The following is a 72,089-nucleotide window of genomic DNA, read 5'->3' on the forward strand; positions in this document are numbered from 1 at the left end:
TTGGAGGGGACTGGAACTGTACAATGGATTTTACAAAAGACAGAAATGGGGAAGAGCCTCATTCAGTGTCAGTGGGAGTGTTAAGGGACATCATTAATCAGTTCGACCTAGTGGATGTTTGGAGAACTAAACATCCAAACACAAGACAGTACACATGGGAGAAGGTTTTGGGGCTAGGGTGAGTGCAGCCCGACTTGATCGGTTTTACATGTCTAGGAATCGGAGCAATAGGCTGTTGGGCGCTACCATTCTCCCGGTGGGATTTTCGGATCATCACATAACCATGGCTCAGCTGTCTATTTCACCAGGGCCCCGGTAGGCATCCTATTGGAAGTTCAATGTAAAAATCTTACAAGATGCCACTTTTTGCTCAGGTTTCCATACCTTTTGGGAAAGGTGGGGGCAGCGAAGAGAGGAGTATGAGTCTCTGAGTCAATGGTGGGATGTGGGGAAAGTCCAAATTCGGCTTTCCTGTCAACAGTACACAGCTCTCTCATCCTCAGAGGCTAGGAGAGTATTGGGGGAACTAGAGCGTTGTATTAGTGAGATGGAGGTAGAGATGGTGGGGCAAGGCAATGTAGGCCTCCAGGCTAATTTAGCTGAATTACGTAGGGACCTGGGCAGTTTTTTTCCAGGTTAAAGCAAAGGGAGCACTTGTAAGAGATAGGTTCTCCATGCTCAAGGAGATGGATGCTCCCAGCTCCTTCTTCTTTGGTTTGGAAAGACAGAGCAGTGAAGTCAAGGGTATGCATTGTCTACGGCTGTCTGATGGGCGGGTGACCTCTGTGGTGGGTGAGATGCGGGAGCGGACTGTGGAGTTTTATACTGAATTGTATAGGGCAGAAGTGTGTGATCCTATGTGTGCTCAGGTCTTGTTCGCAGGACTCCCAAAGCTCTCTCTGGCACAGAGGGATGAAATGGACATTCCTCTGTTGTCCCAGAGGCCATAACCCAGATGTCCCCCGGTCGTGCACCGGGGGTCGATGGACTCCCAGTGGAGTTTTATAAAAAATTCTGGGGAATAATTGGACAGGACTTCTTTTGCATGTTGCGTGAATGCGTCGGGGTAGGAGAGTTGCCGATGAGCTGCCGTCCGGCGGCTCTGACTCTCCTGCCCAAAAAAGGGGACTTGTGTGAACTTAAGAACTGGAGGCCTGTGGCATTGCTCTGTGCGGACTACAATATATTTGCCAAGGTCCTCTCTAACAGACTGAAGTCCCATTTGGACTCGATAGTACATAAGGACCAAACATATTGTGTACCGGGACGCTCAATCACCGACAACTTGTTCTTAATTAAGGACATGTTGGACTTGTCGAGAGGTTCTAATGTGAACTTTGGACTGGTCTCTTTAAATCAAGAGAAGGCTTTTGATAGAGTGGACCATGAGTATCTGTTTAATGTGATGTCTGTGTTTGGGTTTGGGAAGAGCTTTTTGACCTGTGTGAAGCTGTTGTATGCTGGGGCGTCATGTATGGTGTCATGACGTTGGCCTGTGGGTAAGGTTTATGAACCCCCCATAAATACCTTTCTCCCTTCCCTCTCTCTCTGACTCTACTGAAGGACTCTTCAATAGCCTTTGTTAAATATAGAGAGTCTGGGAACATCACACAAGTGGGGTGAAAGGAACCATATTTCGGTAATAGAACCAGTTGAAAATATGCGTTGGTACTTAATGTATATGATGTCTGTTCGGTTGTCATCTGAGACATTATGACTGATGACAGGACGACATAAACTGTATCTGGGAAAGTCCACACATTCTAGTTATCAGATTCACATGGAATTGCTGTGCAAATTAAATGTTTGAATATGAAACTATTAGTGATAAGATTAAATGTAATTTTAGCTTCCAAATGAGAGAATTGGGTTTTCATAAGGTTAGAGCCCTGCTCAATCAGTGGCCCGCCCCTGTGAAGAGACATGGGTTATACACTATGAAACACACCCTTTTCCCCTCCACTATATAAGCCCTTGACTAAAATGTAACCTCCTGTTCCGAGGACGATAGGACGACGGTCCATACGTTAAAAAGGACTAACATGTCAACTATAGAACTAAGCCAACCTCAGCGTGAGCTTTGGTTGTGAATGGTATGAACTTTGAACTCTTATTCACTAAAGAAGTGAGACCTGTTAGCCATTGAGTTAGCAACAGCAGCTGTAAACGTTGGGCTAGGAAAGGACGGACGACGTATCCAGTCTAACACACAACGAAGATACTACAACGTATCCAATTTACCACCAGAGACATTCTTCCGAGGACAGGAAAATCTCTATTGGCCAACACGGCCAGCATCTACAACCAACCTACCGAAGCGCAGCTCAGAGTAAATATTTATGGGCGGTAATTTAGAATGCATAAGATACTGTATTTACGATAGCAGAGTTCTCTCTTTGTTCCTCAGTCTTCCCGCTCTTTCATTCAAGCCCAACCCCCTCTCTTTGTGTAACAAGCCATCATACAGGTTCTGTCCACCAGGGACGTTTTCTGTATGACATAATTTGCATTCTGTGTATATGTAATTCTGTGTGATTAGTTAGGTATTTAGTAAATAAATAATTAAACCCAATTTTGTATTGCGGATTCAACTTGTTAGCCAGGGTTCGTGAAGATAACCAAGAATTTACAACTTTCAGATGAGACTGAAATAAGGTGACGATTAATATTGACTGCTATTGATGTAAAATATTACTAGGTCTTTCAGAATTTATTCAGAAGATAACATATCTATAAACACTCTTTCGTGGTGCCCCAACTTTCTAGTTAATTACATTTACATGATTAGCTCAATCAGGTAATATTATTTACAGAGAAAGGATTTTATAGAATAGCATGTCATATCACTTAATCCGGCATAGCCAAAGACGACAATGGTTAAGACGACAATGGTTAAGGTGGGAGGGGGGCTCAGTAGGCCAGTCTGGGTGAGACGTTGAGCCTTTTTTAGGACTGCTACGCAGGAGACTGCAGGGAGTGTGCTGGACAGGCATGGAAGAAGAGGTGACAGGAATAGAAGTGTCAGCATATGCAGATGATGTTTCTGTGATGGTCAGGGATGGTCAGGATATGCAGGCACTAGAGACCAGTCTGAAGGTGTACGAGGGAGCTTCAATAGCTAAGGTAAACTGGGGCAAGAGCAAAGCTCTGTTATGTGGGGCATGGGGGGATAGGGCTCCTCCTCTGCTTCCAGGGGGTTTGCAGTGGGATTGTGAAGGGCTTAAAGTGTTGGGGGTGTACCTGGGCTCGGAGAGGTGGGTCAGGAAGAACTGGGAGGGGCTGTCACAGGCAATGGTGTCAAGACTGGCCAGGTGGAGGTGGCTCCTGTCCCAAGTGTCATTTAGAGGGAGGGTGCTGATAATTAACAACCTGGTGGCATCTTCCCTGTGGCATAAACTGGCTTTCCTCAACCCCCCCCCGCCGGTCTGCTCGCAGACCTGCAACGCAAGCTGGTGGACTTCTTCTGGTCGGGCCATCACTGGCTGAGGGCGGCAGTGTTGTACATGACCGTCCACGAAGGAGGACGGGGCCTGGTGGAACTGGACAGCAAGATGGCTGCCTTCCGGCTAAAGGCGGTGCAGAGACTGCTGTACCATACTGATGTTGGCTGGAGGGAACCAGCATGCACACTGCTGAGGAGAGCTGGCGGATTAGGGTTGGATCGGCAGCTGTTCCTCATGAAGCTGGAGAGGCTGAGTACAGCAGGTCTCTCAGAATTTTACTCTGCAATGCTGAGGGCCTGGCAGCTGCTAAGGCCCACACGAGAAGGGGGTGTGGAGCCTGGCCTGTGGGAGGAGCCTATCTTCCACAACCCAGCCATCCCTTTGAGATCAGTTCAGTCGGCCACCCTGCAGAGGCAACTGATGGCAGGGGGTTTACAAAGGCTGGGTGACCTGAGACTGCTGGGAGAGGAGGGGTGGAAAACCCCGGAAGTCTTGGCACAACAAACAGGAATAACGTCTCTTAGGCTGCTGGAGAGATTCCTGGAGGAGGTCCAGGAGGCACTGTCTGAGCCGGTAAGGGGGATGTTTGAGTGGCCAAAGGAGAGGGGGCCACCAACCTCTGCGTTAAGGTGAGGAACATTAGGAGCCTAACAGGAGTGGAGGCACATCAGTGGCAGGGGGTATGTGGGGCAGAGATTATGGTGGGTTTTAGATGGAGGGGCTCTACAAACCCCCAGTACCAAAGAGGTCAGGAGACCTCCAGTGGAGGGTTCTTCATGGAGCCCTGGCCACTAACAGCTGGTTGGCACGGGTTGAACCGGGAATCGGGCAGGGGCGTCCTTTCTGTAAAATGAAAGAAAGTGTGATTCATGTGTTTTCTGTGGGCACCAGGTTAATGTCACTAATGTCTCTGTTGGAATGTCTGTGTACACCAGGTTAATTCCATTAATGTATCTGTTGGAATGTCTGTGTGAGAGGTTGGGGGAGGTTTTTACTGTTGGGATGTTTATAATGGGGTACAGGTATTCGAGTAAGGAGAAGGCCAAATGTGTTTTGTTTAATTTTCTGTTTGTTCAGGCGAAGTTGTCTATTTGTCTAACAAGGAGGAACAGGGTCAAAGGTGGAGGGATAACAGACCCTTTACTAGTGTTTAATGGGATGGTCTCTGCGCGCCTTAGGGTGGAGTTTGACTTCTATAGAATGATAAAAAGTGTGGAGATGTTTCAGGAGAAATGGTGTGTTGGGGGGCTGTCTGTATAGCTGGGGGAGATGTTTCAGGAGATATGGTGTGTTGGGGGGGCTGTCTGTATAGCTGAGGAAGGTGTTTCAGGAGATATGGTGTGTTGGGGGGGCTGTCTGTATAGCTGGGGGAGATGTTTCAGGAGATATGGTGTGTTGGGGGGGCTGTCTGTATAGCTGAGGAAGGTGTTTCAGGAGATATGGTGTGTCGTGGGGGCTGTCTGTATAGCTGGGGGAGATCTTTCAGGAGATATGGTGTGTTGGGGGGGCTGTCTGTATAGCTGAGGAAGGTGTTTCAGGAGATATGGTGTGTTGGGGGGGCTGTCTGTATAGCTGGGGGAGATGTGTTGGATATACGGTTGTAGGAGTGGGTATTGTTTTGGGTATTGTGATGTTGGTTTGTATCATGTGGTAGATGGAAAGGTGAGTATGGTACATGTATGCAGTACAGGATATATTTTGGGGTTTTATTTTTAGGGGGGGGGGGGGGGGTTTAAATGAAATGAGAATGTTTCAGTAAAGAAAGACAAAAAGTCTTCTCTTTCTCTCTCTCTCGACCACCTGTTCATTTTCCCTGGCTGGCTCTCTGCTGCTCCCTTTGTTGGGTGAATCATTTACCATACTGTATATTCCCATGCAGTAATGTTATTTTACTAGGTAAATTGACTGAGAGCATATTGTCATTTTGAAGTTATCGTATAGCTGTTCCTGAAAGCTATTTTGAATGTAAAATATAGAGAGAATTTGTCGAGAGTCGTGCGTCCTCCGAAACACGACCCAACCAAGAGTACATGGCCATTTAAGGCCGGACCAGTAGTCCGACCAGTAGTCAGACAAGGAAGAGGTGCAGTAGTCAGACCAGTAGTCAGACAAGGAGGAGGTACAGTAGTCAGACCAGTAGTCAGACCAGGAGGAGGTACAGTAGTCAGACCAGTAGTCAGACCAGTAGTGTGGAGTCCTAGTAGGAAGTGGTGATGTACTGCTTCTTGACACAATGCCCACTTAACCCGGAAGCCAACCGCACCAATGTGTCGGAGGAAACACCGTACACCTGGCAACCGTGTCAGCATGCATTGCGCCCGGCCCGCCACAGAAGTCGCTAGAGCGCGATGGGACAAGGACATCCCTCCCCTAACCCGGATGACGCTAGGCCAATTGTGCGCCGCCTCATGGCTCTCCCGGTCGTGGCCGGCTGCGACCGGACTCTAACCAGGATCTCTAGTGGCACATGGAGCACTGGTAGGGCCAGTGTTTTGTCTTTACCTGGTGGAGATTCTATTTTTATAGGTGTCCCCTGCTGCTGTTATGTCACGTGACAGACCCAGAAATGTCTAATGCCCTCTTACAGTACATCACCACTTCCTACTAGGACTCCACACTACTGGTCTGACTACTGGTCTGACTACTGTACCTCCTCCTGGTCTGACTACTGGTCTGACTACTGTACCTCCTCCTTGTCTGACTACTGGTCTGACTACTGCACCTCTTCCTTGTCTGACTACTGGTCGGACTACTGGTCCAGCCTTAAATGGCCATGTACTCTTATAAAAAATGTCTGCAGCATTGAACGTCTCCAGGAACACAGTGGCATCCATCATTCTTAAATGGAGGAAGTTTGGAACCACCAAAACTCTTCCTAGAGCCAAACTGAGCAATCGGGGGAGAAGGGCCTTGGTCAGGGAGGTGACCAAGAACATGATGGTCACTCTGACAGAGCTCTAAAGTTCCTCTGTGAAGATGGGAGAATATTCCAGAAGGACAACCATCTCTGCAGCACTCCAACAATCAGGCCTTTATGGTAGAGTGACCAGACACAAGCCACTCCTCACTAAAAGACACATGACAGCCCGCTTGGAGATTGCCAAAATGCACCTAAAGACTCTCAGACCATGAGAAACAAGATTCTCTGGTCTGATGAAACCAAGATTGAACTCTTTGGCCTGAATGCCAAGCATCACGTCTAGAGGAAACCTGGCACCATCTCTACAGTGAAGCATGGTGGTGGCAGCATCGTGCTCTGGGGATGTTTTTCAGCGGCAGGGACTGGGAGTCTAGTCAGGATCGAGGGAAAGATGAACGAAGTATAGTACTTGATGAAAACCTGCTCCAGAGCGCTCAGAACCTCAGACTGGGGCCGAAGGTTCACCTTCCAACAGGACAACGACCCTAAGCACACAGCCAAGACAACGCAAGAGTGGCTTTGGGACAAGTCTCTGAATGTCCTTGAGTGGCCCAGCCAGAGCCCGGACTTGAACCCGATTGAGCATCTCTGGAGAGACCTGAAAATAGCAAAGCAGCAACGCTCCCCATCCAACCTGACAGAGCTTGAGAGGATCTGCAGAGAAGAATGGGAGAAACTCCCCAAATACAGGTGTGCCAAGCTTGTAGCGTCATACCCAAGAAGACTCAAGGCTGTAATAGCTGCCAAAGGTGCTTCAACAAAGTACTGAGTAAAGGGTCTGAATATTTATGTAAATCTGTTTTTGCTTTGTCATTATGGGGTATTGTGTGTAGATTGATGAGGAAAAAATACAATTTTATAAATTTTAGAACAAGACTATAACGTCATTTTTGGGGGGGAAAAAGTCAAGGGGTCTGAATACTTTTCCGAAGGCACTGCAGGCCATTGAAATGTCACACTGAGTCAGACCTTATAGAAAACTTTGCATATACTTCTAACACTCTCAGTTTAATCTTTCTGAAAGCACCAATATGTCTACTGACTAGTCTGCACTCCAGACCTAGCAAAGTGAATAGCTCAGTGTCTGGATAATCTTTCATTTCATTCAGCCTAACCTACATCCTGCAGTGTAGTCCATTTAAAAACATATCACTTCACTAACAACAACAAGCTCATCTCAATCATATTCATTTGCTCAAATTCCCTCTGTCAGTCTCTCTGAAGGCACTAAAGGCAACAATTAAATCACAATTACTGATAAGTTAAGTTCCATTCTTAAAAGACGTCTCCTAAATATAGCATATTTTCTACTAAAGTCCAATCACATTCTGCAGCTGTATATGCTACTCTATTTACAGTTGTGCCAACTGTCAAAATACAGTATGTTCCTTGTTTGATCTACACATCATCTGACACATCATCTCTGAGGGGCTTGATGTGATGCTGTCCTGCTCCAGCTCTGAACAAAAGGCAGGAGACAGGAGGCAGGAGGCAGGAGGCAGGAGGCAGGAGGCAGGAGACAGGAGAGCTAAGGCAGTGAGATGGTGAACCCCAGGCTACTGACTGTCTGGGCCCAGCCTGTCTGTCTGTCATAATAATATAATAATGTACTGTATGCCATTAAGCAGACACTTTTATCCAGAGCGTCTTACAGTCATGCATGCATTCATTTTGCATATGGGTGGTCCGGGAAATCGCCATGACTCTACCAACTGAGACATACAGTTATTGTAATATTCTCCAGCAGACATGAGTTGCTAGCCTGGTCCCAGATCAGTTTTTTCCATCTGGCCAACTGCTATACATGTTTGACATGACAATGACCACAGGAGTTGGCAAGACAGCACAAATAGATCTGGGACCAGGCTACATGTGTGGGCCCCTGGAGGTGGGTTTGTGAGACTGAACCTAGGCAACAGTGACTAAGGTCTGGTTTCAAAGATGGACTATTTTGGCAAAGAGGAACTAAGTGCTTCCTACAGACATCAGATCTTAATTTGACCCCTTTCATCACAGGACTAAAAAACAAGCAGACTCTGAGGCTCTCTGCTGCCTACTAAAAGAACAAGCAGACTGAGGCTCTCTCTGCTGCCTACTAAAAAACAAGCAGACACTGAGGCTCTCTCTGCTGCCTACTAAAATTACAAGCAGACTGAGTTTCTCTGCTGCCTACTAAAAAACAAGCAGACTGAGGCTCTCTCTGCTGCCTACTAAAAGAACAAGCAGACTGAGGCTCTCTCTGCTGCCTACTAAAATAACAAGCAGACTGAGGCTCTCTCTGCTGCCTACTAAAATAACAAGCAGACTGAGGCTCTCTCTGCTGCCTACTAAAAAACAAGCAGACTGAGGCTCTCTCTGCTGCCTACTAAAATAACAAGCAGACTGAGGCTCTCTCTGCTGCCTACTAAAATAACAAGCAGACTGAGGCTCTCTCTGCTGCCTACTAAAATAACAAGCAGACTGAGGCTCTCTCTGCTGCCTACTAAAAGAACAAGCAGACACTGAGGCTCTCTCTGCTGCCTACTAAAAAACAAGCAGACTGAGGCTCTCTCTGCTGCCTACTAAAATAACAAGCAGACTGAGGCTCTCTCTGCTGCCTACTAAAAAAACAAGCAGACTGAAGCTCTCTCTGCTGCCTACTAAAAAACAAGCAGCATAGAGATGCTGCAGAAAGGGAATTATGCAAAACCAATACATTTTAACCTCTATGTAAACTTAAAAAATGTCATTCTCATTTACTGGTTATTCACTGGTCAATATGATCATGCAGGCATGAAACCATCCAACAAAACGTTGTCACAGTCACCTCAGCCCAAAGACACACTGAACTGAACCTCTTTTTCCCCACACTACACAGATCTTTAGTGCCAGTCACCACGTCTACGGCAGAGTGTGCCCTGCCCACCCAGCCATGGCCCCAGTGCCCCTCCGTCTGTCCCCTTCATGGTGCCAGTCTCAACCCCTTACAGTCCAGTGTGTTGATTGACCCCTTTCGTCTCAGGAGAAAAATAATCCTGCAGCGAGAGTTCAATATCTGATGAAATATTTAGAATCACCACCAGGGGGCAGCTGGAAGCGGTGTTTGTATATACAATGCACTACTGTTGTACCTGATGTAGGCTCATCTCGTGTGAATTCTTATGTGGATTATAATAAATGGACACATTTGTAGGGATCGATTTATTTTTCGTTAGGAAAAATCGGTTGTTTTAGATAAATTGTTTTATTATATGTTGAAGGCAAACAAGACAGAATAAAGTACAGCCACTGACCCCTGACCCCGGCGCACAAGCCAGCATCGGCATGGGATCGAATCCGGCCCACTGCCCTTTGACTCATAGATTAACGTCTATTTTTGATGCATTAATTCCTTGTTTTCAAGAAATAAAACAAATAGTCTGATCATTTACACAAAGAAAAGTGCCTCAGCTCAACGAAATTGTCTTTTGATTGGCTCAAATGCATAAACATCTTGACAGCTTTACGAAATGAAATACTAAAGCCACACAATCCACACCAAAGACCAGAAACTATATTTTTTATTTTGTGGACGAGCATTCACACTGGAGGAATGTTTATTGTTCTACAGTAGGCCTACATCTGACAATCAACTGATGGCCCAAATCAGCTCGTCAACTCAGCCAGGGAAACACAAACAGTAGCCTATTATCAATTTTCACACCTTTCATTATGTGACAATTGCTAGGCTAACGGGTAGCCTACAGCAGGGATCAGTACGCTCTAAAATTCACCCATACAGCTGATCTCAATTACAACTATTATTGGTCACCTCAACACCTCATTACCTCATCACCCCATCACCTTCATTACCTTCATTACCTCATTACCACTCCCTGAAAGATGAGGTCGGTGTTAGCTTGCAAACAAAGTCTTTCAAGACATGATCGCCCTCTGGCTGGCATTGTCATCGGAACAACAGTCCTTTTTGAACAGACTAAGGGCGATTTATCACATTTTGACAAGCATTCTGTACAATAGAAATAAAGTATTTAATTGTTTACCACGGCATATCTACTATGGCAATTTACCCAACACTTTGTATGAATGGAAATTCATGTTGGTGTAGCCTACTGTTATTTTATTGGTTTCCTATTTATGTTATCTGAAAGTGTCTGATAGGGTAATTTCTTATCAAGTTTGGGGGTGAAATATCCCTGGACTGTCCATGTATGAAATGTGTAAATAAATCTAGTCAATTGGGGGGATTGAGTTATTCATGCCAAAAGGGCGTGGGCAGGAATCTAACCCACGCTGACACGGTAGGACCATATGTGGACGCTGAAGTTAACAGTCCTAACCGCTAGACCAGGGTTTCCCAAACTTGGTCCTGGGGCCGCCCTTGGGTCCAGATTAGTTTTTTTCCCCCTAGCACTACACAACTGATTAAAATAATCAAAGCTTTATTAGGAGTTAGTTATTTGAATCAGCTTTGTAGTGCTAGGACAAAAACCAAAACATGGACTCCAGGACCGAGTTTCAGAAACCCTGCACTAGACCACCCAGGCCATGATTGAACAAAATGTTGACCTTAGGATACACTTCACACGTGTATGCTGTAGCCTAGTGAAGACCAATATCTACCTACAGCTATATAAAACTATATAAAACAACGGTTGTTGATGTGTATGGCTGCATTTCAGATTTTTTTTTAAATACATTTGAATGTTGCAGTAATAGGACATAGGTCTAGCGTTTCAGCGAGCGTTTCAGCGAGCGAGGACATTATTTTGACAGCAAGCCCTGATCCCAGTGACTCGACTGCCCCCGCATGGAGATAAAGAGAACTGCTCTTTTCCAAGGACTCACGAGGCTCATTTCAATTTCCTGATGCAGCAGGAAAATTCTCTGTGACAAAAGAGTGATGAAGTTAAGATCAGACATCTGTACGTCACAACCTTATCCGCTTGAATAAAATACTAAATAGTATCTGTACGTCACAACCTTATCCGCTTGAATAAAATACTAAATAGTAGCTAGCAAGACGGAGATCACAGAGGTTATTCTTAATGAGTGCATTTTGCAAGTGGCTAGTTTGCATCAACTACCTTCACTAAAACCACTGCAAATGTTTCGAATCGCAACGTTCTGGAACGTTTGTTGGAAGAGTTGTAACAATTTCATTGATTTTACTGAGTTACAGTTCATACGAGGAAATCAGTCAATTTAAATAAAGTCATTAGGCCCTAATCTATGGATTTCACATGACTGGAAATACCGATATGCATCTGTTGGTCATAGATACCATTAAAAATGGGCCTCAGGATCTCTTCAAGGTATTTGTGTGCATTCAAATTTCCATCAATAAAATGCAATTGTGTTCATTGTTCATAGCTTATGCCTGCCCTCACCATAACCTGAACGCCACCATGGGGCGCTCTGTTCACAAAGTTGACATCTGCAAACCGTTCGCCCACACAACGCTATACACGGTTGGAGGCGGCTTATGGTAGAGAAAAGAACATTACATTCTCTGACAACAGCTCTGGTGGACCTTCCTGCAGTCAACATGCCAATTGCACGCTCCCTCAAAACTTTAGACATCTGTGGCATTGTGTTTTGTGACAAAACTGCACATTTTAGAATGGCTTTTTATTGTCCCCAGCACAAGGTGCACCTGTATAATGATCATGCTGTTTAATCAGCTTCTTGATATGCCACACCTGTCAGATGGATTATCTTGGCAAAGGAGAAATGCTCACTAACAGGGTTGTAAACAAATTTGTGCACAAAATATGCAAAAAATAATCTTATGTGAGTATGGAACATTTCTGAGATATTTTATTTCAGCTCATGAAACATGGGACCAACACTTGACATGTTTTGTTCAGTGTAGGAACAATATCCAAACTGTATAGCTGAGTAAGACACACACACACACACACACACACACAAAACGCACACACACTGATCAAACACATGATGTGCATCGTAGCATGACCTAACAACAAGAAAACAGCAGTTTCTGCTGAGCTTTCCTCTCAGATATAGTAAAAATGAAACACTCACCACATATCAGAGATACAGTTTCCGAGGAGGTCGACAGGCATGGGGGCCGTGCAGGGCACATATGTCCAGGCGGTGTGAGAGAGGAAGAGAAGGCACATATGTCCAGGCGGTGTGAGAGAGGAAGAGAAGGCACATATGTCCAGGCGGTGAGAGAGAGGGAAGAGAAGGCACATATGTCCAGGCGGTGAGAGAGAGGGAAGAGAAGGCACATATGTCCAGGCGGTGTGAGAGAGGGAGAGAAAAATATGTGCTCAGTAAATTCTAACTCATAATACAATGATATTAGCCTGGGTACCAGGCTGTTTGTGACATCATGCCACTACTTGTCAAGGCAAACAGGAGTTGACATGAGAGCACAAACAGATCTGGGACCAGGCTACATGAATGTTTCACAGTATAATGTACAATCCAGCAGGAATATCTCACCATGTGTTTAATTATGATGACTTCCTGTAAACCTTATGACTCTATCTAGTGGAACATGTTCAACAACAGCAGTAAAGAATACCCATCTATACTGACTTAACGAATCATCCTTAAGAGTACAGAGTATCCATCTATACTGACTTAACGAATCATCCTTAAAAAGCATGCTGAAGCTAGCCCCTATAAATTCTTTATATACCCTACTGGAATACCACAAGAGAGACGATACAAAGAACTTAAACTGCCATGCAGAATCTCTCTTCTTTTTTTGTATGTATTTTTGCCTTCATCATCGCTGTTTTAATCCAACCGAATGGTGTCTTCAAAGAAGGCTGAATGGTGTCTCCAAATGCCACCCTGTTCCTATAAAGGGAATAGGATGCCATTTGGGAGGAAGCCGTCGTTGACTATCCAAATACTACGCTGAGAGGGATTACAAGAAAAGAATGAAGATCTGTGGTCTTAATGAGGTAGTCCTGCTCTGAACCACAGAAGGAGTCAGAAGTCCTAACTCATTAGTGAAGCTAACTTTAAACTTGATTCATCAGGGTGCTGAAAATGAGCTGCCTGCTCCGGCTCCTCTATAAATACTTTCACTTGGAACTATGTCCCAAAGAGCACCCTATTTCCTACATAGTGCACTACTTTTGAACAGGGCCCCATAGGCTCTGGTCAAAAGTAGAGCACGATCTAGGGAATAGCGTGCTATTTAAGATGCTGCCTTGTTCTTATCGGGCACACAGAGCCCAGTGTTCAATATTTAATGTGCTCGGGAATGGAATCTAATTCCTATTAGGTTAAGGACAGGTGGCTCATGTTTCATGTCAGTGGGCAAATTTTCTTACTGTCTCTTCTCCCGTCTCAGCAGTTCCTTCCTCACTTAGTTCCCTTTATTTCACAAAGAATATGTACCAAATGGCACCTTTTTTCCTATATAGTGCTCTACTTTGACCCATGGGGCTCGGGTCAAAAGTTGAGCACTATATTATAGGAAATAGGGTGCCATCAGAGTCACCGTCTAAAAGTCCTCTGCAGCTGTTAATAATGAAGAATAGGCCATGATGTGTGTGATGTTTCCATGAGGGTGTGAGAATAAGGGGAGAGGGAGATATCGCTCTCCATCTCCCTCTCCCTATTTCTCTCTCCCCATCTCCCTATCCCCCTCTCTCTTCGTCTCCCTCTCCCTATTTCTCTCTCTCCCCCATCTCCCTCTCCCCATTTCTCTCTCTCTCCCCATCTCGCTCTCCCTCTCCATCTCCCTCTTTCTCTCTCTCCCCATCTCCCCCGCTCTCTCTCCATCTCCCTCTCCCCCTCTCTCTCACTCTCTCCGCTTCTCCCTATTTCTCTCTCTCTACCCCAATCTCCCTCTCCCTATTTCTCTCTCTCCCCCATTTCCCCCTCTCTCTCTGTCTCTCTCTCTCTACCCCAATCTCCCTCTCCCTATTTCTCTCTCTCTCTCCCCCTCTCTCTCTCCCCCCATCTCCCTCTCCATCTCCCTATTTCTCTCTCTCTCCCCCTCTCTCTCTCCCCCCATCTCCCTCTCCATCTCCCTATTTCTCTCTCTCTCCCCCTCTCTCTCTCCCCCCATCTCCCTCTCCATCTCCCTATTTCTCTCCCCCATCTCCATCTCCCTATTTCTCTCCCCCATCTCCATCTCCCTATTTCTCTCTCTCCCCCATCTCCGTCTCCCTATTTCTCTCTCTCTCCCCCCATCTCGCCCTCTCTCCCCCATCTTTCTCTCTCTCTCTCTCTCTCTCTCTCCCCCATCTCCCTCTTTCTCTCTCTCTCCATCTCCCTCTTTCTCTCTCCATCTCCCTCTCCCCCTCTCTCTCACTCTCTCCGCTTCTCCCTATTTCTCTCTCTCTCTCCCCCATCTTCATCTCCCTCTATTTCTAACTCCCCATCTCCCTCTCCCTATTTCTCTCTCTCCCCATTTCCCTCTCCCCCTCTCCCAGCTCCATCTCCCTCTCTCTATTTCTAACTCCCCATCTCCCTATTTCTCTCTCCCCCATCTCCCTCTCTCTCCATCCCATCTCTCTCTCCCTATTTCTCTCTCTCTCTCTCCCCTCTCCCCAGCTCCCTCTCTCTCTCATCTCCCTCTCCCTCTACATCTCCCTCTCCCTATTTCTAACTCCCCAACTCCCTCTCTCTCTCTCTCTCCACACCCCCCAGCTCCCTCTCCCTATTTCTCTCTCTCTACCCATCTCCCTCTCTCTCCCCCTCTCTCTCTCTCTCCTCTCGGTAGGCTTACCCTGGCATGACATTTTGATAACATTGTAAATCTCTCTCAGAAAAGGTGACTTTTATCAATATATTCAGTTTTATTTACTTTTAGATTCGAAAATGCAAATTAGCATAAAAGTAGACATCATGCAAGACTACAAATCCCTGCAAGCTCCTACACGTCATCTCTAACTGACACCTTTGCTGACAGGTATTGTGTCAATTTAAAACTTACACAAGACAGTTCACAGAATTGCCCATTTAAAGAAATGTATCCAATTTATGAATTACTACTTTTAGCTAACATTAGATAGTTAATCCAGAGATTCTTACCTTTGCCTCAATTCGGCAGTCTGGTCCAGACCATCATGACATTTGTAGTTCCTTATAATTATCAAAACGTCACACCAGGGTTCAGCCTACATGAAACACAGCCCTTATTTTAAAGTGTTTCTAAAATCTCCCCATTGGGAAAAATGAATGGTGAAAAAACGATTGGAATCATTTCCCTGTTTGACCGCTAGGTTTTATGGGTATTATGGCTCATACACTATATATACAAAAGTATACGGACACCCCTTCAAATTAGTGGATTTGGCTGTTTCAGCCACACCCATTGCTGACAAGTTTATAAAATTTAACACACAGCCATGCAATCTCCATAGACAAACATTGACAAGGAATGGCCTTACTGAAGAGCTCAGTGACTACCAAAGTGGCACTGTCATAGGATGCCACCTTCCAACAAGACAATTTCTGCCCTGCTAGAGCTGCCCCGGTCAACGGTAAGGGCTGTTATTGTGAAGTGGAAACGTCTGGGAGCAACAACGGCTCAGCCGCAAAGTGGTAGGCCACACAAGCTCACAGAAAGGGACCGCTGAGTGCTGAAGCGCGTAGCGCGTAAAAATCGTCTGTCCTCGGTTGCAACACTCCCTACTGAGTTCCAAACGGCCTCTGGAAACAACGTCAGTACAATAACTATTTGTCATGTCAGGAGCTTCATGAAGTGTGTTTCCATGGCCGAGCAGCCACACAGAAGCCTAAGATCACCATGCGCAATGCCAAGCGTCGGTTAGAGTGGTGTAAAGCTTGGCGCCATTGGACTCTGGAGCAGTGGAAACGCATTCTCTGGAGTGATGAGTCACACCATCTGGCAGTCCGACGCACAAATCTGGGTTTGGCAGATGCCAGGAGAATGCTACCTGCCCCAATGCATAGTGCCAACTGTGAAGTTTGATGGAGGAGGAATAATAGTCTGGGGCTGTTTTTTATGGTTCAGGCCTCTTAGTTCCAGTGAAGGGAAATATTAACATGACATTCTAGATGATTCTGTGCTTCCGACTTTGTGGCAAGAGTTTGGGGAAGGCCCTTTCCTGTTTCAGCATAAGAATGCCCCTGTGCACAAAGTGAGGTCCATACTGAAATGGTTTGTTGAGATCGGTGTGGGGGAACTTGACTTGCCTGCACAGAGCCCTGAACTCAACCCCATCGAACACCTTTGTGATGAATTGGAAGGCTGACTGTGAGCCAGGCCTAATCGCCTAACATCAGTGCCCCACCTCACTAATGCTCTTGTGGCTGAATGGAAGCTAGTCCCAGCAGCAATGTTCCAACATCTAGTGGAAAGCCTTCCCAGAAGAGTGGAGGCTGTTATAGCAGCAAAGGGGAGGATCAACTCCATATTTATGCCCATGATTTTGGAATGAGATGTTCGACAAGCAGGTGTCCACATACTTTTGGCCATGTAGTGTTCTTTGGTACTATATTGGGAAGTAGACTAGAGCAGACCCATAGGTTCTGACTGAACAGACGCTCATTTGAACGCCCCAGGACGGTGCATGTACTTTGTGCTGTTATAATTTACGCTATGAAATCCTGCAATTTCATTGGGGCAGTTCCCCCTCATAACAAATAGGAGGCAAAACAATCCAAGCAATGTTGCAAAGCCTATGGAGGCAGAGCTGCTGCTGCTGCTGGCTGTCACTGGGGGGCAGAGTAGTAAGTAACTGAACAGCTTGTTTCAAACAATAGAGTTTTAAAACAGGAAAATGTACACATTTACCCACTTTTAAGAGCATTTAAAACATGATCCATTAGTTATATATATTAAAAAACATTTTGTGTGTATATATATATATATATATATATATATATATATATATATATATATATATATATATGTGTGTGTGTGTGTGTGTGTGTGTGTGTGTGTGTGTGTGTGTGTGTGTGTGTGTGTGTGTGTGTGTGTGTGTGTGTGTGTGTGTGTGTGTGTGTGTAATTTGTATACAAATATTAGTTTTTTTCTTTTGCAAAGTTGTTTAGTTTTTGTTGTTGTTGACCAATCACAAGTTGGGCGCTGCCCGTAACGCCTTAATGTGCGGAAGGCAGCTGCCACTGCAACAAAGGCTCCCACACCCACCTCCTGAATTCTCAAATGAGCGAAGACCCGCTGCCTGCCAAATTAAGGAGAGTAGACGCTGACCAAGGATCTTGGGTGCGGAGGAGAGTCGTAATTTCTCAGCGTTGTCAGCCTACCACTGGGCCACTAAAGTGCGTTCTCCCTTCTGTGTCCGCCGCAAGGGATTTACGCGAGTGGATCACCAAAAAAACTGTCTGGCGGAGCTACCGACTGATGCGAGAGATGCTGGCGTTCGCAGAAACGGACTGCCTGGGAACTACGGCTGCCAACCAGTGTATCTATGCAGCAGCCAGCAAAATGAATAGGCCAATGAGTGTGTGGGTACAATATATTAGAACCATAAAACCAGTGGTGCGTAATAGCCTATACTTTTGGTCCATAGTAAGTCTATCATAGCTTTAGGACACAACATCGGGAATCTGTGTTAGTCCAACCAACACACCGACTGTATGTAGCTAATACACAGACTCCCGATGTTGTGTCCCAAAGCTAGCCTATCATAGATTCCATGCACACGACTGGAAGCATCCTCAGTCAAAAGCGCTTTGTTACCATAGGCAACACCACATCTCTGTGTGGGATTATTTATTTCGCATGGCCCTCATAATATGATATATGATCATCATAATTTGGTGGGTGTTTATTTTTTGGTCCTATTTCACACATAAGCCTACAAGTTTGTATTATGTGCATGTGTGAATTGTAAAATTCGTTTTTTTGCATATGTCAACACCCCCGGGAGACATCCTCAGAGAGTGGGGTCACGGCCTGGGTCAGCCATTATAAACCGCAACACTGGAGCAATTCGGGTTGAATAGCTTTGCACAAGGGCACAACGACAGATTTTTCACATTGTCGACTCCTGGATTCAAACAAGCAACCTTTCGGGAATACTAGCACAACGCTCTGACCGCTAGGCTGTAGATTGTAATATTAAAGATCATTATTCTCATCATGTAGGCCTACACACACACACTGAACAAGATGACAGATGACACATCCATAGCATGACTAACAAAAGGCGTGCGCTCTCGGTGGTGGCTTCCCGGTGGCTAAAGCACCGGAAATCTTCTTCACTCCGATGTATTAAAACTCCCATGCACTAGTCCACCTGCCTATCTACGGTTAGTCCAACCGACTACCGACTACCTCGGCTTGCCTAGACTATAGCCTGCTGACTCCCATTGGTAACTGACAATTCAACACTAAACTATGACAGGAGGAATGGAAAGCGGACCGACTCAGTGTCAAACACCGACGTATGACAAAACCAAAAAATCCATAAAATGACAGTAAAATAGTCACCACATAAAAAACGTACCCTGCTAAAAATGTGTTCCCCGAGATAACATGTTTTAATAATGTTGTTAGTTTCTACACCCACTGCACCACAGCATCAAATTACACGCTAACGTTGACTACCGTTGACCAGACGTAGTCCATAGTGTACATCGCAAATGAAACGGCTCCAGAAAGCTCCAGAAGAAAAGAAAAAAAGACTAAACGTATACCGTTGACAACGTTATCGACTAAATGGGTTTACCTGAGAGGATGACAACGTGTTATCTTCGATTTCTTCTTCTTATTAGTATTATTATATGCCTGTTGTAATTTACCATTTAGTGCAGTGGTGGTTTCTTTTCATTTTGGCTTTTCTCATCAACACAGCAGCGGTCCTCTTGTCAACAACAACCAAAGAAATAACCGTCACTGTGGAGACCGGGAGAGCGGAAAGGGTTCCTTCCGGAGGGCGCGCGACAGCCGTTTACCCGCCTCTGGAAGACGGTGATTGGAGCAAAGCGCGTGATCTCAAACCAGGTACCGTGGTAATGTATAGATAACGTTACGCACGGACAACGAACTGGGGATAAGTGACAGTCAACACCCATTTGGTTGGTGTTTTATATATTTGTTGTTGTTGTTGTTGTTGTTGAGTAATGAGTGACTTGTAAGAGTTGGTTGTAAACAGACCAGGCCCTAAGCTAAATCAGCACTTGTTTACGCACCCAACAGGTGCTGTGCTGACATCAGAGGTGTTATGCACTTTTGCGGGAAAGGTCAAGGGAGGGTGGGAGATCTTGATCTTTAGGCTGAATAAATATTCATTTTTATATTTACAGTACCAGTCAAAAGTATTTAGAACACCTACTCATTCAAGGGTTTTTCTTTATTTGAACTATTTTCTACATTGTAGAATAATAGTGAAGACATCAACACTATGAAATAACACATATGGAATCATGTAGTAACCAAAAAGGTGTTAAACAAATCTAAATATATTTTATATTTCAGATTCTTCAAAGTGGCCACCCTTTGGCTTGATGACAGCTTTGCACACTCTTGGCATTCTCTTAACCAGGTTCATGAGGAATGCTTTTCCAACAGTCTTGAAGGAGTTACCACATATGCTGAGCACTTGTTGGCTGCTTTTCCTTCACTCTGCGGTCCAACTCATCCCAAACCATCTCAATTGGGTTGAGGTCGGGTGATTGTGGAGGCCAGGTCATCTGATGCAGCACCAACACTCTCCTTCTTGGTCAAATAGCCCTTACACAACCTGGAGGTGTGTTTTGGGTCATTGTCCTGTTGAAAAACAAATGATAGTTCCACTAAGCTCAAACCAGATGGGATGGCGTATCGCTCCAGAATGCTGTGGTAGCCATGCTGGTTAAGTGTGCCTTAAATTCTAACTAAATCACAGACAGTGTCACCAGCAAGGCACCCCCACACCATGACACCTCCTCCTCCATGCTTCACGGTGGGAACCACACATGCAGAGATCATCCGTTCACCTACTCTGCATCTCACAAAGACACAGCGGTTGGAACCAAAAATCTCGAATTTGGTCTCATCAGACCAAAGGACAGATTTCCACCGGTATAATGTCCAAGCAGCTCTCTTATTATTAATGGTGTGGCTACTGTTGAAGAATCTCAAATATAAAATATATTTTTATTTGTTTAATAATGAATTGGTTACTAAATGATTCCATATATGTTATTTCATAGTTTTGATGTCTTCACTATTCTACAATGTAGAAAATAGTAAAAATAAAGAAAAAACATTGAATGAGTAGGTGTGTCCAAACTTTTGACTAGTACTGTATACATTTTTGTAATTTAGCAGACACTCTTATCCAGAGCAACTTAAAGGAGAAATTCGGTTTAAGTGCTTGCTTTGCTCAAGGACAGGTTTTCCCAAACATGGTCCTAGGGCCCTCCCTTGGTGCACGTTTAGTTTTTTCCCCTGAGTCAAATAATAAAATCTTGATGATGAGTTGGTTATTTGAATAAATTGTGTAGTGCTAGGGAAAAGTTATGTAGGTGTGTATTGCAGGACAGAGTTTGGGAAACCATGCTCCATGGCACATCAACAGGTTCGGGGATTCAAACCAGCAACCTTACAGTTACTGGGCCAAAGCTCTTCACTGCTATACTGCTATACTACTAGGACATGCTATATTCATGGTAATCAATAATACTCAAGAGTTACCCCCATTAAAATATTGCACTTTATCACATTGTCTTACAAATGTAGGGTATGACGCTATGAACTTTACTTACTGCTGTTTTCTAAATAATAGGTTATGCTCAGCCAGAGCTCAGATATGATCATTTTAACATATTCTACAATGAACATTCTCATAATTGTTTGTGCTTCACCTGCTGATCACCCTTCTAGATAGAATCTCTGTAGAGGTGTATTGTGCTTTCTAGGGAAAGAGGTCCTCTCACTGGATAACATGAGCAGAGGAAACCAAACATGACAAGACTTCCTAACTGTCATGCATGGGTTCATGTGGGGACTCTGTCTGTGCTGGTCAGTCATTCAACTGCCTGCCCTTCTCTTAGGCTCCTCGTGGCATTCGCTTGGCATTTACTGTGTACAAAGTTTTTCATCAATTTAGGCTCAGTCTTTTTTCCCTTCTTCTTTGTTTATTCATTCCAGTTTTTCTATTTCGCCATGTTTTTTTTTTGTGTTGCATATTTGGGGACTAATTTTAGAATGCCCACACATCCGCCTACGGGGGGGGATGGATACGCTCTCGATCATAGTGCTGAGGAGCATCTCTTCATAACATAACTCTACACATCAGTTTAATAATGATCCGCCACAAATACGCCTGTTGTAATATCCACCCACGGATAAGGTCAGTGCCTGCTCATAGGGTGCATCCCAAATGGCACTATACTGCATGATGCATTACGTTTGACCAGAGCCCTATGGTTAAAAGTAATCCACCATTTGATACACAAAATCGTAATGTTGCTCATTTCCTGTCATGAGCAACATGGCCACCTACCTAAATTGCCATATCTATCTATCTATCTATCTATCTATCTATCTATCTATCTATCTATCTATCTGTCTGTCTGTCTGTCTGTCTGTATATATATCTATATATATATATATATATAAACAATAACAAAACAGCACCAGCTACATTAATACAAACAACAACAGAACCTGCATTGTCCTTTCTACACAGTAGTACCAGCTACTACAAATACATTTGATTCCAAACAAAAACGAGCTCCAGTCCATCTCATATTACTGTCGTATTACTATCATTTCAGAAAGGTGAACTGATCTCAAATTGAACGAGAGGATGAACATGAGTTGAAGAGAGTAATTGCTTTGTGCTCAATTTCCTAATTCCCCCATACCTTCTATTTCTGCCAGGCTGGATTCTGAAGTCCAGGTGCATGAAAGTAGGGCACGCTCTGTCTGGGTGTGTGTGTGTGTGTGTGTGTGTGTGTGTGTGTGTGTGTGTGTGTGTGTGTGTGTGTGTGTGTGTGTGTGTGTGTGTGTGTGAGAAAGGACACATGTAAGTAAGCAGAAAAGGTATGAAATATTTAAAACAAACACCTAAAACAATATTCCTTCCCATAAGTACTAGTTCCTGGTTGCAAATGATGCAGTCGACTGTGGACCCCTGTCACGTATCCCATAACACCATACACATGTACACACACAGACGTTGGCACACAACCCCATGATCAACCAGACACTGACAGTGCATGTGTGAGACACCCACCCCTTATAGCTAGATATACTAGCTTCCCAGAACTGGCTGGCTGCCAGTGGCTCTGATAAGACGAGGGGTGCTGCAGCAGTAGGCTACTCCATGGTGCGCATCCTAAACACATTTGAGGCTTAATAAGCCTATTTTCATGTGCTCTTTAATGATTAACCCACCACCGCCGTGCTTGATAGACAACTTCTATTTCTTGACACATCAATTGTGGGGTACATCAAGTCTTCTTTGGCTTTGACAACAGGGAAATGACCCTCCTCTCTCTAGAGACCTTCTATTTTAAGAAATGCCTCAGTTTCTATGCAGTCTTTAAACATTAATATTGTTTGACTTACACGGTGAGACTAAAGGATGAAAATAAGTTTATGTATAAAAAATATAATTTATTTAATTGGATATAGACAAAAGTGCAACATAGGAACTCACTTGTATCTTGGCCAGGTGGTTACAGTGAAAAAGAAGTATGATACAGTATAATACAACAAAACCTTCAACATGGTGTTATTGATTAAACAACAACCTTCAACATGGTGTTATTGATTAAACAACAAAACCTTCAACATGGTGTTATTGATTAAACAACAACAACCTTCAACATGGTGTTATTGATTAAACAACAACCTTCAACATGGTGTTAACTAAACAACAACAACCTTCAACATGGTGTTATTGATTAAACAACAACAACCTTCAACATGGTGTTATTGATTAAACAACAAAACCTTCAACATGGTGTTATTGATTAAACAACAACCTTCAACATGGTGTTATTGATTAAACAACATCAACCTTCAACATGGTGTTATTGATTAAACAACAACAACCTTCAACATGGTGTTATTGATTAAACAACATCAACCTTCAACATGGTGTTATTGATTAAACAACATCAACCTTCAACATGGTGTTATTGATTAAACAACAACCTTCAACATGGTGTTACTGATTAAACAACAACAACCTTCAACATGGTGTTATTGATTAAACAACAACAACCTTCAACATGGTGTTATTGATTAAACAACAGCAACCTACAACATGGTGTTATTGATTAAACAACAACAACCTTCAACATGGTGTTATTGATTAAACAACAACCTTCAACATGGTTATTAATTAAACAACAACAACCTTCAACATGGTGTTATTGATTAAACAACAACAACCTTCAACATGGTGTTATTGATTAAACAACAACCTTCAACATGGTGTTAACTAAACAACAACAACCTTCAACATGGTGTTATTAATTAAACAACAACCTTCAACATGGTGTTATTGATTAAACAACAACAACCTTCAACATGGTGTTATTAATTAAACAACAACCTTCAACATGGTGTTACTGATTAAACAACAACAACCTTCAACATGGTGTTATTGATTAAACAACAGCAACCTTCAACATGGTGTTATTAATTAAACAACAACCTTCAACATGGTGTTATTGATTAAACAACAACCTTCAACATGGTTATTAATTAAACAACAACAACCTTCAACATGGTGTTATTGATTAAACAACAACAACCTTCAACATGGTGTTATTGATTAAACAACAACCTTCAACATGGTGTTAACTAAACAACAACAACCTTCAACATGGTGTTATTAATTAAACAACAACCTTCAACATGGTGTTATTGATTAAACAACAACAACCTTCAACATGGTGTTATTAATTAAACAACAACCTTCAACATGGTGTTAACTAAACAACAACAACCTTCAACATGGTGTTATTAATTAAACAACAACAACCTTCAACATGGTGTTAACTAAACAACAACCTTCAACATGGTGTTATTGATTAAACAACAACAACCTTCAACATGGTGTTATTGATTAAACAACAACCTTCAACATGGTGTTACTGATTAAACAACAAACAGGTAATAAATTATAGTACTAAACTGTACACAGTCTTTCAGTATTTAAGGTGTTTTCGTTAAAATGCCAAATTTCTTTCTTTCTTTCATTCATTCCTTTTTTTATTTTTTAAATAAACAGTAAACAATATTATTGACATTCTTAATTATAATTATATATATTCACTCAATATTATACAGATGTCAAGGCACATACCAGTACTACAATATATTCAAACAATTTCTGTATTGTTCATCTTTAACATATGAAAAATATATTTTTGAAATGTCATATTCTAAAATGTTATGTCAAGATGTGAAATTTGGTTCAGTAAGTGCCTCTCCGTTCAGTGCGCCCTCAACCTAGGCCAGTGTTTCTCAAGTCCCATCCTCCAGTACCCACAACAATACATCTTTTTGTTGTGGCCCTGGACAAGCACACCTGATTCTACTTGTTAACTAATCATCAAGCCCTTGACAAGTTGAATCAGGTGTTTTGTCCTGGGCTAAAACAACAATGTGCGTTGTTGGGGGTACGGAGTTAGGAGACACTGGCATACACTATCTGTACACTACCATATCATGTTCCTATGGCAATTAAGCAGTGAATATAAATATATTCTTGCCTAACATTGTCTCTAACATTGACCCCTCAGTGCGTCAGATCCACCCTTCTCTGTAGACAAACAGGCAGACCAATCAAAGAGCCAGGTGACTTTAGAGCTGCGCATTAAAAAAAAAAAGGTCAAATTAAATAAAAATTAAAAAAAACCTAAAGAGTAAATCTCATGCTCTACTTTTTCATATCTTGAAATCACACATTATTTTTTTCAGTCTCACAACCAGGTTGACCTGCCTATGGGTAGTAAGGTAGAGACAGGGTCCAGGAATTCAACCAGGTTGACCTGCCTATGGGTAGTAAAGTAGAGACAGGGTCCAGGAATTCAACCAGGTTGACCTGCCTATGGGTAGTAAGGTAGAGACAGGGTCCAGGAATTCAAAGAGCTGCCTATCAGTGTGTGACGGTGATGGAGGAGTGATGTGAAGGAGTTTTATCAGTGCTTGTGTGTGTGTGTGTGTGTGTGTGTGTGTGTGTGTGTGTGTGTGTGTGTGTGTGTGTGTGTGTGTGTGTGTGTGTGTATGTATATGTGTGTGTATGTGTGTGTGTGTGTGTGTATATGTGTGTGTGTGTGTGTGTGTGTGTGTGTGTGTGTGTGTGTGTGTATGTATATGTGTGTGTATGTGTATGTGTGTGTGTGTGTATATATGTGTGTGTGTGTGTGTATGTATGTATATGTGTGTGTATGTGTGTGTGTATATACATGTGTGTGTATGTGTATATATATATGTGTGTGTGTGTGTGTGTGTGTGTGTGTGTGTGTGTGTGTGTGTGTGTGTGTGTGTGTGTGTGTGTGTGTGTGTGTATATGTGTGTGTGTGTGTGTGTGTGTGTGTGTGTGTGTGTGTGTGTGTGTGTGTGTGTGTGTGTGTGTGTGTGTATGTATACGTAACGTTATCTGTGCAGTGCATATGGCAGCCATGTCGGTTACATATCGTTGTCATAGTCCCCGATCATTCTGCGTGTGTGCGAAGCCAGGAAGATGTCATTGTCTCGTGGACAGTCGTGGTGACAGGAGCACGTCTTGATGAACATCATCTTGCGTCTGAAGGTGTCTCCTTCGGGACAGTGGAACTCCACCTCGGTGGTGATGGTGGTGTGGGGGGTGCAACAGCGCCCGTCCGTACACACACCACAAAACTTGGGCTTGTAGATCCTGCTGCTGCTGCAGCCTGACAGAGAGAAACGAATGCCGCGCGGGGACTTAGGGGTCCGTACACACTTCTTCCCCCTCTGTGGAACGGAGATGAATGGTGGTTAGTTCAGGATGAGAACAACTTGTTACATTGTCTATCAGTTTAAGGGCAGCTTGGCTTTAACCTTTACACCTTGAGTGAACGATAAGGAGCCAAAGACATGCTATGTTCCTGTATTGCACTACGCATGACTTATTTACACTACCGTTCAAAAGTTTGGGGTCACTTAGAAATGTCCTTGTTTTTGAAAGAAAAGCTATTTTTTTGGTCCATTAAAATAACATCAAATTGATCAGAAATATGGTGTAGACATTGTTAATGTTGTAAATGACTATTGTAGCTGGAAATGTCTGATTTGTATGGAATATCTACAGAGGCCCATTATCAGCAACCATCACTCCTGTGTTCCAATGGCACGTTGTGTTAGCTAATGCAAGTTTATCATTTTAAAAGGCTAATTGATCATTAAAAACCCCTTTTGCAATTACGTTAGCACAGCTGAAAACTGTTGTGCTGATTTAAAGAAGCAATAAAACTGGCCTTCTTTAGACTAGTTGAGTATCTGGAGCATCAGCATTTGTGGGTTCGATTACAGGCTCAAAATGGCCAGAAACAAAGAACTTTCTTCTGAAACTCGTCAGTCTATTCTTGTTCTGAGAAATGAAGGCTATTCCATGCGAGAAATTGCCAAGAAACTGAAGATCTCGTACAACGCTGTGTACTACTCCATTCACAGAACAGCACAAACTTGCTCTAACCATAATAGAAAGAGGAGTGGGAGGCCCCGGTGCACAACTGAGCAAGAGGACAAGTACAATAGAGTGTCTGTTTTGAGAAACAGACGCCTCTCAAGTCCTCAACTGGCAGCTTCATTAAATAGTACCCTAAAAATACCAGTCTCAACGTCAACAGTGAAGAGGCGACTCCGGGATGCTGGCCTTCTAGGCAGAGTTGTAAAGAAAAAGACACATCTCAGACTGGCCAAAAAAAATAAAAGATTAAGATGGGCAAAAGAACACAGATAGTGGACAGAGGAACTCTGCCTAGAAGGCCAGCATCCCTGAGTCGCCTCTTCACTGTTGACGTTGAGACTGGTATTTTTAGGGTACTATTTAATGAAGCTGCCAGTTGAGGACTTGAGAGGCGTCTGTTTCTCAAACTAGACACTCTAATGTACTTGTCCCTTTGCTCAGTTTTTCACCGGGGCCTCCCACTCCTCTTTCTATTCTGGTTAGAGCCAGAGAAAAATAACATGTGATGTCATGTTATGTAATTCTATGTCATACTTATGTAATATGCTATGTAATACACTATATAATACGTTCCTCTATATGTTGTTATACTATATAATACATTCCTCTATATGTTGTTATACTATATAATACATTCCTCTGTATGTTGTTATACTATATAATACATTCCTCTATATGTTGTTATACTATATAATGGTATTAGTCCATGTACCCACCTTGATGTCCTTCTCTTGCTCCACGTGGCAGGACCGGATCATACAGACACGGGTCTGCCTCTCCAGCTGGCACCGCTCGTTGTCATTGGTGGCGCGGGACGACACGCCCATGCCGCAGGTGGCCGAGCACTCGTCCCATTTGGTGGTCTGGACGATGCAGTTCTCCCTGGGGCTCTCCGCCGGGACCGGCCCGTGGGCTGACTCCTCTCTGTAGACTGACAGAGGGGAAGAGGAGACCAAGGGGTGAATTTCAGATCCTGAGAGAAGAGGAAGGGAGAGGGAAAGGTGAACAGTGGTGAAAAAGAGAGGAGGAGAGGGAGAGTTGGTTAGTTTGAACGAGAGAGAGAGAAAGCGACAGACAGACAGACAGACAGACAGACAGACAGACAGACAGACAGACAGACAGACAGACAGACAGACAGACAGACAGACAGACAGACAGAAAAAGGAAGAGTTCCAGTTTGTAGGAGGTTAGACTCACCAGCCATAGCTGACTGATAGGGGTTGTCCTGAGGACTCTGGTCACACACCCACTCCTCACAGCACTTCCCAGGGATCAGGATGCGGTGTGGGTACGGGCAATCTGGAGAGGCCAGCAGCACGCTGTGGGCACAGGTTGGTACGCAGCCAATCTCTCCGTTCATACAAACACACTGGTGCTTGCAGCTGGGCTGAAAGGTCTCTCCACTGCGGTAGATGACCCCTCCCAGGTCACACGTCTGGCCTTCCTGGGCTGAAACACAGAGGTGGAGACGCCATTTTAGATTTCATATTTCAAAGGCTTTACATGATATTGTTCAAACTCATGTAAATACCTATTGGAAATTGCTTAGCCCAGAGATTGCCCACTTTGGATAATGAGAACCAAAGCCGTTGCAAAGTCTAAACTAAATATGTAGCAATCTCTGCAATAGGCTAGCCAAGAAGTGTTCATAGTCTCCATAGAGATCTTAAAGCCATCCTACCCTTTTCTTTAATAGTTGACAGGAGAATTCAACTCACCCATGCAGATGCCGTGCTCAGTGTCACTCAGCATTGCATAATCACAGTAAAGCTCTTTGTGGTGGTCGCATGGCTCCAGGAGGGTACAGGGCTCGCCGGCTTGCCTGGCACACACCTTACAGCAACCACAGCCATCCAGAACCAGACTGGTACCAAACGGGCATGGAGGGGGGTCCGACGGGCAGTCACAGGGATCGGAACAGTCCTGGGCCATTGTCTATAGACAGAAGAAAACGACAGTCAGAAATGCTTTAGAAAATGTATAGGATAATGTTAAACAAAAAATAAAAAAGTCAGAAAAGCTAAAGAAAAATGTATAGGATAGTGTGGATAAAATGTCTGATATCAGGATTCGTCTCCAGGGAAAATGTTCCGATCCAGTAATGCAATGAGGTAGGTCTGTACCAGGGGAGGACGGCTCATAGTAATGGACGGGACGGAGCAAATGGAATGGCATCAAACACATGGAAACCATGTGTTTGATGTATTTGATAGCATTCCACTGATTCCACTCCAGCCATTACTATGAGCCGTCCTCCCCAATTAAGGTGCCACCAACCTCCTGCGGTCTGTACTGTGTGTCAAAGAAGCAGAGAATGTTGTAAGAGGCTACTTCGCGGTTTTTTGTAACACCTCACGTGTAATACATCGTACTGCCACTAGATGGAGACACTTGACTCGATGTAGGCAAATCAATTCTAGCAGACTTTTCTATGGAGAGAGTTTTCTATGGAGAGTGACGGAAAATGATATTACATACAGCATTACCTTTGTACAAATAGAAAAAAATATATATAAAAAGAGACTTGTAAGAATGTAAGAGGAAATCAATATAGACTACTCAAATGCTGTCAAATCTTCACATGTTTTATTCTAAGAACGGATGTTTAAAACATTTGAGTTATAAAGAATTAGCAGAACCTGGATTAACTCAGTCATTAACAATTTTATTAGTGGAAAAAAAAGCTATTTGGCACTTCATTTTAGACCCGATGTCCAACTAGGAGCCTATAACTACTGTTTTTATTCTGCATCTCAGTACTCACATGATGTTCGCTTTAGTAGCAATGAGTAAGACACCCAAGAACATAGCCCATTTGAGTCCAATAATTTAGTAATTTATTAACAGTGACACCCAAATAAAACAACACTACTTTGTCATCACATACGATTGTTTACAGCACTGCTGTAGGCTGCTTTACAGAGCTGCTGTAGTCTACTTTACAGAGCTGCTGTAGGCTACTTTACAGAGCTGCTGTAGGCTGCTTTACAGAGCTGCTGTAGGCTACTTTACAGAGCTGCTGTAGGCTACTTTACAGAGCTGCTGTAGGCTGCTTTACAGAGCTGCTGTAGGCTACTTTACAGAGCTGCTGTAGGCTACTTTACAGAGCTGCTGTAGGCTGCTTTACAGAGCTGCTGTAGGCTACTTTAGAGAGCTGCTGTATGCTACTTTAGAGAGCTGCTGTATGCTACTTTAGAGAGCTGCTGTAGACTGCTTTAGAGAGCTGCTGTAGGCTACTTTAGAGAGCTGCTGTAGGCTACTTTAGAGAGCTGCTGTAGGCTGCTTTAGAGAGCTGCTGTAGGCTGCTTTACAGAACTGCACTGAGACCACACACCCATGTGATGTTTTAGCCGCTAAGTGCACAATGCGTTCCCATAAGTTGTACTTTAAATTTACATTTTACATAACTAAATAATACATATCAATGAAGACAACACAAAACATATAACAATAGCCGGGTGAATGAAAGAAAGAATAAGCTATTATTACATCAAATGCAAAGTGGTGACAAAGTTACACAAATGTATATAAATCAAAATCCAGCACTTTATTGATATATTTATTGATATATGATTATATGACATGTAAAAACATACCGAGCTGATGATGAGCAGAAAACTAATTCTGGTGATAATTCCCTCAGACATTGTTGCCTCGTTTATTTCAACAGCGTGCGCGCAATTCAGTCCAAACACGTTTGTTTTCGTTCAGCGTGACAGACACACAGACGGGAGTTTCCTCTCACTCGGGTGGTTAGTTGTTCGTTGACTCGCTCGCTGCAGGGCTCCAGGGGCTAGCTAGACTGAGGCATGGACGAGAGGACCCCTACTTTAAATACTCCGCGAGGCGGGGTGTAGCCCAGGAAACAAGAGTTATGCCACACGACCCAAAGGGGTCAAAATATTCACATTCCAGATGGCTTTCTTTTTCCTAATTCCTGAGAGGAGAGGTGTTTTTACAGACAGGCATCCCCCTCCATCAACCTACTGTCCTGCCAAGTGGGAGTTTTTTTATGTACTAAAGCAGGAACTGACAAGTATGTTTGGGAGTTTAATTTGACATGGACTAAAGGAGAACATTGTTCATGTTGGCCACCATTCAGACCAAAATAGCCTACATCAGGAACATGGGTACAGTGATTATGAAGTTGGAATTAAAATGCATTGGTATTGGGGAAAGATTTATAGTGTTAAGTAATAACCAGGGGTAATAACACGATAAAGATTGCATCCCATGAGGGCTAAAAAGTAAGTGTACTACTTTATGTAGGTAATAGGGTGCCATTTGGGAAGCATTCAAAGTATGAACGTGGTTCAACATGATATGAACCTTAAATAACACACCGAGGCCAGCCTAATAGTAACTGTCAACAGGTGATTACAGGTGATTACAGGTGACTACAGGTGACTATAGGTGACTACAGGTGATTACAGGTGATTACAGGTGGTTACAGGTGATTACAGGTGGTTACAGGTGACTACAGGTGATTACAGGTGACTACAGGTGATTACAGGTGATTACAGGTGACTACAGGTGATTACAGGTGATTACAGGTGGTGACTATAGGTGACTACAGGTGATTACAGGTGACTACAGGTGATTACAGGTGATTACAGGTGACTACAGGTGACTACAGGTGATTACAGGTGATTGCAGGTGACTATAGGTGACTACAGGTGATTACAGGTGACTACAGGTGATTACAGGTGGTTGCAGGTGACTATAGGTGACTACAGGTGATTACAGGTGATTACAGGTGACTATAGGTGACTACAGGTGATTACAGGTGATTACAGGTGACTACAGGTGATTACAGGTGATTACAGGTGACTACAGGTGACTACAGGTGATTACAGGTGATTGCAGGTGACTATAGGTGACTACAGGTGACTACAGGTGACTACAGGTGACTACAGGTGATTACAGGTGACTATAGGTGACTACAGGTGATTACAGGTGACTACAGGTGACTACAGGTGATTACAGGTGATTACAGGTGGTTGCAGGTGACTACAGGTGATTACAGGTGGTTACAGGTGCTTGCAGGTGGTTACAGGTGGTTACAGGTGATTACAGGTGATACCAGGTGATACAGGTGGTTACAGGTGGTTACAGGTGGTTGCAGGTGATTACAGGTGACTACAGGTGGTTACAGGTGGTTACAGGTGGTTACAGGTGATTACAGGTGGTTACAGGTGGTTACAGGTGACTACAGGTGACTACAGGTGACTACAGGTGGTTACAGGTGATTACAGGTGACTACAGGTGATTACAAGTGATACAGGTGGTTACAGGTGGTTACAGGTGATTACAGGTGGTAGCAGGTGATTACAGGTGACTACAGGTGATTACAGGTGATTACAGGTGACTACAGGTGATTACAGGTGATACAGGTGGTTACAGGTGATTACAGGTGGTTGCAGGTGATTACAGGTGGTTGCAGGTGACTACAGGTGATTACAGGTGATTACAGGTGACTACAGGTGGTTACAGGTGATTACAGGTGGTTGCAGGTGATTACAGGTGGTTGCAGGTGACTATAGGTGACTACAGGTGGTTACAGGTGACTACAGGTGACTACAGGTGATTACAGGTGGTTACAGGTGACTACAGGTGATTACAGGTGACTACAAGTGATTACAGGTGGTTACAGGTGATTACAGGTGGTTGCAGGTGACTATAGGTGACTACAGGGGACTACAGGTGACTACAGGTGATTACAGGTGACTACAGGTGACTACAGGTGGTTACAGGTGATTACAGGTGGTTACAGGTGGTTACAGGTGATATGCTGTACAGGCACACGGTAACAGGTAATGGTCACTCGTTTAGAAGAGGGCATCGCTCACTGTCTGCCAATGTCAGATCTGTACCATAAATCATTGTCATTAGACATCTTGGTCTTTCCCTACACTCTGTGCCCCTCCGTCTTGACCTTTCTTACAGGTAGTTTACAGATAGCTCCGGGGTCACAGAGGTCTTGACCTTTCTTACAGGTAGTTTACAGATAGCTCCGGGGTCACAGAGGTCTTGACCTTTCTTAGAGGTAGTTTACAGATAACGCCGGGTCCACAGAGGTCTTTGGTATGAATAGGAAGTGAGTCTTTAATCAAGGTAACTTGTAGTTTGAATAAGAGCATCAGTTTAAGCGTAAAGGACAAACATGGGACGTTCATTATGCAACAGCTATCGTTTTGAGAGTTCTTAGCGAGAGAGAGAGATGATATGAAAGATTACCAGTACAGAGTAATGTTGGTGTTTCTAACCACCAGAGAGGAGATCCGTCATGACACCCTATGTAATTAAACGTGAGCGTATTAAAACCCACATTAGAGGATTAAGAAGGATGACAGGTCCACACATAGTAGTTAAAACAAGAACAGCCTGTTCACTCCACTCCTCACTGGTCAGGTGTTAAATAGGAAACACACATGGCGAAGGAAAAAGTCAATGTTGTGCTTTTTTTTTTTCTTCCGTCTTGCCCGGCCAGCAGCTATTTCCTGGAGCATGCCAACCTCATGAAGCTGTGTGTGTGTACCTAGAAAGTCAAGAGGTTCTGTTTGCCCAAACGCCACAGCGAGCACAATCACACCAGGGGTCATATTTGAGAACATAATGAACAAGAACAAGCTAACTCGGTTTGTAATGCTTCTCCCCCCCCCCCCCCCCCCCCGGCTAGAGGAAACGGTGCCTTGGCAACACGAGCCAGGACCAGGACCAGGCTCGGAGATAAAGCATGTTCAAAACAGAACCGTAACTAAGGAGGGCCCTACATGGACTTGTGTCTTGAGACCTTCCCTAGTCTCTAGCTCAGAGCACTGGAGGTTGATGGCTGCAATGTGTGAATATCAGAAAGACTAGCCTCAGTCGAGAGAGACAGCCAGTAGAGAGAGTTAGGACATGTAAATGCTGTTGATACCGCATGGGCAGGACATGGGACAGTTTTAGTAAAGACTAGAGAGAGGTCAAAGAGCTCTAATTCACTGGATACTGCATGGATACTGGGCAGGGCATGGGACAGAGGCCAGCAGCCAATGATTTTGCATAATAGCTCAACCAGTTGCTATTTATGTGAGGAAGCAGTCCCTCTGCCATGCAACAGGCAAGGATAACATCCGAAGCCTGTAACTTATTTAAGAATGATAAACACCCTCAAACCTGGATCATCATAAGGTAAACAGGGAATGATGCCATATCACTAGGGAACACAAGCAACAGCTCAGCTGCTATGGTAACACTGGTACTCTGTGTTTAGACTTCAGTACTAGACTACATCAATAGACTGCTGCAGTGTGTCTGTGTGTGGTGTGTGTGTGTGGTGTGTGTTTGTGTGTGGTGTGTGTGTGTGTGTCTGTGTGCGGTGTGTGTGTGTGTGTGTGTGTGGTGTGTGTGGTGTGTGTTTGTGTGTGGTGTGTGTGTGTGGTGTGTGTTTGTGTGTGGTGTGTGTTTGTGTGTGGTGTGTGTTTGTGTGTGGTGTGTGTTTGTGTGTGTGTCTGGTGTGTGTGTGGGTGTGTGTGTGTGTGTGTGTGTGTGTGTGTGTGTGTGTGTTTAGCCCATGTTTACGATTTATTTGTTTTTGTTGCCATTCATTGACCGCATCATAAACTTCCACACACTGTAATTCACGGCACGTATTTTTGTAGTATCACACATGGCCACCAGGAGGCCAGCACCACGCTGCTCACAGTCTCTCTCCAGACAGATGTGCTGCCTCCCAAAACATACAAACGTTCTGGTTTAGCACCAGTGCTGTTGCTGCCCTCGGTCTGGGATTTCAGAGACTACAATGCTCATATCACAGAGCGAGAGGGAGAAGACCACAGCTTGTGTGTGTGTGTAAGTGGGGAATTTAACCATAAATAAACATTCCTACTGTATCTGATCTACGTTTTAAAACAAATGCATACGCGAGGTGAGGTCCTGGGGACTAAACTGAGACAGGACAGGGTCTGGAAATAAACAGGCCAGGTATATAAACCAATTTTAACCCATTACAATGTGTCGTTCATGCTTTTTTTTCTTTGCGCATGTGATCATTGCCCACATTTATATCCCGGTATGTATGTTTCCACTCTGTGGTACTCTGACGTTGGTTCTTGCTACCCAGGATGGAACCCCAGTGGGTGTAGTTTTGATTGAGATGACATCTGCCCTGACCTCAGTCCCTGTAAGGTCATCCAACTTGGCTTCAAAATAAACCCCTCTTTGACTCATAGACTTATTAATGGCAGGATCTAGGGGAGTTAATTGCTTCCTGTGTTAATAATGAACGGTGTCCTATGGTCTCTGGTCAAAAGTAGTGCACTATGTAGGAAAAAGGGTGTCTTTTGGTATGAGGTGTTTGACTGGCTTTGCTCTCCTCTCTGCCTGATGCTTCTGTCTGTACCACTGCACTCTGGTGACTCACACCATCCAACAGTCAACGCCTTGAACGCACCGACCGAGACCAAACACCCCGGGTCCCTGCTGGAACTAAGGCCGTGTGACAAATGGCACCCTATTCCCTATTTAGTCCCTGACTTTTCTTTATGGGCCCTGATCAAAAGGAGTGCACAAAAAAAAAAGGGAATAGGGTACCATTTGGGACGTATACCAGGTCTACCGTTCAGCCTCTGCTCTCAGTCTCCACGACCTTTGTGACACATCGTAAGTCTTCATCACGTTCGCTGCCGAAAGCTTTCAAAAGAAACCCCGACTTACTGACGCTAACACAGCAGTCCCAGTCAGAGAAAAACATTCTTCCCCTCATTACTTACAGCGATGTGAGACATCAACATCCTCCAAGATTCATCTGTGTCGGGTTGACTCCCTCCCTCTAGTCTCATATCTCAGGCAGGCCGAAAAGTGTGAGGGCCAACAGGGATTATCATCAGGGAGCTTCCTGGACCTCCTGTGGAGGAGTAGAGAGCAGAGTTCATGGCTGTCCCAAATGGCACCGTATTCTCTATATAGTGCACTACTTTTTTTTACCAGGGCCCATAGGTAATAGGGGAATAGGGTAGTGCACTTTGTAGGGCATAGGGTACAATTTAGGCCGCACAGCTAGTTCATGACCTCACACAGTCAACCTCCCTCTCATCTCAGCTGACTGGCAGTTCCTCCATGCCAGATAACCTCACCTGTTAGTGAAGCTGAGCAGGGTTATTAGAGAAGGATTATCCAGAGAGGCAGGATGGAGGGAGGAACACTCCCCAGCAAGAGCCCAGCCGTGATCGGAGCCTGCCGGACAATCTGATTACGTCGGGGTAACTTTCCTGCTGAGATGAACAGAAAGTGGAACGTGGGCCTCATCTGGTTCTGTGGGTTTCCTTCACGACGTACACGGTCCACTGCCTGTCGTCTGGGAACGAGATGACGCCTGTGATATTCCTTCTGACAGGGAAGTGAACTTTGGCCCACGATTCTTACCGTATCGTGCGGAACCCAGTGTGTATACTGTCGACAATGTCAGCATCCCAGAGCCCTGGTCAGAAGTAGTCCACTATAAAGGGAATAGGGTACACCATATGTTTGATGCATATTGTATATCCTGGACTTTGAGACAGAGGGCTCCACACAATCAGAACTAGTGAAAGGCAAAACAATATTCTTCCTAACTTGTGAAAAGCGTGTTTGGATCCAGTTCCATTTCCTTCTGTTTCATAGAGAAAATAGTGTTTTATTAATTCAGTCAATTCTAAATGTACAGTACATTCTCACAAGTCTTACCCCGGAAATCTCTGGATCACAATGTGATTAAACAATGACTTTGCAGTTCTTGTTATCTTGCATGGACTGATACTTCATGAAGAATAAGGAATCGGAATAAAGGGTGAAAAGCAGTGGTAGTTTTTTAATCTACTAAAGACTACGGACTCCTACCCACCCACCCTGCCAGTCTCTTACTGCTACCCACCCACCCTGCCAGTCTCTTACTGCTACCCACCCACCCTGCCAGTCTCTTACTGCTACCCACCCACCCTGCCAGTCTCTTACTGCTGCCCACCCACCCTGCCAGTCTCTGACTGCTACCCACCCACCCTGCCAGTCTCTTACTGCTACCCACCCACCCCTGCCAGTCCTCTGACTGCTACCCACCCACCCTGCCAGTCTCTGACTGCTACCCACCCACCCTGCCAGTCTCTGACTGCTACCCACCCACCCTGCCAGTCTCTTACTGCTACCCACCCACCCTGCCAGTCTCTTACTGCTACCCACCCCACCCTGCCAGTCTCTTACAGCTACCCACCACCCTGCCAGTCTCTTACTGCTACCCACCCACCCTGCCAGTCTCTTACTGCTACCCACCCACCCTGCCAGTCTCTTACTGCTACCCACCCACCTGCCAGTCTCTTACTGCTACCCACCCACCCCGCCAGTCTCTGACTGCTACCCACCCACCCTGCCAGTCTCTTACTGCTACCCACCCACCCACCCTGCCAGTCTCTTACTGCTACCCACCCCACCCTGCCAGTCTCTTACTGCTACCCACCCACCCTGCCAGTCTCTGACTGCTACCCACCCACCCTGCCAGTCTCTGACTGCTACCCACCCACCCCTGCCAGTCTCTTACTGCTACCCACCCACCCTGCCAGTCTCTTACTGCTACCCACCCACCCTGCCAGTCTCTGACTGCTACCCACCCACCCTGCCAGTCTCTTACTGCTACCCACCCACCCACCCTGCCAGTCTCTTACTGCTACCCAGCCACCCTGCCAGTCTCTGACTGCTACCCACCCACCCTGCCAGTCTCTTACTGCTACCCACCCACCCTGCCAGTCTCTTACTGCTACCCACCCACCCTGCCAGTCTCTTACTGCTACCCAGCCACCCTGCCAGTCTCTGACTGCTACCCACCCACCCTGCCAGTCTCTTACTGCTACCCACCAACCCTGCCAGTCTCTGACTGCTACCCACCCACCCTGCCAGTCTCTGACTGCTACCCCACCCACCCTGCCAGTCTCTTACTGCTACCCACCCACCCTGCCAGTCTCTTACTGCTACCCACCCACCCTGCCAGTCTCTTACTGCTACCCACCCACCCTGCCAGTCTCTTACTGCTACCCACCCACCCTGCCAGTCTCTTACTCCTACCCACCCACCCTGCCAGTCTCCTACTGCTACCCACCCACCCTGCCAGTCTCCGACTGCTACCCACCCACCCTGCCAGTCTCCGACTGCTACCCACCCACCCTGCCAGTCTCTTACTGCTACCCACCCACCCTGCCAGTCTCTTACTTCTACCCACCCACCCTGCCAGTCTCTTACTGCTACCCACCCACCCTGCCAGTCTCTTACTGCTACCCACCCACCCTGCCAGTCTCTGACTGCTACCCACCCACCCACCCTGCCAGTCTCTTACTGCTACCCATCCACCCTGCCAGTCTCTTACTGCTACCCACCCACCCTGCCAGTCTCTTACTGCTACCCACCCACCCTGCCAGTCTCTTCTGCTACCCACCCACCCTGCCAGTCTCTGACTGCTACCCACCCACCCTGCCAGTCTCTGACTGCTACCCACCCACCCTGCCAGTCTCTGACTGCTACCCACCCACCCTGCCAGTCTCTTACTGCTACCCACCCACCCTGCCAGTCTCTTACTGCTACCCACCCACCCTGCCAGTCTCTTACTGCTGCCCACCCACCCTGCCAGTCTCTTACTGCTACCCACCCACCCTGCCAGTCTCTTACTGCTACCCCCACCCTCCAGTCTCTTACTGCACCACCCCCTGCCAGTCTCTTACTGCAACCCACCCACCCTGCCAGTCTCTTACTGCTACTCACCCACCCTGCCAGTCTCTGACTCCTACCCACCCACCCTGCCAGTCTCTTACTGCTACCCACCCACCCTGCCAGTCTCTTACTGCTACCCACCCACCCTGCCAGTCTCTTACTGCTACCCACCCACCCTGCCAGTCTCTTACTGCTACCCATCCACCCTGCCAGTCTCTTACTGCTACCCACCCACCCTGCCAGTCTCTTACTGCTACCCACCCACCCTGCCAGTCTCTGACTGCTACCCACCCACCCTGCCAGTCTCTTACTGCTACCCACCCACCCTGCCAGTCTCTGACTGCTACCCACCCACCCTGCCAGTCTCTTACTGCTACCCACCCACCCTGCCAGTCTCTTACTGCTACCCACCCACCCTGCCAGTCTCTTACTGCTACCCACCCACCCTGCCAGTCTCTTACTGCTACCCACCCACCCTGCCAGTCTCTGACTGCTACCCACCCACCCTGCCAGTCTCTGACTGCTACCCCACCCACCCTGCCAGTCTCTTACTGCTACCCACCCACCCTGCCAGTCTCTTACTGCTACCCACCCACCCTGCCAGTCTCTTACTGCTACCCACCCACCCTGCCAGTCTCTTACTGCTACCCACCCACCCTGCCAGTCTCTTACTGCTACCCACCCACCCTGCCAGTCTCTTACTGCTACCCACCCACCCTGCCAGTCTCTTACTTCTACCCACCCACCCTGCCAGTCTCTTACTGCTACCCACCCACCCTGCCAGTCTCTGACTCCTACCCACCCACCCTGCCAGTCTCTTACTGCTACCCACCCACCCTGCCAGTCTCTTACTGCTACCCACCCACCCTGCCAGTCTCTTACTACTACCCACCCACCCTGCCAGTCTCTTACTGCTACCCACCCACCCTGCCAGTCTCTGACTGCTACCCACCCACCCTGCCAGTCTCTGACTGCTACCCACACACCCTGCCAGTCTCTGACTGCTACCCACCCACCCTGCCAGTCTCTTACTGCTACCCACCCACCCTGCCAGTCTCTGACTGCTACCCACCCACCCTGCCAGTTCTTACTGCTACCCCCCCACACCTGCCAGTCTCTTACTGCTACCCACCCACCCTGCCAGTCTCTGACTGCTACCCACCCACCCTGCCAGTCTCTTACTGCTACCCACCCACCCTGCCAGTCTCTTACTGCTACCCACCCCCCTGCCAGTCTCTTACTGCTACCCACCCACCCTGCCATCTCTTACTCTACCCACCCACCCTGCCAGTCTCTGACTGCCTACACACCCCCCTGCCATTCTCTTACTGCTACCACCCACCCTGCCAGTCTCTTACTGCTACCCACCCACCCTGCCAGTCTCTTACTGCTACCCCACCCACCCTGCCAGTCTCTTACTGCTACCACCCACCCACCCTGCCAGTCCTCTTACGCTACCCAGCCACCCTGCCAGTCTCTGACAGCTACCCACCCACCCTGCCAGTCTCTGACTGGCTACCCTCCACCTGCCAGTCTCTGACTGCTACCCACCCCCCCCTGCCAGTCTCTTACTGCTACCCACCCACCCTGCCAGTCTCTGACTCCTACCCACCCACCCTGCCAGTCTCTGACTCCTACCCACCCACCCTGCCAGTCTCTGACTGCTACCCATCCACCCTGCCAGTCTCTGACTGCTACCCACCCACCCTGCCAGTCTCTGACTGCTACCCACCCACCCTGCCAGTCTCTGACTCCTACCCACCCACCCTGCCAGTCTCTGACTCCTACCCACCCACCCTGCCAGTCTCTTACTGCTACCCACCCACCCTGCCAGTCTCTGACTCCTACCCACCCACCCTGCCAGTCTCTTACTGCTACCCACCCACCCTGCCAGTCTCTTACTGCTACCCACCCTGCCAGTATCTTACTTCTACCCACCCTGCCAGTCTCTTACTGCTACCCACCCACCCTGCCAGTCTCTTACTGCTACCCACCCACCCCTGCCAGTCTCTTACTGCTACCCACCCTGCCAGTCTCTTACTGCTACCCACCCACCCTGCCAGTCTCTTACTGCTACCCACCCACCCTGCCAGTCTCTTACTGCTACCCACCCACCCTGCCAGTCTCTTACTGCTACCCACCCACCCTGCCAGTCTCTTACTGCTGCCCACCACCCTGCCAGTCTCTTACTGCTACCCACCCTGCCAGTCTCTTACTGCTACCCACCCACCCTGCCAGTCTCTGACTGCTACCCATCCACCCTGCCAGTCTCTTACTGCTACCCATCCACCCTGCCAGTCTCTTACTGCTACCCACCCACCCTGCCAGTCTCTGACTGCTACCCATCCACCCTGCCAGTCTCTTACTGCTACCCATCCACCCTGCCAGTCTCTTACTGCTACCCATCCACCCTGCCAGTCTCTTACTGCTACCCAGCCACCCTGCCAGTCTCTTACTGCTACCCACCCACCCTGCCAGTCTCTTACTGCTACCCACCCACCCTGCCAGTCTCTTACTGCTACCCACCCACCCTGCCAGCCTCTGACTGCTACCCATCCACCCAGCCTCTGACTGCTACCCAGCCACCCAGCCTCTGTCTGCTAAATGCAGTAATAAAGAAAGAAAATGTAAAACAATGGTCCAGGCAGGGGGATTTAGTTTCTGCTGAGGTGTTAAATAGTGTCTTTACTCACACAGTGCAGGAAGATGGTCTCCCTCTCATTTCCCTCGCTGTGCTCCCTCTATGGAACCTGGTCAAAGGTAGTGCACTATATAGGGAATAGAGTTAGGGAATAGAGTTTCGTTTGGGACACAGCCCCCCTATCATCAGCCCTAAGGAGCTTTGTTCTCGTTAGTAACAGAGTGTCTGACCTACTCAAGTACAACCTAACTTAAATGAGAGCACTCTCGTAAAGTGTGAACCCAACTGTATAGCTTGTATGAGAAGGGTGGATCACAGAAATAAAGATCGCTCTATGTGCGATGTTGTCTCAGGTTTCACTCAGGGCTCCCAAGTGACACAGTGGTCTAAGGCACTGCATCTCAGTAATAGAGGCGTTATTACAGACCCTGGTTCTATTCCAGGCTGTATCACAACCGGCTGTGATTGGGAGTACCATAGGGCGGAACACAATTGGCCCAGTGTCGTCTGGGTTTGGCCGGGGTAGGCCGTCATTGTAAATAAGAATTTGTTCTTAACCGGCTTGCCTAGTTAAATAAAGATTACATTTAAAAAATGGTGGCCTTTCATTGGAGGGGGGTGGCATCGAGGGATTTTTAGGCAAAGTCTGAGAGAGATAAGAAGATATCAGAGCTGGTTTTAATGGTGGTCAATGTTGGACAGTTTTCTGCGGCACAAATGCTTCAAAATTTAAATGAACCCTCCTGTCAAACTATATTTCAATCAAACATGAAAAAAAGTCATCATGAAATGTTTGGTGCAGGAGCACGAGTAGCAGTATAGAGAGAACCACAAAAAAAAAAACGTTCTGAGCACCAAACGCCCAAATAAAATTCCCAAAGCCTAATTCATTCAAGTCATGCAGGCAGCAAGACACTGCAGGAATAGAGACGACAAACCTCAACGGGTCTGCGTCCCAAATTGTACACTATTCTGTATATAGTGCACTACTTTTAGGGCCCATAGGACCCACGGGACACACAGGACCCACGGGACTCTGGTAAAAAGTAGTGCACGATTAATAGGGTGCCATTTGGTACGCAACCAGACTCTACGGCCCAGTGTGGTGGCAAGGCCTCCTTCCCTCCTCCTCCCATCCCCCTCTCCTCCTCCTATCCCATCATCCTCCAATCCTCCCATCCTCCCCTCATCCTCCTCCCCACCTACCATCCTCCCCTCCTCCCCTCATAACATCCTCTCATCCTCCCCTCATCCTTCTCCCCTCCTCCTCCCCTCCTCCTACCATCCTCCCCTCCTCCCCTCATAACATCCTCCCATCCTCCCCTCCTCCTAACCCATCGTCCTCCAATCCTCCCATCCTACCCTCATACTCCTCCCCTCCTCCCCGCCTCCTATCCTACCATCCTCCCCTCATAACATCTTTCCCTCCTCTCATCATCCTCCAATCCTCCTCCCCTCCTCCCATCATCCTCCTCTCCTCCCATCCTCCCCTCATACTCCTTCCCTCATCCTATCATCCTCCAATCCTCCTCCCATCCTCCCCTTCTCCCATCATCCTCCAATCCTCCCCCCATCCTCCCCTCCCCCATCCTCCCATCCTCCCATCCTCTCATCATACTCCTCCCCTCCTCCCCTCCTCCAATCCTCCCATCCTCCTCTCCTCCCATCCTCCCCTCATACTCCTTCCCTCCTCCCATCATCCTCCAATCCTCCCCCATCCTCCCCTTCTCCCATCATCCTCCAATCCTCCCCTCCCCCCATCCTCTCATCATACTCCTCCCCTCCTCCCATCCTCCTCTTCTCCTCCCATCCTCCCATCATCCCCCCATCCTCCTCCTCTCCTCCCATCCTCCCCTCATACTCCTCCCATCCTACCCTCCTCCCATTATCCTCCAATCCTCCCCCCATTGTCCTCCCATCCTCCCCTCATCCCCTCCTCCCATTTACCTCCCATCCTCCCCTCCTCCCATTATCCTCCAATCCTCCTCCCATCCTCCCCTCATCCCTTCCTCCCATTTACCTCCCATCCTTCTCCCATCCTCCCCTCATCCCCTCCTCCCATCCTCCCCTCCTCCCATTTACCTCCCATTTACCTCCCATCCTCCCCTCCTCCCATTATCCTCCAATCCTCCCCCCATTGTCCTCCCATCCTCCCCTCATCCCCTCCTCCCATTTACCTCCCATCCTCCCCTCCTCCCATTATCCTCCAATCCTCCTCCCATCTTCCTCCCATCCTCCCCTCATCCCCTCCTCCCATTTACCTCCCATCCTCCCCTCCTCCCATTATCCTCCAATCCTCCTCCCATCCTCCTCCCATCCTCCCCTCATCCCCTCCTCCCATTTACCTCCCATCCTCCTCCTCTCCTCCCATCCTCCCCTCATACTCCTCCCCTCATCCCCTCCTCCCATTTACCTCCCATCCTCCTCCTCTCCTCCCATCCTCCCCTCATACTCCTCCCCTCATCCCCTCCTCCCATCCTCCCCTCATCCCCTCCTCCCATTTACCTCCCATCCTCCTCCCATCCTCCCCTCCTCCCCTCATCCCCTCATCCCATCCTCCTCCCATCCTCGGGTTATTTTGCCTAAAAGAATGTTCTCCCTCGAGGACACCTGCTGGGGTTATGAAAGCATCCCGTTTTTAATGAAGTGAGGTAGACGTTCTAAAAATAGAACCCTCTGCTCCCTCCGCCGCTGGCCGCCTGCGTTCCGTCTCTGCTGCTTCTCCCTCAGGATGTTGTTTTGAAGTCTCTGGTACATTCCTCACACGCTTGGCCAGCCTCAGTGTGTGGTCCAAATAACACCCTATTCCCTAAGTAGTGCAATACTTTTGACCAGAGACCTATGGCTATTTCCCACTATTGGGAATAGGGTGGCATTTGGGACGCAACCTCACTTTTTGCCTCTTTCTCTCTCTATCCCCCTTTACCTCTCCCTCCTCCCTTGCCTTAAGAATGTTTGAGAAGGACTCTTTGTCCCATAGCTGTGGTTAGCTGGTGTTCTGTAGCATCGTCTGGTAATGTTGGACACCAGGTACGTGAAGACAGCTGACTCAATTTAGCCTCTCTTTAGTTCCAGTTTTCCAGAATGGCTGATTCACTCAATACAGTATCTGAAGCTCTGTAGTCTGTTCACCTGCAGAGATCCCCATCTCATTCTGAATATTGGCTTTAAAACATTGCAGAGTTCCTCCACCTTAATATAAACGGTACTGACACCTATTTCAGTCCAAGTCAAGCACTGCACATACCTGTTACGCAAAATTTCCTTGGATGCGGAGAATGCTCATACTTGTTTAGAACATTCCGAGTGTCACAGATGTCGAAAGGAGGAGCAGACCAAAGTGCCGTGTGTGTGTCGTTCCACATTTTATTTATACTGTGAAACTATGCAATACATAAATAAACTGAAATACAAAAAACAACAAACCGCGACGCAGAGGTGAAACCTGCACTACTCAAAATTAATCTCCCACAAACCCAGGTGGGACAAACAACAACTTAAATATGACCTCCAATTAGAGACAACGATGACCAGCTGTCTCTAATTGGAGATCATCTCAAACAAAGCCCAACATAGAAATACAAAAACTAGAACAACCCAACATAGAAATACAAAACTAGAACATAACAACATAGAAAAACTAAACTAGAAAACCCCCTGTCACAACCTGACCTACTCAACCATAGAAAATAACAGCTTACCATGGTCAGGACGTGACACCGAGTTTGGTTTAGGGCCAAACCTTATTAAGAATGTATCACTTTTATACTACACTGACTGTGCTAGTGGTAGACTCCACTAAGCTGGCAGGTTGGCTAACAGCCTGCTGCCTGGCCTGCTGAGGAGTGACGGACTCCATCCTAGCTGGAGGGGTGCTCTCATCTTATCTACGAACATAGACAGGGCTCTAACTCCTCTAGCTCCACAATGAAATAGGGTGCAGGCCAGGCAACAGGCTGTTAGCCAGCCTGCCAGCTTAGTGGAGTCTGCCACTAGCACAGTCAGTGTAGTCAGCTCAGCTATCCCCATTGAGACCATGTCTCTGCCTCAATCTAGGTTGGGCAAGACTAAACATGGCGGTGTTCGCCTTAGTAATCTCACTGAAATAAAGACCTCCTCCATTCCTGTCATTATTGAAAGAGATTGTGATATCTCACATAGGGTTACTTAATGTTAGATCCCTCACTTCCAAGGCAGTTACAGTCAATGAACTAATCACTGATCATAATCTTGATGTGATTGGCCTGACTGAAACATGGTTTAAGCCTGATGAAATTACTGTGTTAAATGAGGCCTCACCTCCTGGTTTCACTAGTGACCATATCCCCCACGCATCCCGCAAAGGCAAAGGTGTTGCTAACATTTACGATAGCAAATTTCAATTTACAAAAAAAATTACTGCGTTTTCGTCTTTTGAGCTTCTAGTCATGAAATCTATGCAGCCTACACAATCACTTTTTATAGCTACTGTTTACAGGCCTCCTGGGACATATACAGCGTTCCTCACTGAGTTCCCTGAATTCCTATCGGACCTTGTAGTCATGGCAGATAATATTCAAATTTTTGGTGACTTTAATATTCACATGGAAAAGTCCACAGACCCACTCCAAAAGGCTTTCGGAGCCATCATCGACTGAGTGGGTTTTGTCCAACATGTCTCCGGACCTACTCACTGGCACAGTCATACTCTGGATTTGTCCCGTGGAATAAATGTTGTGGATCTTAATGTCTTTCCTCATAATCCTGGACTATCGGACCACCATTTTATTACATTTGCAATCGCAACAAATAATCTGCTCAGACCCCAACCAAGGATCATCAGAAGTCGTGCTATAAATTCTCAGACAACCCAAAGATTCATAGATTCCCTTCCAGACTCCCTCCACCTACCCAAGGACGTCAGAGTACAAAAAATCAGTTAACCACCGAACTGAGGAACTCAATTTAACCTTGTGCAATACCCTAGATGCAGTCTCACCCCTAAAAACAAAAAACATTTGTCATAAGAAACTACAGAAAATACCTGAGCTCTGAAGCAAGCTTCCAGAAAATTGGAACGTAAATGGCGCTACACCAAACTGGAAGTCTTCCGACTAGCTCGGAAAGACAGTACCGTGGAATATCGAAGAGCCCTCACTGCTGCTCGATCATCCTATTTTTCCAACTTAATTGAGGAAAATAAGAACAATCCTACATGTATTTTTGATAATGTCGCAAAGTAAACTAAAAAGCAGCATTCCCCTAGAGAAAATGGCTTTCACTTCAGCAGTGATAAATTCATGAACTTTGACGAAAATATCATAATCATTAGAAAGCAAATTACGGACTCCTCTTTAAATCTGCATATTCCTCCAGTTCCTCAGTTGTCCTGAGTCTGCACAACTCTGCCAGGACCTACGATCAAGGGAGACGCTCAAGTTTTTAAATTCTATATCTCTTGACACATTGATGAAAATAATCATGGCCTCTAAACCTTCAAGCTGCATACTGGACCCTATTCCAACTAAACTACTGAAAGAGCTGATTCCTGTGCTTGGCCCTCCTATGTTGAACATAATAAACATCTCTCTATCCACCGGATGTGTACCAAGGACCATACCTCAGGACTACCTTGCCTGATGACTCCTTGCTGTCCCCAGTCCACCTGGTTGTGCTGCTGCTCCACTTTCAACTGTTCTGCCTGCGGCTATGGAACCCTGACCTGTTCACCGGATGTGCTACCTGTCCCAAACCTGCTGTTTTCTGAATGATGAAAAGCCAATTGACATTTACTCCTGAAGTGCTGACCTGTTGCACCCTCTACAACCACTGTGATTATTATCACTGGTCATCTATGAACATTTGAACATCTTGGCCATGTTCTGTTATAATCTCCACCCAGCACAGCCAGAAGAGGACTGGTCACCCCTCATAGCCTGGTTCCTCTCTAGGTTTCTTCCTAGGTTCTGGCCTTTCTAGGGAGTATTTCTTAACCACCGTGCTTCTACATCTGCATTGCTTGCTGTTTGGGGTTTTAGGCTGGGTTTCTGTACAGCACTTTGTGACATCATCTGATGTAAGAACGGCTTTATAAATATATTTGATTGATTGACTGACTGAAGTCACCAACAGCCAAAACCTGCGCTTATGGTCTGATGTCATATGCCTTCACCGTCCACAGAGGAACACGCCAAGGGTGTGTTCTCCTCCCTTTGCTCTTCATTCTGTCTTTAGAACCCTTCGCTAGCCTGCTAACTTAGAGATCATAAAAGGATACAAGGAATTAAAATAGGTAAAGAGACTGTCAAACTAGGTCTCTATGCAGATGACATGCGGCTAACAGCACCGAATACCCAGATATTACTTCAGCATGCACTAAAAACAATGAACCATTTTAGTAAGCTGTCTGGCTATAAGATCACTTGGGACAAATCAGAGGTAATGCCTTTAAACATACACATTTACAATGATAGTATTGCCTCCCTCCCATTCAAATGGTTTCCAGAAGGAGTTAAATACCTTGGAGTAATGCTAAAACCCCAAATACATGAAGTCATCCCCTTTAACAGAGCCATTCTAATTAAAAAAACAAAATAGATGAAGTCATCCCCTTTAACATAGCCATTCTAATTAAAAACCCCAAATACATGAAGTCATCCCCTTTAACATAGCCATTTTAATTAAAAAAACAAAATAGATGAAGTCATCCCCTTTAACATAGCCATTCTAATGAAAAACCCAAATGCATGTAGTCATCCCCTTTAACATAGCCATTCTAATTAAAAAGATCAACGGACGACATCGAAAGATGGAAAGACCTTCCTCTCTCACATTAGGGTAAAAAAAATTAAAAAAAATATGAACATTCTTCCACGTTTAACATAGCTACTCAGGGCAATCCCGCTCCCATTTTCGGGAGAATGGTTTGTTAAGGAAGTTCCTCTGGAGAGAGAAACCCCCTCGAGTCAGCCGCTTAAAATGATCAATGGACAGAAATAGAGGTATCCTGGGCCTTCCTGATATTCAGAAATACTATTTGGCATTTAATGCAAGGTACCCTCTTAAATGGGCTAATAACAACGATCCCACTCCTTGGGAGATCATAGAACAAGAAGTATTAGACATGAACCAATGTTCCTTGTCTCTTCGGGCCTTGTGGTACAATCCGAAATACTGGGAGGTGTTAAAGAAAAATCCCATCATAATATTTTCCTGTGAGATTGCTTTCAATTGATATAAAACTCTGAGCTTTGCTGGAATGCAATCATCCCGATCCCCTCTTTGGTCAAAACGGGGGTTTGTTGAATAATGGAAAACCTTTAGTAAACAGAGAATGGGAAGCTAAAGGAAGCCTTTAGTAAATAGAGAATGGGAAGCTAAAATAAACCTTTAGTAAATAGAGGATGGGAAGCTAAAGGAAACCTTTAGTAAATAGAGGATGGGAAGCTAAAGGAAACCTTTAGTAAATAGAGGATGGGAAGCTAAAATAAACCTTTAGTAAATAGAGAATGGGAAGCTGTCACAAGTGTCAAGGAGATGAGACCAAGGCGCAGCGGGTACCGGAATACTCATACTTTAATTTATTATTTAAAGTGAGCAACGGGGAAAAACAAGAAACAGAACGACAGCTAACAGATTTGCAGGCTAGACAAACAGCAGTGCAAATACAACTACCCACAAAAACCCAAACCAAACACACACCTATATATAGGACTCTCAATCAGAGGCAACTAGAAACACCTGCCTCCAATTGAGAGTCCAACACCCAAACCTAAACATAGAAAAACTAAACTAGACAGAACGTAGAAATACATACAAAACACAAACCCTCTGCCACGTCCTGACCAAAACTAATACAATTACTCCCTCTGCTGGTCAGGACGTGACAGAAGCTAAAGGAACCTTTCAGTACATAGAGGATGGGAAGCTAAATGAAATGTTTAGTACATAGAGGATGGTAAGCTAAAGGAAACCTTTAGTACATAGAGGATGGTAAGCTAAAGGAAACCTTTAGTACATAGAGGATGGTAAGCTAAAGGAAACCTTTAGTAAATAGAGGATGGGAAGCTGAAGGAAGCCTTTAGTAAATAGAGGATGGGAAGCTAAAGGAATTTCCATGGACTCTGATTTGCGTTAGTCCACTTGATAAAATCCTTATTAACTCCAGCTCTGTGGTATCTCCATGGTGATGAGAACACCTTTCTCCTGAAACATGGGGAAATATCTGAAAAACATGTACAAAGTGTCCAATTCTGTTCAGAATATATTTAGCCATTTAACATTTCTGCCTAGATTACTAAACTCCTAGGCTGGGCCTGGATTTTTCTGTATTTTCAATATATGGCTATTTATATGCATGTGCGTGTGTACTACTGTAGATTATTGAACATGTACAGTGGGGGGGAAAAGTATGTGATCCCCTGCTGATTTTGTACGTTTGCCCACTGACAAAGAAAGGATCAGTGTATAATTTTAATGGTAGGTTTATTTGAACAGTGAGAGAAAGAATAACAACAAAAATATCCAGAAAAACATATGTCAAAAATGTTATAAATTGATTTGCATTTTAATGAGGGAAATAAGTATTTGACCCCTTCTCAATCAGAAAGATTTCTGGCTCCCAGGTGTCTTTTATACAGGTAACGAGCTGAGATTAGGAGCACACTCTTAAAGGGAGTGCTCCTAACCGCAGCTTGTTACCTGTAAAAAAGACACCTGTCCACAGAAGCATCAATCAATCAGATTCCAAACACTCAACCATGGCCAAGACCAAAGAGCTCTCCAAGGATGTCAGGGACAGGATTGTAGATCTACACAAGGCTGGAATGGGCTACAAGACCATCGCCAAGCAGCTTGGTGAGAAGGTGACAACATTTGGTGTGATTATTCGCAAATGGAAGAAACACAAAAGAACTGTCAATATCCCTCGGCCTGGGGTTCCATGCAAGATCTCACCTCGTGGAGTTGCAATGATCATGAGAACGGTGAGGAATCAGCCCAGAACTACACGGGAGGATCTTGTCAATGATCTCAAGGCAGCTGGGACCATCGTCACCAAGAAAACAATTGGTAACACACTACGCCGTGAAGGACTGAAATCCTGCAGCGCCCACAAGGTCCCCCTGCTCCAGAATACATATACATGCCCGTCTGAAGTTTGCCAATGAGCATCTGAATGACTCAGAGGACAACTGGTGAAAGTGTTGTGGTCAGATGAGACCAAAATGGAGCTCTTTGGCATCAACTCAACTCGCCGTGTTTGGAGGAGGAGGAATGCTGCCTATGAACCCAAGAACACCATCTCCACCGTCAAACATGGAGGTGGAAACATTATGCTTTGGGGGTGTTTTTCTGCTAAGGGGACAGGACAACTTCACCGCATCAAAGGGACGATGGACGGGGCCATGTACCGTCAAATTTTGGGTGAAAACCTCCTTCCCTCAGCCAGGGCATTGAAAATGGGTCGTGGATGGGAATTCCAGCATGACAATGACCCAAAACACACAGCCAAGGCAACAAAGGAGTGGCTCAAGAAGAAGAACATTAAGGTCCTGGAGTGGCCAAGCCAGTCTCCAGACCTTAATCCCATAGAAAATCTGTGGAGGGAGCTGAAGGTTCGAGTTGCCAAACGTCAGCCTCGAAACCTTAATGACTTGGAGAAGATCTGCAAAGAGGAGTGGGACAAAATCCCTCCTGAGATGTGTGCAAACCTGGTGGCCAACTACAAGAAACATCTGACCTCTGTGATTGCCAACAAGGGTTTTGCCACCAAGTACTAAATCATGTTTTGCAGAGGGGGTCAAATACTTATTTCCCTCATTAAAACGCAAATCATTTTATAACATTTTTGACATGCGTTTTTCTGGATTTTTTTGTTGTTATTCTGTCTCTCACTGTTCAAATAAACCTACTATTAAACTTATAGACTGATCATTTCTTTGTAAGTAGGCAAACGTACAAAATCAGCAGGGGATCAAATACTTTTTCCCCCCACTGTACATGTGTACTACTAGTTCGGCCACTAACCGAAAGGTTGCTGGATCGAATCCCCGAGCTGACGACGTATGAATATGTCGTTCTGCTCCTGAGGAAGGCCGTTAACCCACTGTTCCCCGGGCACCGATGTGTATTAAAAGTAATGCACATCAGCCCTTCTTCCTTCACCGTCCCATATTCTAGAACGTTAACGCTATCTGATGGTTTATGAGAATGGATGAACTGCTTTTGTGTTGGTAAGTGACATATGTATTGAATTTATTCAATTGGTCGAGAGCTGAAAAAAATGATCATATCAAAATATTTGTAAAAAAAAAATATATTTTTTCAATGTCTGTGGGGTTCTCTGCTGTTTCAATCAAGGTGATGCTTTAGGGATGTATTTTTGGGGTTCCGCTTTTCAAAGACAGAGATTCTTCTGTAGTGGGGAATAGAGTGTTGAGGTAATGTCCGCCGTTCCAGAACCTCGCTCTGTCCTTCCACACAGCCAGCCGTGTCACAGGATTCTGGAATGACTGAAGGACAGGGGTTCCAGTCTGCCCTACAGACATTCCATGCAGAGATCGTCCCTAAAACACACACACACACACACACACACACACACACACACACACACACACACACACACACACACACACACACACACACACACACACACACATACACACACACACACACACACACATCCCATCCACACCTGTCCAGCAGTCAGACCCAAAAGTCCACCGGTAATGGCCCTTTATCCTCAGTGGAAGCCAAGCCAGCAAACCATGTTCAGCCTCCTGCTCTTCTCCTTGGTCCTGGTTCATGTCCAGCCTCCAGCCCTTCCTCTTGGTTCAGGTTCATGTCCAGCCTCCAGCCCTTCCTCTTGGTTCAGGTTCATGTCCAGCCTCCAGCCCTTCCTCTTGGTTCAGGTGGTTCATGTCCAGACTCCAGCCCTTCCTCTTGGTTCAGGTGGTTCATGTCCAGGCTCCAGCCCTTCCTCTTGGTTCAGGTTCATGTCCAGCCTCCAGCCCTTCCTCTTGGTTCAGGTTCATGTCCAGCCTCCAGCCCTTCCTCTTGGTTCAGGTGGTTCATGTCCAGCCTCCAGCCCTTCCCCTTGGTTCAGGTTCATGTCCAGCCTCCAGCCCTTCCCCTTGGTTCAGGTTCATGTCCAGCCTCCAGCCCTTCTCCTTGGTTCTGGTTCATGTCCAGCCTCCAGCCCTTCTCCTTGGTTCAGGTTCATGTCCAGCCTCCAGCCCTTCTCCTTGGTTCTGGTTCATGTCCAGCCTCCAGCCCTTCCCCTTGGTTCAGGTTCATGTCCAGCCTCCAGCCCTTCTCCTTGGTTCTGGTTCATGTCCAGCCTCCAGCCCTTCCCCTTGGTTCAGGTTCATGTCCAGCCTCCAGCCCTTCCCCTTGGTTCAGGTTCATGTCCAGCCTCCAGCCCTTCTCCTTGGTTCAGGTGGTTCATGTCCAGCCTCCAGCCCTTCCCCTTGGTTCGGGTGAACCAGGATGAGCCAAACACATGTTGGCTTTCCTTGTTCTGTGAAACGTTCCAATCCCTTCCTCTGCTGTCCCACATTCCCGTTCGGATGGACAGACGATTCCAGTAAACTTGTGTTTCGTCAGCTGCGTCCAGCCACTTTGGAGAAACACAAATCAATGAATACCAGAGTCACCTGACCGCTATACAAACGGCTTAGCTGACTCATTAGTTCCTCTGTCATCCTGCTTTCTGACTGACTGCTCTCTATGTAGCCATTCAAAAACAAACTGTCAAATCTGAAGCATATGTAAGCCTGTGTAACTTTGTCATATCCTAGTGCTTATGCTGGAAGTATCAACTCCACTATGATATACACATGGTTACACATTATATTGTGGTATACATCAAACAGGATATGCTATGTATGAAGATATATATGCTTTACATTCTGTTGTGCTAATATGCTTGGATGGATGACCTTTTTTAAATTATTTTTTATTTAACCTTTATTTAACTTGGCAAGTCAGTTAAGAACAAATTCTTATTTTACAATGACATTCTACAGGGGAACAGTGGGTTAACTGCCTTGTTCAGGGGCAGAAGGACAGATTTTTACCTTGTCAGCTCGGTGATTCTTTATACTTTTGTATGAACTATAGTACATTCCTGAAAAACTATCTGTTCCTTTTCTAAAGATCATAGCCGTTACTGTTGTTCCACGCCTTGTCTCCGTGGTGGAGGGGAAGGCCCTGCTAAGCTTTCATTTCTAAACGATATCTGTGAATTATGGAGGTTGACATTCATGTTCTATTCCTGTGGGGGAACCCCACCAAAGATCTGGGGTGGTCCCGTTCATTTCAGGCCCGTGCAGAGACATGCGATATGACGTAAGCCATAGTGAATGGCTGTGGTTGGAGTTCTGGGACCTTTGGAGTCTTCCCTCCATCCCTCCCTCACTCCCTCCCTCACTCCCTAGCGTAATAAGTTAGGTTTGCCTCTACCGTATCTATACCCTAACCCATGGCCATGGAAAGACCAGGGATGAATTGATTTGTTGGACATTCTCGATTCTTCATGAGAGGAAATGGATAACTGCTCATTTTTTAGGGCGTTGCCATCTTGGAAAAGTGCAGAAAAGCAAATGAGAAGAAACATGACTCATAACGAAAAACTCGACCTGAGATTGACTTGGCTCTAACGGCAATCAGATTGGGAGGGACTCGACCTGAGATTGACTTGGCTCTAACGGCAATCAGATTGGGAGGGACTCGACCTGAGATTGACTTGGCTCTAACGGCAATCAGATTGGGAGGGACTCGACCTGAGATTGACTTGGCTCTAACGGCAATCAGATTGGGAGGGACTCGACCTGAGATTGACTTGGCTCTAACGGCAATCAGATTGGGAGGGACTCGACCTGAGATTGATTTAGCTCTAACGGCAATCAGATTGGGAGGGACTCGACCTGAGATTAAATTGGGTTGCGTGGAGTGAATGAGCTCCACCCTGAGGTTGGAATGTTGCTCTTAACTCCACGTTCCAATTCTCCCCCTTTAATCCCAGATGAGTTTGTCAAGCATCGGCTGATTCAGTGTTTCTTTGAGCTTTGCATTTATGGTATCTATTTGCTGCTTTGGTGGTGAAGGAGGAGGAAGAGGAGGAGGTGGAGGATGGTGAGGTGGTGGAGGAGGAGGAGGAGGAGCAGAACAGAGGAGATGCTGGCGAGGATTGTTGAGTAAGTCAGAACAGAGGAGATGCTAGCGAGGATTGGTGAGTCAGTCAGAACAGAGGAGATGCTAAAGATGATTGGTGAGTCAGTCAGAACAAAGGAGATGATTGTTGAGTCAGTCAGAACTGCATGAGGCTGCCAGCTGCAGCTCGTTAACTGCAGTCTGAGACATCCAAGCGGTGTTCATGTTCATGTCAAAAGAGAGACTGGGTGTGCATCCCAAAAGCCCCCCCCCCCCTATTTCCCATTAAGTGCACTACTTTTGACAAGAGCCCCCTAGGGTCAGGTCCTAAATAGTGTATTATATAGTAGTGTATTATATAGTAGTGTATCATATAGTAGTGTATTATATGGTAGTGTATTATATAGTAGTGTATAATATAGTAGTGTATTATATAGTAGTGTATCATATAGTAGTGTATTATATAGTAGTGTATCATATAGTAGTGTATTATATAGTAGTGTATTATATAGTAGTGTATTATATAGTAGTGTATTATATAGTAGTGTATCATATAGTAGTGTATCATATAGTAGTGTATTATATAGTAGTGTATTATATAGTAGTGTATCATATAGTAGTGTATCATGTAGTACTGCATTATATAGTAGTGTATTATATAGTAGTGTATTATATAGTAGTGTATCATATAGTAGTGTATTATATAGTAGTGTATTATATAGTAGTGTATCATATAGTAGTGTATCATGTAGCACTGCATTATATAGTAGTGTATTATATAGTAGTGTATTATATAGTAGTGTATTATATAGTAGTGTATCATATAGTAGTGTATTATATAGTAGTGTATTATATAGTAGTGTATTATATAGTAGTGTATCATATAGTAGCGTATCATATATTAGTGTATTATATAGTAGCGTATCATATATTAGTGTATTATATAGTAGTGTATTATATAGTAGTGTATTATATAGTAGTGTATAATATAGTAGTGTATTATATAGTAGTGTATTATATAGTAGTGTATCATATAGTAGTGTATCATATAGTAGTGTATTATATAGTAGTGTATTATATAGTAGTGTATTATATAGTAGTGTATTATATAGTAGTGTATCATATAGTAGTGTATCATATAGTAGTGTATTATATAGTAGTGTATTATATAGTAGTGTATCATATAGTAGTGTATCATGTAGTACTGCATTATATAGTAGTGTATTATATAGTAGTGTATTATATAGTAGTGTATTATATAGTAGTGTATCATATAGTAGCGTATTATATAGTAGTGTATTATATAGTAGTGTATCATATAGTAGTGTATCATGTAGTACTGCATTATATAGTAGTGTATTATATAGTAGTGTATTATATAGTAGTGTATTATATAGTAGTGTATCATATAGTAGTGTATTATATAGTAGTGTATTATATAGTAGTGTATGATCTAGTAGTGTATCATATAGTAGTGTATGATATAGTAGTGTGTTATATAGTAGTGTATCATATAGTAGTGTATTATATAGTAGTGTATTATATAGTAGTGTATGATATAGTAGTGTATTATATAGTAGTGTATTATATAGTAGTGTATCATATAGTAGTGTATTATATAGTAGTGTATTATATAGTAGTGTATCATATAGTAGTGTATTATATAGTAGTGTATTATGTAGTAGTGTGTTATATAGTAGTGTATCATATAGTAGTGTATCATATAGTAGTGTATTATATAGTAGTGTATTATATAGTAGTGTATCATATAGTAGTGTATTATATAGTAGTGTATCATATAGTAGTGTATTATATAGTAGTGTATTATATAGTAGTGTATTATGTAGTAGTGTGTTATATAGTAGTGTATTATATAGTAGTGTATTATATAGTAGTGTATCATATAGTAGTGTATTATATAGTAGTGTATTATATAGTAGTGTATCATATAGTAGTGTATTATATAGTAGTGTATCATATAGTAGTGTATTATATAGTAGTGTATTATATAGTAGTGTATCATATAGTAGTGTATTATATAGTAGTGTATTATGTAGTAGTGTGTTATATAGTAGTGTATTATATAGTAGTGTATCATATAGTAGTGTATCATATAGTAGTGTATTATATAGTAGTGTATCATATAGTAGTGTATTATATAGTAGTGTATTATATAGTAGTGTATTATATAGTAGTGTATTATATAGTAGTGTATTATATAGTAGTGTATCCATATAGGGAACAGGGTACCATGTAGGAGGGACCCATTGTACGATAGTCTCACATCAGGCCAATATAGCCAGGATGAGAGGAGTCACTGTAGGGATAAAGTAGAGACGGATGGTGCTTGAAGTCTACATGAACTTATCTTACTTCACAGCCATAAAGGAAACATGTGTTGTGCTGTGGGGGCATTACGAAAGCAATACAACAACAGACCTAAAAGACAATAGCAAACCCCCTGTGTACAGTTACTCACTGACCTGTATTGGCTTGTTTGCAGTTAAAACCTACATTACCGTCCGGTGAAAAAACACATTTGAAACAATGAAGCCTATCTCCACTGGCATTAAATCTTTTACTTGTGACTATTGGTTTCGATCAGATATGATCAAAGAGAATGCATGGGTTCTGGTCTAAAGTAGTGCATTATATATAGGGAATAGGGCTCTGGTCTATAGTAGTGCACTATATAGGGAATAGGGCTCTGGTCTAAAGTAGTGCACTATATAGGGAATAGGGCTCTGGTCTAAAGTAGTGCATTATATATAGGGAATAGGGCTCTGGTCTAAAGTAGTGCACTATATAGGGAATAGGGCTCTGGTCTAAAGTAGTGCACTATATATAGGGAATAGGGCTCTGGTCTAAAGTAGTGCACTATATATAGGGAATAGGGCTCTGGTCTAAAGTAGTGCACTATATAGGGAATAGGGCTCTGGTCTAAAGTAGTGCACTATATATAGGGAATAGGGCTCTGGTCTAAAGTAGTGCACTATATAGGGAATAGGGCTCTGGTCTAAAGTAGTGCACTATATAGGGAATAGGGCTCTGGTCTAAAGTAGTGCACTATATAGGGAATAGGGCTCTGGTCTAAAGTAGTGCACTATATAGGGAATAGGGCTCTGGTCTAAAGTAGTGCACTATATAGGGAATAGGGCTCTGGTCTAAAGTAGTGCACTATATAGGGAATAGGGCTCTGGTCTAAAGTAGTGCACTATATATAGGGAATAGGGCTCTGGTCTAAAGTAGTGCACTATATAGGGAATAGGGCTCTGGTCTAAAGTAGTGCACTATATAGGGAATAGGGTCCTGGTCTAAGGTAGTGCACTATATAGGGAATAGGGTCCTGGTCTAAGGTAGTGCACTATATAGGGAATAGGGCTCTGGTCTAAAGTAGTGCACTATATAGGGAATAGGGCTCAGTGGATGATGTAGCTGCCCAGTAGCAGTGAATGTTTCGACATGTAGTAGAACCATGTAGTGGTCATTCTGCAGCCGGCCGGCGCTGGGAGCAGCTACTGGTCCAGCTGCTGCAAGTCAGTGAGTTGAATCACCTGAGGAGAGGAGATACATAAACGACCTTTTCACCTGTCCCGCTTTGCCCTGGTAACAAAAACACATAGGTTGTGTGAATGTATCTTACATAAGGAGACTGGTAGCCCCCCACAGACTAAAGCCCCCCCAAGATACCTGTTAAGCCAGCCCAGGCAGAAAACAAGTTATATATATATGCATGTTAGGATAAACATGCTGAAATTAGTCACGGTTGGAGGATTGGATGCGGCAACAGTCGGACCCAACTGGCCATGGGATCTGACCCGTACCGGAGGCTAGCATAACACAGCAGGGAAGCAGGATGTAGGAGGCAGGAGGCAGGAAGTAGGAGTCAGGAGGCAGGAAGTAGGAAGTAGGAGGTAGGAAGTAGGACGTAGGAGACAGAATGTAGGAAGCGGGAAGTAGGAAGTAGGACGTAGGAGGCAGGAAGTAGGAGGCAGGAAGCGGGAAGTAGGAGGCAGGAAGTAGGACGTAGGAGGCAGGAGGCAGGAAGTAGGAGACAGGAAGCAGGAAGTAGGAGGCAGGATGTAGGAGGCAGGAAGTAGGGTATTTACTTGTGATCACTAGCTGTGTTACTGGACACAGGTCTTCACTCTTTTTATTGTCTTGTTTTTTTTTCTTGTTGAGTTAAAGGAAAAGGTCAGACTTACGTTACCGGTTTACGTTACTGGTTTACGGTATTAAAGGAGGAGGAGAGGAGGGGCCAGGGGAGGGCACCTGATCTTCAGCTACTCACTGAGCCAGAGTGGCTCAGTGGGGCTCAGTTGGTAGAGCATGATGCTTGCGAAGCCAGGGTTGTGGGTTCAATTCTCACAAGGGACCAACATGAAAATGTATCCACTCACTACTGTAAGTTGCTCTGGGTAAGAGTGTCTGTTAAATGACAGAAATGTAAGTGTGTGTCAGTATCTATGAGTGTGTATGGGTTAGACCCTGAGTTAGTCTTGATGACATAAACTGACCTGGAGAATCTCCTGGCCCTAGATGTATGATCAATGTAAACAGCAGTTACCATCATTTGGCACGATTGATTTATTACTCTGTTTATATCCAGGCTTGACTGTTGAGAAGACTGACAGGGCAACTGTTCCCACTGTGGTTTAGTTAAAGGGGAAATCTGTGTTTTGCTACATATATTTTTGAACTTTCAAATTGATAATATATACCTATTCATTGTGAACTGCAGATTCCCCTTTTTAAACCTCTGTGTTGAATGAAGGAGGATAGTAGTGACTCTGAAACTCTATATACGCTCTATGGCCAAGTGAACACATCGTCCAATTACCGACTTTCCCTGCAGTACAGGTGGTAACCATTAAGTGTAGGCTATAGCCACTAGCTGTCGCTGAATGAGAACAAGTTCAAACCACAATTCAAAGTTACGGCAGCTGGCTTAACTCTATTAGCGATTCACCTTTCATTGTTGTTTGACGGTTTGTTTTTTATATTCGAGAAGCCCAGGACTTTCTAAATGTAGCTGTTGTTGGGGCGGCTGGTTTGTTAATAACACTCACGGTTTGTTTTTTTATTCGAGAAGCCCAGGACTTTCTAAATGTAGCTGTTGTTGGGGCTGGCTGGTTCGTTAATAACACCAGTGACGGGTCTGCACGGTGACTGTCTGTCTATCTGTCTATCTATCTGTCTATCTGTCTCCAAGCAAAATCTAGGAGTAACACAGCTGTTGTGCTCTCTCTCTCTCTCTCTCTTCCTCTCTTCCTCTCTTCCTCTCTCTCTCTCTCTCTCTCTGAAAACCTGCAGCTGTATAAATGGATTACAGAGTCAGTGTGTGTGCATGTGTACGTGTGTGTTTGTGTTTGCAACACTATGTGTACTGTGTGTACTGTGTGTAAAAGGGACAAATGAGACATGGTAACTTTGTGGTTGTACTTCCTGTATTAGCTAGCGTTGAAATTGGCTTGTGGTTCTGGGAAAATGGCAACCAGTATATCAGGAACAAAGCAGGGTTTAAAGGCAGGTGTATGACAAATAGCAAACGGAAAAGGAGAGCAATCAGCTCGTTGTAAGTGGCTTCCTGTTTCTGACAGTATAAAGAGCTTTGTTCAGTCTGTGGTCTGTCAGTCAGTAGCCCCATTGTGAGAGAACTTGGTTAACAGTGTCTGTCTGCCTGTACGCTTGTTACGTTGCACAGGTACACATAAGCAATGGAAGGTGACGCCCGTGTGTGTGTGTGTGTGTGTGTGTGTGTGTGTGTGTGTGTGTGTGTGTGTGTGTGTGTGTGTGTGTGTGTGTGTGTGTGTGTGTGTGTGTGTGTGTGTGTGTGTGTGTGTGTGTGTGATGTGTGTGTGTGTGTGTGGGTGGGTGGGTGTGGGTGTGTGTGGGTGTGTGTGGGTGTGGGTGGGTGGAGGGGGTTCAGTGTGTTTGTGTGTGTGTTCAGTATATGTTTGTGTGAGCGCACATGTGTGTACTGTGTGTAAAGGGACAAATGAGACATGGTAACTTTGTGGTTGTACTTCCTGTATTAGCTAGCGTTGAAATTGGCTTGTGGTTCTGATACTATTACCAACAGTCCAACAATTCATTCTCTTATGTCTATAAATCTACACTTAGGTATAACCTCTTGTTATTATGCCCAGTGAACAAACAACAGTAATTTAAAACTATATATAAATACATGACATACTTACATAAGAGGCTAATGTTTTCTTTTCATTCAAGACAAAACTGAACTAATAAATAGAACGAAGTTAAGACGAAGAAGAAAAAAACTACAAGACTGTAGGAATGTTCTTGACTTGCAGCCGCGATTCTCGTTTAGGACAGGAAGTGCCAGTCAAACCGCAGGAATGCCAAGCACTACAGCAGACATGGGTTTCCACAGGCGAAACAGGGAGAGAGAGAGAGATAGAGAGAATCAGAGAGAGAGAATCAGACAGAGAGAGATTGGAGTCCACCTGTGGTAAATTCAATTGATTGGACATGATTTGGAAAGGCACACACCTGTCTATATAAGGTCCCACAGATTGACAGTGCATGTCAGAGCAAAAACCAAACCATGAGGTCGAAGGAATTGTCCTTAGATCTCCGAGATAGGATTGTTTTGAGGCACAGATCTGGGGAAGGGTACCAAAAATGTCTGCAGCAATGAAGGTCCCCAAAAACACAGTGGCCTCCATCATTCTTAAATGTAAGAAGATTGGAACCAACAAGACTCTTCCTAGAGCTGGCCGCCCGGCCAAACTGAGCAATCGGGGGAGAAGGGCCTTGGTCAGGGAGAGCTCTAGAGTTTGTTAGCAGTTGATGTTACTCTTCAATAACACAGACCCCAGAGCAAATCATGGGGAGAAAAATAGGTTTATTGAAAGAGGACAAATCATAGATGTTATGCTGAGAGATAGATGTTCATTCTCCCCTGTCCTCAGTGATTCTTTCCTCAATGATTCTCTCCACAGAACAAAGGGACATGATGTAGTTTTATAACCCAACCCTAGCCTGTGGTTGACCAATTAGAATTCCTTGCAAAAAAAACTGAGCCGATGGCCAAATAACAAGTATCCTATTTCAGACTCAATGTGTAGACAAATTCCTCCCATGTCCCTGAGCCATTGATCAGTAATTCCCTATTACAGAAAAAACACTATTTCTATTGATCGTTAATTCCCTCTTGACCTTTAGTTCTCTTGACCTTTAGTCCTCTGCGTTGTGTATTTATCTTCAAAATATTCTTACAAGTTCCTCTGTGAAGACGGGAGAACCTTCCAGAAGGACAACCATCTCTGTCGTGTTCCACCAATCAGGTCTTTATGGTAGTGGCTATATGGAAACCACTCCTCACTAAAAGGCACATGACAGCCCGCTTGGAGTTTGCCAAAAGGCACCTAAAGACATTCAGACCATGAGAAACAAGATTCTCTGGTCTGATGAAACCAACATTGAACTCTTTGGCCTGAATGCCAAGCGTCACGTCTGGAGGAAACCTGGCATCATCTCTACGGTGAAGCATGGTGGTGTTAGCATCATGCTGTGGGGATGTTTTTCAGTGGCAGGGACTGTGAGTCGGTCAGGATTGAGGGAAAGATAAACAGAGCAAAGTACAGAGATATCCTTGATGAAAACCTGCTCCAGAGCACTCAGGACCTCAGACTGGAGTGAAGGTTCACCTTCCAACAGGACAACGACCCTAAGCACACAGCCAAGACAATGCAGGAGTAGCTTTGGGACAAGTCTCTGAATGTCCTTGAGTGGCCCAGCCAGAGCCCGGACTTGAACCCGATCGAACATCTCTGGAGAGACTTGAAAATAGCTGTGCAGCGACGCTCCCCATCCAACCTGATAGAGCTTGAGAGGATCTGCAGAGAAGAATGGGAGAAACTCCCCAAATACAGATGTGCCAAGCTTGTAGCTTCATACCCAAGAAGAATCGATGCTGTAATGGCTACGGTGCTTCAACAAAGTACTGAGTAAAAGGTCTGAATACTTATGTAAATGTGATATTTTACTTTTGTAAGTTTTATAAATGAGCTAAAATTTCTAAAAACCTGTTTTTGCATTGTCATTATGGGGTATTGTGTGTAGATTGATGAGGATTTTTTTGTTAATCAATTTTAGAATAAGGCTGTAACGTGACAAAATGTGGAAAATGTCAAGTGGTCTGAATACTTTCCAATTGCACTGTATAGGTGCACACACTTTGACTCAAAGGGGCTTTCCTATAGAGTGCAGACGCATCATGAATGGGGCTTTCCTATAGAGTGCAGATACAGTGCCTTCAGAAAGCATTTAAAGTCCTTGACTTATTCCACATTTTGTTGTGTTACAACTTACAGCTTGTTACACACAATACCCCGTAATGACAAAGAAAAAACAGGTTTTTAGAAAGACTTTGTAGAAGCACCTTTGGCAGCGATTACAGCTGTGAGTGTTTCTGGGTAATTCTCTAAGAGCTTTCCAAACCTGGATTCTGCAATATTTGCCCATTTATTCTTTTCAAAATTCTTCCAGCTCTGTCAAATTGGTTGTTGATCATTGCTAGACAACAATTTTCAGGTATTGCCATAGATTTTCAAGACGATTTAAGTCAAAACTGTAACTCAGCCACAAAGGAACATTCACTGTCTTCTTGGTAAGCAACTCCAGTGTATATTTGGCCTTGTGTTTTAGGTTATTGTCCTGCTGAAAGGTAATTTCATCTCCCAGTGTCTGATAGAAAGCAGACTGAACCTGGTTTTCCTCTAGGATTTTGCCTGTGCATAGCTCTATGAATTATTTTTTTATCCTGAAAAACTCCCCAGTCCTTAACAATTGCAAGCATACCCATAACATGATGCAGCCACCACCATGCTTGACAATATGGAGAGTGGTAATGTGTTACACTTAATACTTTGTATTCAGGACAAAAAGTCAATTGCTTTGCCATATTTTATGCAGTAATACTTTACTGCTGTAACGGCTGTCGTGAGAGAGAGTAGACCAAGTTGCAGCGGAGTTAGTGTTCATCATTGAATATTTAATAGCAGAAAGAACATTATACAAAAATAAGAAAACCGACAGCCAAACAGTCCTGTCAGGTGCATAACACTAACAGAAACAATTACCCACAAAACCCAAAGGAAAAACATGCTCCTTATGTGTGACTCCCAATCAGCAACAACGAACTTCAGCTGTGCCTGATTGGGAGCCACACACGGCCCAAAACAAAGAAATACAAAAAACCTAGAAAACGAACATAGAACGCCCACCCAATGTAACACCCTGGCCTAACCAAAATAAAGAACAAAAAACCCCTCTCTATGGCCAGGGCGTTACAAGTGCCTTGTTGCAAACTGGATGCATGCTGAGTTAGGAAGGACGCCTGTATCTTTGTAGTGACCGGGTGTATTGATACACCATCCAAAGTGTAATTAATAACTTCACCATGCCCAAAGGGATATTCAATGTATACTCCCTGGTCTTTGTGGATGAATCTGTGTTTGAAATTCACTGCTCGACTTAGGGACCTTACAGATCATTGTATGTCTGGGTTACAGAGATAACGTAGTCAATAAAAAAATCATGTTAAACACTATTATTGCCCACAGAGTGAGTCAATGCAACTTATTATGTGACTTGTTAAGCACATTTTTACTCCTGAACTTATTTAGGCCATAACAAAGGGGTTGAATACTTATTGACAATAGATAAACATGCACCAATTAAGAAATGGACTGTTAGAACTGTTGAGGCTCCAGGGATTGATGAGGAATTGAAAAACTGTATGGTTGAAAGAGATGGGCAAAAGCAATGGCTAATAAGTCTGGCTGCACATCTGACTGACCGCAATTTGAGAAATAATGTGACTGAACTCAACCAAAAGAAGATGAAACTGTATTATGAAGCCAAGATCAATGATATAAATAAAAAAAACTTGGAGTACTTTAAATTAAATTATGGACAGAAAGACAAATTCAACTCCATCTTTCATTGAATCAGATGGCTTATTCATCACAAAAAAAAACAATTTGACGTTGCCAATTATTTAAATGATTACTTCATTGGCAAAAAGTGGGCAAACTTAGGCAGGAAATGTCAACAACGAACAGTGAGCCATTGGATAGAGTGAAGCTGTTTCTGTTGACTCGCTTCATATTTCACCCGATCGCTTCTCAATGCAATTCTTTCAGTTTTCACACGCAACAACTGTAGTTTAGACACTGACCACAACCACACAACTATTGACCACAGCTACTGATCATAACAACACAACTACAGTGTCAAGCTTGGGTGTAGTGGGTGAGGAATCAAATGCAGGAAGCTGCGATACAGGGTAGTGGCTTTAATAAGCACAACGGCAAAAACACAAGCCTTCCCAAAACAGCGATCAAAGCGCACAACAAAACAAGGTGCCCCAAACACAGGGGACAAAACACTGTTGGTGCAAACACACGCACTACTGCAAAATACAAAATCAGAGTGTCACCAAGCAAAGCAAACAGAGAAACACAATCACGTACAAAAACCATACATCCTACGCTAACCTAAATAACCCCCCCTTTCTAATGACTAACCCAAAACAGGTGCGTGCCTACCTAGACCTAACCAAACGAAAGTGAAACAAAACAGGGATCGATGGCAGCTAGTAGTTCGGCGACGACGACCGCCGAGCCCCGCCCGGCCGAGGAGGGGCGCCACCATCCGTCACAGTCGTGACATACAGACCACAACTACTGACCACAACCACATTCCCTTTAAGAGTGTGCTCCTAATCTCAGCTCGGTACCTGTATAAAAGACACCTGGGAGCCAGAAATCTTTCTGATTGCGAGGGGTCAAATACTTATTTCCCTCATTAAAATGCCAATCATTTTATAACATTTTTGACATGCGTTTTTCTGGATTTTTTTGTTGTTATTCTGTCTCTCACTGTTAAAATAAACCTACTATTAAAATTATAGACTGATAATTTCTTTGTAAGTGGGCAAACATACAAAATCAGCAGGGGATCAAATACTTTTTCCCCCCACTGTACTTCATTGTCTATTACAACTATGTAAAATAAAATGTCAGCTTGGATATTAAATAACAATCATATGTGTTGTTTAGCATCAGAGCATTCAAAAAGGTCGTTTCAGTTGGTCAAAGACAAAACATTCCAACTGCAGGGGATTGATTTCACCTGTCTGGACCGCAGCACTGCTCAGCTTAAACCTTTGGTCAAATCACATTTATTTTGGACGCCGCCAATGTTACTAAATGATTTGTCAGAAATCTGTGCTGAATGTCAGACAAGTATACTCTGTAGTCTCTGGTCTAAAAATAGCTCACAGAGAGAGGAAGGAAAGAGAGAAAGGAAGGAAACAGACAGAGGAAGGAAAGAGAGAAAGGAAGGACACAGAGAGAGGAAGGAAAGAGAGGGAGGAAGGAAACAGATAGGGGAAGGAAACAGAGGGAGGAAGGAAACAGAGGGAGGAAGGAAACAGATAGAGGAAGGAAACAGAGAGGGGAAGGAAACAGAGGGAGGAAGGAAACAGAGGGAGGAAGGAAACAGAGAGAGGAAGGAAACAGATAGAGGAAGGAAACAGATAGGGGAAGGAAACAGAGGGAGGAAGGAAACAGACAGAGGAAGGAAACAGAGAGCGGAAGGAAACAGAGGGAGGAAGGAAACAGAGGGAGGAAGGAAACAGATAGAGGAAGGAAACAGAAAGAGGAAGGAAACAGATAGGGGAAGGAAACAGAGGGAGGAAGGAAACAGACAGAGGAAGGAAACAGATATAGGAAGGAAACAGATAGAGGAAGGAAACAGAGAGAGGAAGGAAACAGAGGGAGGAAGGAAACAGAGAGGGGAGGGAAATAGAGAGAGGAAGGAAACAGAGGGAGGAAGGAAATAGATAGGGGAGGGAAACAGAGTTGATCCCCACACAGAGGCAGAAGCAGCCAGGACAGACCAGACGTCTCACAGTCTGCCAAGTTAGGGACCTGCACTTAGAAAAAGGTTCCAAAAGGGTTCTTAAGCTGTCCCCAAAGGAGACCCTGTTTGGTTCCAGGGAGAACCCTGTTTGGTTCTAGGGAGAACCCTTTTCGGTTCCATGTAGAACCCTCTGTGGAAAGGCTCCTACATGGAACCCAAAAGGGTTCTACCTGGAACCAAAAATGGTTCTTCAAAGGGATCTCCTATGGGGACAGCCGAAGAACCCTTTTAGGTTCTAGATAGGACCTCTTTTTTCTAAAAGTGTGGGACAGACCAGACAAGAGAGTCTCTCAGTCTGCCAATAGTTAGGGACCTGGGACCTGATCCACGGTAGCTGGAGCAGAGAGCTGTTTTGACTACTTAGTGCTGGTAGAGGTCACCATGTCCCCTTGGGTTTCAACTGATGCCACTCAGAGAAAAAAATACAACTGGGAAGAAGAGAGGGCAGGCTGATCTTGACTCGGGGGAGGGCTTCCACTGAGCTGATCAGATGCACCACTACAGCAAGAGAAGTGGGAGTGGGAGTGGGAGGGGGGGGGGGGCTGGAGTTAAGGCAGATAGCGTGTGCTGCCTGCGAGTTTACAGCCTTCAAGGGCGAAGAAGAGAGATTTTTCAGAACAAATCCCACAGGTGCTTTGTGAAGGCTGGGGTGGCATATCACATTGCCCCCCCCCCCCCCCAACCCCCCGTGCTCCCCTCTAAGCCATTTCATAGTCTTCTCTGAGTGCGTTCCCATACCCAGCTTATGTCCCAAATGGCACCCTATTCCCTACATAGTACACTTATTTTGACCAGAGCCCTATAAGGAATAGGGGGCCATTTGGGATGCAGCCCAGACAGGAGAGACCCTTGAAGGCCTTCCAGCTTCAACATTTGGCCCATCTGGAAGGAATTAAGAGAGGAAAAAGGTGGATGAGGTGGTTGGACCAATTTTCCCAGAGTCAAGGAGACACCCAAAATACTGCACCATGGTACCCAGAGTTCTCTCTCTTCTCTCCCTGCCGCAATCCCTTAGTGACACCGTTCCCTGTCCCCCCTCCTCTCTGCCTGTCCCCTTGAAACAAGAGGCCATCTCCCCTTCTCGTCCTCACGCAGAAAAACTTTATTGATATTGGAAATGTACCGGACATGTTGTCCAATCCTCAAGAAGTAGCCCCAGATAACAACTAATCATCAGGTACTGTGAGTTGAATCAGTTTACATTTACATTTTAGTCATTTAGCAGACACTCTTATCCAGAGTGACTTACAGTAGTGAATGCGTACATTTCATACATTTTTTTCTCCGTATTGGTCCCCCCTGGGAATTGAACCCACAACCTTGGCGTTGCAAACACCATGCTCTACCAGCTGAGCCACACGGGACCAGATGTGTTTGTCCGGTTCTGTGTGTCATTGTGGGAGGACCATAGGACTGGAGTTGGGGACCACTGCTCATGCTTGTCCCGGACCTCTTTACTCAGAACTCCTTACTCTCCACAGTCCACAGAGGTCTCTTCTCATTCAGAATGCATGGGTCTGTTGCTTGGTCAGACTCAGAGGCTTGCATTACAAATAGCACCCTATTCCCTCCATGGTGTAGTGCACTACTTTTGACCAGAGCCCATAGGGACCTGACCCAAAAGTAGTGTACTACATAGGGAATAGGGTGCCCTTTGGGACATAGTGCTGAGACCAAGTGGCTGTGGCTGCTGCTCCATTACCGTAAATCTTGCTCAGTCTCTAGGGCTGGTAGAGTAAGAATATCACAGAGAGAGAGAGAGGCCAGCTGGACCAGGATCACAGAGGGAGAGAGAGAGAGGCCAGCTGGACCAGGATCACAGAGGGAGAGAGAGAGAGGCCAGCTGGACCAGGATCAATCAGACACACTGCCAGATAAGATCAACAACATTTTATGTATGCATTTCAGCAAGGACTTTTACCCTTCTTTTTCTCTCTCTGTCTCTCTCTCTTGCTCCCTCTCTTTCTCTCTCTCTCTCTCTCTCTTTCTCTCTCTTACACACACCCTTTCCTCCTCTCTTCCTCTCTTTTTCCTCCACAATTAATCACCTATTTTTTTTGCAGAGCTCTTGTGCTTCTTGGCAGGGACCAGGAGAACTGGAGGCTTTGAGGAGGACTGCCGTGCCATCCTGTGGCGGTAATATCTGGGCGAGGCCACCACAATAGTTGACACCAGCTGTGAGTTGAGATGTTGAAGGGCTAGCGTTTTGGTTAGTGACTACTTACTGACATGAGCCCCGTTACCCGTTTCCTGTTACCCGTTACCCGTTACCCGTTACCCGTTACCTGTTTCCTGTTTCCTGTTTCCTGTTACCCATTTCCTGTTTCCTGTTTCCTGTTACCCGTTTCCCGTTACCCATTACCCGTTTCCTGTTACCTGTTACCTGTTTCCTGTTAACCGTTACTGTACGATAAGTGAACACTGCTGTTGTTTGAAAAGAGAAAGCCCTATCGAGCTAAAGGCCCAGCGGGCTAAAGGCCCAGCGGGCCCACGTAAAGTCCCGTAGTCTGATACAAGGTAAGAGGGCAGGGGGTTGCACAGGGCTTAGGGGAAATAAGGAAACTTGTGACAAGGCCTTAGAATTCACAGAGTGGAGGACTGAACTGCAATATGTACAGAGAGGCTACCTACCCAAATGGCACCCTACTCCCTATGGGCCCTGGTTCAAAAGTGATCCACTATATAACAAATAGGGTGCTATTTGGGACACAGCCAAAGACAGAGAGGATTAATTTTACTGCTGACAACAGCATACTACTGCATTATAGATTCTGAGCACACTCAGGGAGAGATACTGTATACAGAGGAGAAGCACTGTAGTTAAAACTCTGCCAAAGAGCATGGCTGTGTCCCAAATAGCACCTTACTTCCTATGGGTCTTGGTCAAAAGTGATGCTTTTTTTATATAGGGAATAGGGTGCTATTTGGCCTACAGCCCTTTCCGTTAGCATAGCATGTCAGTATTACAGCAGCTGCCGTCCACTGGAAATGTATCTGAAGAAGAAGATGAACTGAAGCGTGTATTAATGTCTGTCACCATGAAATGTGTACATTATATTATTAGTATGTATCACGAAGAATAGCTTTACACAAAAAAGTCCTACAGGAATCCTGCAGGAATTCAACGTTTTGTGAAGGAATAGTGCAGGATTCATGTAGGACTTTTTTGTCTGGGTTTATCTGGGTTTAGCTTTACCTCAAACGTATTACATCAATTTAGTTTCCAAAAATAAGGAATGATAAATAACCGGAGACAGGTGACTGACAAGGGAGGAAGGTTTGACATAGACTGCAGTAAAAACAACTTCTACATCCTTGAAGATGAATAATATAAAGGAGTATTTAAGAAGAGGAAGGACGAGGCTAAACCTCTGAGAGTGATGCATCTGTCAGCACAAAGAAAAGCAGCCCGCTTAGCTGTCTATCTATTTCGACTGGGGGAGGGGGGGGTCTGCTTTTGGGAATTCTCATATTTTTGGGTCTGCCTTCTCCTGTGGAAAGGTTCTGCTTTCTTGAGATTCCTAGATACACAAGGACTAAAAGAAAGCACTTATTGCTAGAGGGAGACGAGAGGGAGACGAGAGGGAGACCTTGAGGGAGACCGAGAGGGAGACGAGAGGGAGACCTTGAGGGAGACGAGAGGGAGACGAGAGGGAGACGAGAGGGAGACGAGAGGGAGACGAGAGGGAGACGAGAGGGAGACCTTGAGGGAGACCTTGAGGGAGACCTTGAGGGAGACGAGAGGGAGACGAGAGGGAGACGAGAGGGAGACGAGAGGGAGACGAGAGGGAGACCTTGAGGGAGACCTTGAGGGAGACGAGAGGGAGACGAGAGGGAGACGAGAGGGAGACCTTGAGGGAGACGAGAGGGAGACGAGAGGGAGACGAGAGGGAGACCGAGAGGGAGACGAGAGGGAGACCGAGAGGGAGACCTTGAGGGAGACGAGAGGGAGACGAGAGGGAGACCTTGAGGGAGACCTTGAGGGAGACGAGAGGGAGACGAGAGGGAGACCGAGAGGGAGACGAGAGGGAGACGAGAGGGAGACGAGAGGGAGACGAGAGGGAGACCTTGAGGGTCACAGGAGGGAGGAAGAGACAGATAGGGAGAATCTTAAGCACGTCATCATGTAACAATGTACAAATGTGCATTGAAGACAACAGTATATATATCGCGTTGTAGTGACAACAAGTATCACAACATGCCAAGGCAGCAGGAAGGGTATACTCTTTAGTTCTCCTCACTCATAGTAACCTCACTTCTAAACTGCTCTCCTGAACGTGATGAGTATTATACATGGAACTGGGGAGTGGGAGTTTCTAGCCACCCTTCTCCTCAACATGTCTGGAGGAAAGTATATTTCTACTGTTTTTTAGTCCTAATTTAACGTGACTGTTCCCTTTTCTTTTCCCTGTAGTCCAGAGTGATGGATGAAGGCCGGTCCTGAGTTTCACGCTGACAATAGTGGGTTTGAGAGACATGGTGTGCGTCACGAATGGCACCCTATTCCCTACATAGTGCACTACTTTGGTGGAACGTAGTGCTCTGTGCATGGAATAGGGTGTCATTTGGGAGCTGAGGATCATGTTCTGTTCAAACACGGTTTATTCATTGATGCCAGGCTTCCACAAGTATTTCACCAATAAAACAAATACAAATTCTAAAATAATGTATCTTTCGTCTCTCTCTGTGTTTTCATAATTTTCCGTCAAATCGCAAGTGGCTTAATTGCCCCGGAGAAATCATCCGAGCAAGGGAAACAGCTCCCCTCTGTCTCAGGACGTGTGTCCTATGTATCTGATGCTGTCTGGACCAAAAGAGTATGACACGATGCCGCCGTAGCATTTGATTGATTGAGGCCAGCAAGAATTTGGCCTCCTTTGACAACAAAAAGTATAAAATAATTAGCCAATCAGCGCTGATCTGAGCTCAACTGTGGTTTGTCCTGATGCAGCAAAACGACCCCCAAGGGAGGCCAGTTTGATTTGGCTTCAGACCAATCAAATCACTTCCTAAGCAAAACGTAATTTTCAGAAAAACTTGTTTGTTTCTGGTCTGCTTGAGTTGATGGCCTGCAGTAGCTAGCTTGTTAAATCAGCCATGGATGGAGATGGGGATTTGGACTTCTGGTTTTGACTTAATTCTCTGTACAGGCCAGTGATTACGGCGGAGATTCTGATCTAACCATGAATTCATCTTTTTTATTTTATTATTTTACCAGGTAAGTTGACTGAGAACACATTCTCATGTACAGCAACGACCTGGGGAATATTTACAGGGGAGAGGATGGGGAACCCAGAAACACTATAAACACTATAAACACTATAAACACTATAAACCCTATAAACCCTATAAACACTATAAACCCTATAAACACTATAAACACTATAAACACTATAAACCTTATAAACACTATAAACACTATAAACACTATAAACACTATAAACCCTATAAACACTATAAACCCTATAAACACTATAAACACTATAAACACTATAAACACAATGCACCCTACTCACCCAACTCTGACTGCCTAAGAAAAAGCTTTTCCAACATTAATAGTGTGGATGATATAGACTCACAGAGGGGACCCGGGCGTGTGTGCTGGGCTCGCGAAGAACCACAGAGAAGTTATTATTACGTATGTACCAGCCGGCTGCACAAAAACAACAACTATCACTCCATCTCGTTCGGCTTGGGTGACACAAATGATTTAGCAGGTT

The 72,089-nt window shown here is 45.0% G+C and overlaps 2 protein-coding genes and 1 long non-coding RNA gene across 12 annotated transcripts in view; all 3 read right to left on the minus strand.

Annotated features, from left to right (window-relative positions):
* epb41a (erythrocyte membrane protein band 4.1a) overlaps window positions 1–12,557 on the minus strand; it is a 128,943-nt gene extending 116,386 nt beyond the window's left edge. For 5 of the 6 annotated variants that reach the window (XM_029732792.1, XM_029732786.1, XM_029732789.1 and 2 more), the window contains exon 1: window positions 12,391–12,556. In XM_029732792.1, the coding sequence (XP_029588652.1) occupies window positions 12,391–12,451 (61 nt within the window). In that variant the 5' untranslated portion in view covers window positions 12,452–12,556. Of the gene's footprint in view, window positions 1–12,390 lie in introns of all 6 variants that reach the window. The other variant, XM_029732790.1, reaches the window with a different exon arrangement.
* A 10,301-nt stretch (window positions 12,558–22,858) lies between these two features.
* Window positions 22,859–25,514, minus strand: LOC115174109 (uncharacterized). 4 transcript variants are annotated; one of them, XR_003871727.1, is made up of 3 exons: window positions 25,270–25,514; window positions 24,354–25,216; window positions 22,859–24,190 (listed from the first exon to the last, which is right to left on the minus strand). It is a non-coding gene; the product is annotated as an uncharacterized LOC115174109 (long non-coding RNA). The 4 variants fall into 4 exon arrangements; XR_003871729.1 differs by having other exon boundaries at window positions 22,859–23,694; window positions 23,727–24,190; window positions 24,354–25,514; XR_003871726.1 differs by having other exon boundaries at window positions 24,354–25,514.
* A 305-nt stretch (window positions 25,515–25,819) lies between these two features.
* LOC115174110 (CCN family member 2-like) lies at window positions 25,820–30,943 on the minus strand. 2 transcript variants are annotated; one of them, XM_029732793.1, is made up of 5 exons: window positions 30,527–30,943; window positions 28,649–28,865; window positions 28,128–28,379; window positions 27,647–27,903; window positions 25,820–26,215 (listed from the first exon to the last, which is right to left on the minus strand). In XM_029732793.1, exons 1-5 carry the CDS (start codon window positions 30,575–30,577, stop codon window positions 25,910–25,912), a joined length of 1,083 nt encoding a protein of 360 aa, XP_029588653.1. In that variant the 5' UTR covers window positions 30,578–30,943; the 3' UTR covers window positions 25,820–25,909. The 2 variants fall into 2 exon arrangements, with proteins under 2 accessions (XP_029588653.1, XP_029588654.1); XM_029732794.1 differs by having other exon boundaries at window positions 27,647–27,861; window positions 30,527–30,942.
* Window positions 30,944–72,089: the final 41,146 nt, after the last annotated feature.

This window comes from Salmo trutta, chromosome 34 (assembly GCF_901001165.1).
Source record: "Salmo trutta chromosome 34, fSalTru1.1, whole genome shotgun sequence".
Lineage (NCBI taxonomy): Eukaryota > Metazoa > Chordata > Actinopteri > Salmoniformes > Salmonidae > Salmo > Salmo trutta.

Coding starts and splice junctions, on each gene's coding strand:
- LOC115174110 (XM_029732793.1), bottom strand. CDS start 30,577: ATGTCTGAGGGAATTATCACCAGAATTAGTTTTCTGCTCATCATCAGC. Junction 28,380..28,648: donor TGAGCACGGCATCTGCATGG/GTGAGTTGAATT, acceptor TCTGTGTTTCAG/CCCAGGAAGGCCAGACGTGT. Junction 27,904..28,127: donor CTATCAGTCAGCTATGGCTG/GTGAGTCTAACC, acceptor CTCTTCTCTCAG/GATCTGAAATTCACCCCTTG.